Source organism: Pyrus communis, chromosome 15 (assembly GCF_041283825.1).
Source record: "Pyrus communis isolate YQ-2024b chromosome 15, ASM4128382v1, whole genome shotgun sequence".
Lineage (NCBI taxonomy): Eukaryota > Viridiplantae > Streptophyta > Magnoliopsida > Rosales > Rosaceae > Pyrus > Pyrus communis.
Genome location: NC_142579.1, coordinates 25,329,167 through 25,398,850, shown reverse-complemented (window position 1 = coordinate 25,398,850; position 69,684 = coordinate 25,329,167). Strand labels below are relative to the sequence as shown.

The 69,684-nt window shown below is 37.3% G+C and overlaps 7 protein-coding genes and 2 long non-coding RNA genes across 13 annotated transcripts in view; 5 read left to right on the top strand and 4 right to left on the bottom strand.

Moving 5' to 3' along the window:
• LOC137714807 (uncharacterized) overlaps positions 1–2,322 on the bottom strand; it is a 6,263-nt gene extending 3,941 nt beyond the window's left edge. Inside the window, 5 exon segments of the mRNA XM_088685428.1 lie at positions 164–236; positions 238–326; positions 1,382–1,450; positions 1,576–1,752; positions 1,841–2,322. Coding sequence (XP_088541554.1) covers positions 164–236; positions 238–326; positions 1,382–1,450; positions 1,576–1,752; positions 1,841–2,206 — 774 coding nt within the window. The 5' untranslated portion in view covers positions 2,207–2,322.
• A 10,890-nt stretch (positions 2,323–13,212) lies between these two features.
• On the top strand, positions 13,213–16,783 carry LOC137736737 (zinc finger protein GAI-ASSOCIATED FACTOR 1). Its single transcript, XM_068475988.2, has 4 exons — positions 13,213–14,104; positions 14,212–14,608; positions 14,721–15,010; positions 15,483–16,783. Exons 1-4 carry the CDS (start codon positions 13,981–13,983, stop codon positions 16,265–16,267), a joined length of 1,596 nt encoding a protein of 531 aa, XP_068332089.1. The 5' UTR covers positions 13,213–13,980; the 3' UTR covers positions 16,268–16,783.
• Positions 16,784–19,281: 2,498 nt separating this feature from the next.
• On the top strand, positions 19,282–23,693 carry LOC137716486 (uncharacterized). Of its 2 annotated transcripts, XR_015957063.1 has the most exons (9): positions 19,282–19,886; positions 20,071–20,279; positions 20,894–20,994; positions 21,130–21,212; positions 21,394–21,444; positions 21,702–21,772; positions 22,562–22,749; positions 23,270–23,380; positions 23,460–23,693. It is a non-coding gene; the product is annotated as an uncharacterized LOC137716486 (long non-coding RNA). The 2 variants fall into 2 exon arrangements; XR_015957062.1 differs by lacking the exon at positions 19,282–19,886 and having other exon boundaries at positions 20,041–20,279.
• A 1,316-nt stretch (positions 23,694–25,009) lies between these two features.
• Positions 25,010–28,540, top strand: LOC148690770 (uncharacterized). Its single transcript, XR_015956426.1, has 2 exons — positions 25,010–25,449; positions 27,682–28,540. It is a non-coding gene; the product is annotated as an uncharacterized LOC148690770 (long non-coding RNA).
• A 751-nt stretch (positions 28,541–29,291) lies between these two features.
• On the top strand, positions 29,292–31,277 carry LOC137719572 (putative protein phosphatase 2C 55). 2 transcript variants are annotated; one of them, XM_088685339.1, is made up of 3 exons: positions 29,292–29,522; positions 29,875–30,161; positions 30,906–31,224. In XM_088685339.1, the coding sequence occupies exons 1-3, from the start codon at positions 29,471–29,473 to the stop codon at positions 31,050–31,052; spliced, it is 486 nt and encodes a 161-aa protein (XP_088541465.1). In that variant the 5' UTR covers positions 29,292–29,470; the 3' UTR covers positions 31,053–31,224. The 2 variants fall into 2 exon arrangements, 1 of the variants encoding a protein (XP_088541465.1); XR_015956425.1 differs by having other exon boundaries at positions 29,843–31,277.
• Positions 31,278–31,528: 251 nt separating this feature from the next.
• LOC137731203 (vicilin-like seed storage protein At4g36700) lies at positions 31,529–34,608 on the bottom strand. The gene is made up of 5 exons (XM_088685504.1): positions 34,242–34,608; positions 33,447–33,625; positions 33,248–33,328; positions 32,832–33,128; positions 31,529–32,740 (listed from the first exon to the last, which is right to left on the bottom strand). Exons 1-5 carry the CDS (start codon positions 34,531–34,533, stop codon positions 31,850–31,852), a joined length of 1,740 nt encoding a protein of 579 aa, XP_088541630.1. The 5' UTR covers positions 34,534–34,608; the 3' UTR covers positions 31,529–31,849.
• A 13,474-nt stretch (positions 34,609–48,082) lies between these two features.
• On the top strand, positions 48,083–50,330 carry LOC137747281 (scarecrow-like protein 15). The gene has a single exon (XM_068487365.2). The coding sequence runs from the start codon at positions 48,418–48,420 to the stop codon at positions 50,062–50,064; it is 1,647 nt and encodes a 548-aa protein (XP_068343466.2). The 5' UTR covers positions 48,083–48,417; the 3' UTR covers positions 50,065–50,330.
• A 1,255-nt stretch (positions 50,331–51,585) lies between these two features.
• On the bottom strand, positions 51,586–55,485 carry LOC137740094 (G-box-binding factor 1). Of its 3 annotated transcripts, none has more exons than XM_068479900.2 (12): positions 55,171–55,485; positions 54,536–54,670; positions 54,403–54,450; positions 54,200–54,289; positions 53,983–54,072; positions 53,688–53,863; positions 53,498–53,555; positions 53,224–53,272; positions 52,951–53,144; positions 52,445–52,522; positions 52,147–52,272; positions 51,586–51,946 (listed from the first exon to the last, which is right to left on the bottom strand). In XM_068479900.2, exons 2-12 carry the CDS (start codon positions 54,593–54,595, stop codon positions 51,866–51,868), a joined length of 1,050 nt encoding a protein of 349 aa, XP_068336001.1. In that variant the 5' UTR covers positions 54,596–54,670; positions 55,171–55,485; the 3' UTR covers positions 51,586–51,865. The 3 variants fall into 3 exon arrangements, with proteins under 3 accessions (XP_068336001.1, XP_088542311.1, XP_088542312.1); XM_088686185.1 differs by having other exon boundaries at positions 54,371–54,450; positions 55,171–55,442; XM_088686186.1 differs by lacking the exon at positions 55,171–55,485 and having other exon boundaries at positions 54,371–54,450; positions 54,536–55,140.
• A 5,774-nt stretch (positions 55,486–61,259) lies between these two features.
• LOC137732074 (serine/threonine-protein kinase STY13-like) lies at positions 61,260–66,645 on the bottom strand. Its single transcript, XM_068471374.2, has 6 exons — positions 66,063–66,645; positions 63,699–63,831; positions 62,958–63,153; positions 62,516–62,637; positions 62,222–62,377; positions 61,260–61,907 (listed from the first exon to the last, which is right to left on the bottom strand). The coding sequence occupies exons 1-6, from the start codon at positions 66,305–66,307 to the stop codon at positions 61,578–61,580; spliced, it is 1,182 nt and encodes a 393-aa protein (XP_068327475.1). The 5' UTR covers positions 66,308–66,645; the 3' UTR covers positions 61,260–61,577.
• Between the last annotated feature and the right edge of the window lie 3,039 nt (positions 66,646–69,684).

Here is a 69,684-nt window from a genome sequence, read left to right as displayed (position 1 = left end):
CATGACATAGAATCAAGTCTTATTGTGTAAACAGTTATGACTAAAAAAAGTGCATGGTTATTGTAAATCTTAAAGTAAATCCTGAGTAGATTTGATAAGTTCCAATAGTTCTTCACTAAAGAGCCATAATTCTGTAACAAAATAACAAAATGACAGAGAGAACCTGCATCTTTGATGGACCCATAGGTTTTTCTTGTCCAGAGTCTTCCAACTTAAATGTAACTTCTGCATCCCCTTACACTGTTCTTCCTTTTTGAGCCACTGGAGTTCAAATGATCCAATGAGGGTCGAAGCTGCACAACTGCATGAACAGGATTCAAGTGTAACTGCAAAATGAAGAGAAAACCAACAGTCTCACATAGTAAGATACTATAAATATAAAACTGAATTACTTTCATAAGAGTTACTAAAAAGTTACTACTTATACGCAACATTTGAGTAACTTTAATTGGAATAAATGAATATTTTAACCACCAATAAAAAGAGAAAACAGAAAGACAAGTTTTTCTGCACTTGTCTAGACTCTGGAACATTTCATTTCTGAGAAGAACAGCCGTTCTCAATTTCCATGAGTGGGCAGCCATGGCGCAGTAAGGATTAAAAAACAAATTTGATCATACATCCAATGAAAACCAAATGCAGAATTCATATCTACCAAGCAAGCCCATATAGTCCTGATTTCACAACCACTCTTTTGAATGAACTCCCTTGGTGACACAAATGACACTTCACAATGACAACAAAAGAAGAGAGTTAAATTTGTGATCTTAGATGTTCGGTTTAATCCCAAACAACAAAATTCATTCTTTGTGACCAACTTTGTCTGGACCAGAAAGAAAACATAAGGAGGAGCGGCATTTAGCATCTAAAATTTACACAGGAATCCTTTTCAAGAATAAACTATATGCAAGCTTAGAATTGGACTTCCTCGGGTCTGATGGCCATTCAAGTAACTATGTAAACCTAGCGAGCTTTCAATAAATTAACACCACTCATAGTAAACAACTAAACACTCCCAAGGTACATATTTCAACACTACTGACCAAATATAAATAGCACCCTATTGCTTTGCAAGTTCAATGACTGCACTCTCTTAAAAAAAATCCAGTTTAGATCACTGAAAGTGACTGGAAAGTCAACTGGCCTACGAGCTCAGGAGTAGCCCTTCATAACTTTTTACTTGCTAGAACTTTATTTTGAGGGTAACAAGGGATGTGGTCTCGTCAAACGATCTTAATGCTTGACAAACAACCTTTATTAGACGCATGCTTGAGATAAGAAATTGCCTAAAAAAACTAAATCATTTACAAACCTACAGTTGTTAAAGTAAATTCAGCCACATTCATGATTCAAACAAAACCGAGGATGTTAAAGTGCATACCATATTGCCCATCAAAACACCAACGGCATAGCCACTTGTGCCGGGTGACTTCCATGTTGTAGACAAAGTCTGAGAACAAACACAAACACAAAAACACCAATCCACATTACATTTTATAGCAGTGTAGGCAAACAATGTCACAACATCCAAAACATACTCGAGCTATAGCTACAATGATTATGCACAAAGTTGACCTGCTTTGTCATTTTCAATCTGCTAGCGCAATCTTCATCGAAATTCTTCGGGTCCCGATCAAGTGACAAATCAATCTCCATTTCTGAAGTGGCGGGATTCAGCCTCACCTCCTCGCACCGGCTCTCCAACTCGTATGGCCGCCACCATGGCCTAAGAGGATATTGCAAAACATACAGCTGATAACAAAAAAAAGATCAACATTTTAGGCAAATCCTTTCCAAAAAACAAAAATTTAGAGCACAAGAGAGATCAAGGATGACAGACCTTAGAGTTGTCGTCGATTTTCGGATTGAAGTAGACATCGATTTCCCGCACGACTTCGTCTTCCGGTTCGTCTTCTCCCATTGGATCATCCTCTTTCGAAACATCGTCGTTTTCGGTTTTCAAACCGCCATTTGAATCCTCGGCCTTCGGCGCGCTTTCTTCTTTGTCTTTATTTTTCACAGTTAGGGCGTCCAGTTCTACTCGCGTAGGTTTGAGCTCTGGCTTTTCTGGGTCGGGCTTCGGAACCGGTTCTTGTTTGGCGACGGGTTCGGATTTGGGTTTAGGCTTAGCCTTGGAGGACCGGGGCACGAACAGGTTGGGCCTGGAAGGGACCTGGCTCTGCGCGTCGAGGTCATCGAGGTTCATCGTCGGCTACTCTGTGGTTTCTGTTTGTTCCGGTGAACGGTGGCGGACAGCGGAGCTGTGAGAGTGGGTTTTTTTTTTTTTTTTTTGAACGAGAGAGTGGCGTTTTTTGCGCGCGGTTTTCTTGGGGGTTTTGGTGGGGTGAAGTTTGCGTGGGGACTTTATAAGTTTCTTTAATTACATTTTTGGTCCAGGTAATTTGATTTGTTTTTCACTTTCGTCCTAATTTTAATTTTGGCAAACGTTGCAAAGGTGCCACGTAAGTCTTGTAGCTTGGTTAAGAATTCTTTTTTTATTTTTTTTTAAACAAATAATATTATCTACATTAAAAGGGAGATGTGGGACTTAACCTCGCAATGAGTTAGTAATAATGTAGTTTAAATTCACCTTTGGCTTGAACCTAAGATATTACTTACAGGTGAAGATGAATTTCACTATACCGTAGTACTAAATGGCTAATTTGGCTAAGACTTAGCATTGCCACTTAGGAAGTGTTTGGAAGTATTTATAAAAATGTGCATTGCCATTTAAGTGTATTTAAAAATGTTTTTAAAATAATTGAAACCGTTTCTTTTGTAAAAATACCAATGAATTCTAGAAAAATACTTAAATGTTTTGCGCAAGAATCACAGCTTGTAACTCAACTTACTTTGTATGTCCAACAGTAATTAAGTTTAAGGCTTAACAGCCTATCCGCGAAGTTCTTGGATTCTGGCATATATAACGCATGGACTCTCATTGAAGATCTTGGTCCACGAATGTCCCTGCACCATCCATGCATAAGGATTCAACTTCAACATGTAATCTGTATTCTGTAATTCTCTGTTGCGATGCGAAACACCAAACAATTGTCGAGTTGAGGGAACCTCGTATGGTCATAACACGCATTTTACTTTATCTGATTAGTGGAATTTAAAGTTTGGTTTTACTACTGTTCAACTTAAACATAACTGGCACTAACAATATTTGTATAGATTTTTTTGTCCCTTGAGAGACAATTGTCATTGTAGTCTAGTGATATTTTTCTTTGTAAGTGAGATGTTCGAATCTCGTGAATGACAAATTCATATTTACATACGCAATCATTTGTATTTTGTTTTTCCTTTTTCTAGGGCTGCAAATTTATTACACTATTTTGTAAGGTTTCTTCTTTTTTCTTGGTTAATTGGGATGTTTTGGTGGGGGGTGCGGGACTGAAAATGTGACCACCAGCCAGCCAGCCAACTCTTGTCAGTTGTCCCTCTCGCAATTGCAAAAGAGATGGAATCATCTTTTTATGGTGAAGGTGCCAAAGGAGATGGGAACTGTTAGGATACTTTCGGCCAAGTGAATTTATCAACGCAAGAGCTTTTCCAATTAGATTGTGACCTGGTTATATTCCCTGATATGGCTGCGGTTGCTATCGGGGTATGACTTGCTTTGACATATATGAGAACATTTCTTCAGTGCGTAATGGGTTTCAAGTGTGTTGAATGTGCAGAAAATGTGATTGCAAAAGCTACGAATTCCTCAGACTTGACTTGGGTCTGCACTTTAAATTTTTTTATGATGTGCAACACAAATTCCTAGCAGTTTTCTTGGCTTGTTTAAATGCATGTATGAGGATTCGTATCGAGTTGCTTCAGACTTTCGGCATTATTTCATTATTCTGCATGTATGTGGAGAGGTCCTGGACAACATGGGCATCTATGCAGGCAACCATTTTTCTGCAAGGGATGTGTACGGTTATGTGTATACCCATTTATGAAATTACCCAACGAATAAACGGTTATAAAGGTATTAATATAAACGGTTATGAGCAAATAACCGTGGTTATCCGCCACCATAACCATTGTCCATTTTCTTCTGGTTTTGTTGGCAATTAATGTCGTCCAATGAGAACGAACCTGCGATTTGAAAACAGTTTGAGGCTGTGCATTAAGGTTCTCCATTGGTGAACAAAAATACATGGAATCTCACGCAAACACTGTGTGGCTTGCTTGGCCTTCCGATTTGCTGCAGTTGGCCACTGTGAAAGTGGGTACAGTAACAAATGTTTTGTGCTATATGGACATCATTCACCATGAACCAAAGGAAAGGATGAGAGATTTTCATTGGAGGCGATTAAAATTGCCAATTAGTATTGCAATTTAGTGGTATTTTTCTTCATTTATAAGTGAGATGTCAGTGGCAAAGCGAGGATTTCCAGTGAGGAGGGGCCTCACACAAGTATAGAAGAAGACATAATGAATAGTGGTTATAAACTTACTCATGCAAAACATCATAATATATATCCAAATAATTAAGTAGTCAAAATTAACATATGCATAAATAATTTTATCTATTTATAGTAATCATAATTATTCTCGACGAACTTCATATTTTGAAATCATTGCATAATCTCATCTATACTATTGAAATTATTATTAAACTCAATAGAGAGAATTACTAAAAATTTTGCAAACCCTAAAACTCAAGAAAGAGATGGGATAGAATAGAAACAAATATTTTATAGAGAATAATAGAGTTTCACAAATCTTGTTGTTCTTTAGTCAATAAGTTTGGGATTTGGAATGGCTAAATATATGAAATTTAAGAGGAATAAGGGAATAGCTCTGCTGGTGCATAAGTGAAAGGTGATTTTTTTTTAATTAAAAGTGAATGACGGGTTTTAATTTAATGTCATTGATTTGTGATACATGACCATTTGAAATATTATACTTAATTTTTGGATGGGATTTGGATGAAAAGATAGATAAATGATTGGATGCAAAGCAATAGATATAGGTATAATACTAATCTTGTTTTTTCGAGTCAAGGTAGGCTTAGGACTACCCTAATCCTCATGGGCCTCTGCCATTGTGAGAGGACTTATGTTCGATTATCGTTAAAGACGAATTTGAACCAAATTATTACTAGTCTATTGTAAGCTAAGCCCACCCCTCTTCCTTAGAGTAAATAATATCGTTCGTTACCAAAAACAAAAAAAAAAAACAAAATAAAACAAAAAGGTTCATCCGACTAATTGCCATTATATTGGATTGTTTGTTAAGGTCTAAGGGCGGACCTTATTTTAAGGGTCATGATTTTTAGCATTCTTTGGGCCACTATATGTTACTAGTACTTGCTAAGCATGTAAACCCATTTATGTCTACTGAAATATAACTATCCGTTTATGTATTTAAACTCTTATGTTCATCTCAAGAAATTAGGAATGAAGAATATTATATTTAATTTCTTAATTTTTTTAAATTCCTCCTTTCTTTTTCCTTTCTACGAAATGGGTTCCATCAAGAACCTATTAGAAAATGTGAGATATCACAAGAGATTTGTTTAATCTGGTTCTGTGATCTTTAGCTAGTTTATGAATTTATTTTCTCGAAAGTTAGTTGATTTAGGGAGCCTAGAGACTACAGCACACCTTACATTACCTAAGACTCCATTGCTTTTCAATCATTTTATGGAAATGCAAAAAACCAAAACACACTAAACCCAACCTAAAACAAGGAAACCAATTTTTGAAAATTCTATCCATATCCCCGACCACGTTCATTAGTTAACAGACCTCAGCCTACACAGCTTTAACAAAATTACATTCGTGTCATCCGTCAAACATTTCTTGGACCATTTTGCATAAGCAATTTCAACTATATGTAGAATTAGTTTTACATTTTTTTTTATTAGAAACATTTTGTATACATTTTAGTAAAATCAATTTGTATACTTTCAACACAACTACGTACATACCACCAACCCATCCCTTATCGACCATTTTTACAGAAGCATTTTGAACTTTCAAGTATATGTAGATTTAGTTTTGGATTTTTTTTTAGTAGTTCCAGTTTGTATACTTTTTAATGGAATTAGTTTGTATACTTTTAATAAAATTACATACATGTCATTAGCCCAACTCAACCCAACCTCGACCATTTTCGCAGAAACTTTTTCAACTACTTTTAAATCAGTTTTATATGCTCATAACCAGTTTGTATACTTTTTAATAGAAATAAGTTTTTATACATTCAAAAGAATATCTTATGAAAAAAATTGCTTAACTATCTATAGAATCAGTTTTGTATACTTTAATAGTAAAATCAGCTTATATTACATAATAAAATCAAAGAATATAGATAGATGTTCAATCTCATGCTCGTGGTGAGTTTTTAAATTTGGAATTTGCTATTCTGACTAAGCCTGTACAAATTTATAGATAATATTTAAGTACTTACTTTTTAATTCGGCCCAACTAAAAAGTACAACTTGTTATAAAAATGTCAAAGTTAGAGGAATAATCTTTTTAATGGTAGGTGCAAGGTAGATGTAAAATGCCACACTAAAACTATAGCATAAGCAGATAACAAATAAAAGGCAGAGAAATAGATGATGTTACTGATATTTTTCTCTCGTTCTCTTCTTCTTATCTTTTCTGTATCTTGAAAACATACGAAGTGCTCTATTTATAGAGCAACTCCAAACTGATGCAGTTAATGCATTTTAAAACTTACGACACATCCTTTGACAATACAATTTCTATGTATTTTCATATTCAACTTTCACTTTGCATGGGCATTGAAAACTTCTGCCCATGCTGAAGAATTCTGCTAATGAACTGTGGGCATTCATTGCCATCAGACTTTTCAACACAACTTGTTTTTTGTCTTTTAAAGCTCGAGAAAAAAATATTGTTTATTTAAAACAATAAAACATATTTTAAAATGTCAATTGTACAAAATTAAAAGGTGAGTAGTCAAGTATCGTGAATTTATTGTTCTTGCGTACTAATAAATTTTTTATCTGAATGTGATCCAAAATTAAGACTGGTGATTGGTCATTGCCGTCTCCAAACAAAGTAGCAATCCATCCAAAGGGCCCCATCCATCCATAGGATAAAAAGAAATGCAATCCAAGTCAATGCAAGTGATGGGATTCTGCATATGTATTTGGGTAAGAGGCTCTTTAAGATTAGGGATTTTTTTTTTTTTCAAATAGGAATTAATCGTGAGACTTACTGTATTTCGAACTTCAATAATTCAAATCATTTATTTTGCAAGGCTTAATTCATGGATCATCATTTCAAACTTCAATTCAATTTGAAACTATTTTCTTATTTAATTATCACAATGAAATTTCATTATTTCTTATAGAACAAAGTGCTTGTTTATTTCTCTAAACTCAATTAGATGTATCAAATATTTCCAATTTGACTAATATTTTGCAAAGATGATCTAATAGGTGCAACTTAAAAAATAGACGGTTCGGATCGTTAAAGTTCTATGTGGTGTGGGTCCCAAAAAAAATGGGATGCCTTCCCTTAAAGGTCTCCTTAGACCATGTCCGACCCATGGGATAAAGCTTAAAATATAAGCTTTAAAACCCCCCAAACCATCTCCAACCACTGGGCTAAAATAAGCTATGGGGAGAAAATATATCATTGGGCTAGATTCCTTCCAAGATTTAAGCCTGATTTAAATTATTCTGAACCCACCAAACTGTCATTTTTCAAGCCTTATTTTGTTTTTTACTTATAATATAACGGCTATGATCAAATGAGATCAAATCTAAGAATAAAAAAAAAAGATTTGACGACCCAAAATTAAATCTAATGTCTAAAATTATTTAAATCAGATTTAACTTAAAACTTTATAAATATATATGTATTTGTATGATTTTTAATTACTTGTCAGAATTTAAATATTTTTAGATTAAAATGTTCATAAAAATAAATTAGAATAATTTACATAAATTTTATTTTCAAAAAAATTACCATAACAAAAAAAAAAAAAAAGCTAAAATTATTATTTAACAATCTCGGGCTAAAATGTTAAGCCATAAGGGTTGGAGAAGAAAAACAATTTTTGGGTTATGGCTTAAAATTTTGAACTTTATCCCCAAAGGTTGGAGATGGTCTTATGAATAATGTTAGAGAGACTAAATATGTAGACAAAATTTTATAAATTAATTGACATCGCATTTCTATTGTGTTAAATAATAATATAATCAACAAGTTGCGAATTTTTATTTATTTTCACCTCAATAGGGTGCTTATGTTAAAACAAATTTAACAAGAAAGATAATCCTATTTAACTTAATATATGGTAATTATTTCCTCACGTGCTATGTTTAACCAAAAGTGATCGATAATTTGTCAAAGCCACATGCGTGCACGTTAAACTCAGTTTGTTGATCTGAAGGTGATAACTTTCTGCAGCCAACTAAATCAGGAACAAGCTAGAAAACACCTCGTAATCGCACTCAAGCAAATAGTAAAAAAAAGTAAAGAGCATAAACCTAAAAAGCCAAAAGTACTAAGACATTTTGTATAAAATTTGATTGCAAGTAAATAAGTCGGGCGATATATTTAGCAAATATTTGTATACTTTGCTAAAAAGAGAAGTATATATAGAAGAATGACGAAAATGTAGTCATCTATGATCACCATGATGCATCTCAAGTTGAAGTTGTTTTTGCAAACATAACTTGATCGACAAGTACTACGCGGATAGATTTTCGAGATGGATCTTCAAGTGGCTTTGAGGAATATCTCTTTCTATTGAACAATTACCAGAGGTTGATAGATTCCTTAATTATTGCACATTTATATATCCCCATACTTATCTACATAAACCCAAGCAACACACAATCGGTCATGCAGAGTAGTGAAGGTTTTGAGGTGAAGTCAAATTTCATATCTATAGGCAAAGTTATCCGATAATGCCTTATGCTTAAGAACTATTTGCATATTACAACCCAGAACTTTGCAATGTTTGACATGTGGTAAGCATTCATACCTTTAAGCTTCTTGTTCAATGGACAAACACTTGTATATCCACACGTGACCAACATGTGTAACACGAGACCATGCTAACCTTAATGCATTATACATCGCACTTACCGGTCATTGTCCAATTGACTTTTCAAAAGGCTTGGAACTTTGTTTAAGGACCAAGTGACTATGGAATACAAGTCTTTTTGCCCTAATCTCGTTTAGGGCATTGCTTCCAACCTTAAATCATATGGACTCATTCATAGTATATTATCTCTATAATATGAAGCCAAAACTCATGAATGAATACTCGTCTTTTATTAATTAATTACTATGTATTTACTACATAATATCCAATATTACAAAATTAGCTTTTTTGGAAAGCAGTTTCAACATCACATAACAAAATAATTGGAAGCTTAGTTGATTAGTACTTAATTAATTAAGAACCAATTAACTAAAAATTAATCATGCAAACGTTACTCAATTAACATATGATCACACCACATTATATGTTAGCTAGTTGATATAGCTATTATAACAATAAAAACCTTATTCCACTGAGATAGCTATGAATTACTATAATTGTATTAACCCTTGGACTAAGAGCATGCATCTCCAATGGAAGATGCAAAATTCCTTGAAATGTGTAGTTTACATTTTTAGTTGGTTGAAAAACTCTCCAAAACAGAGATGTAACGCATTCTTCTTCGCCGAAAAATGGAAAAAAGCCCTACTTTACATCTTTTTTACATCTATTGAAGGTGGGTCCCACTAATCTCAAAGATGCAAAATGAGATGTAAACATGATTTTACATCTCAAATTTACAAATTTTCGTTGGTGATGCTTTAATATAAAAAATTATCAAATTCAAAAGATAATGGGTTAAAAACCTTTTTTTAATCTTTTTTTTTTTTTTGGGTGGTTGAGTTAGGGTCAAATAATTATCATAGCAAAAGTAGTTAAACATTTGAAAAATTAAACTTCTCCCCAATTATGTTATGACACAGTCTGATACATCAAACAATTTCCCCTCCCCTTCCACCCTAGCTCCCTTCTCCCCACTCTCATGCCCAACCAGCCAGGTTGCAAACCCATAAAAAATCAACATGGGATATTGATTCAACTCCACAAAGCCTATGCGCGTAATTTAAAAATTATATTTTGAGTTTTTCTTTGGGCCTTTAATCCTTTGTTGAATAGAAAAAAACTTATGCATTAAGCAAAAACCTTTTTCAAATACTTTTTTGTTAAATAAAAACATTTTAAAACTAATTTTATTGATAATCGACTATATAAACCATACATACGAGAACAATTTAATAGTTGTATGTTTAAACTCTCACTATTGTAATAAGATGTTTGTAGTTCAGTTGGTTAATCATTTACTTTTGCACTTAAAATTATGAAGCTTAATTTCAACAATAATTTTTCACTATTTAGAGTTGGCTCCACAAGATGATGGTGTTAATTGCTATTAGACATCCATGTTGTATCCAAAGAAAAAAAAAAAAGGGCCATGAAATAATTCTCTTTTATTGGACACATCTTATATTTTGTAACCTAGTTCACATGACACATTAACATTTTCCATCGATCAAAGACAACTCTTGTGATTTTGTTGGATATCAAAACGACTTTTGTTTCATCTTAATTAATTAACTTGTCATTTTATAGTCGATTGCTTTGTGTCCTCTTGTTATCGTCCTTGTCCTCGCATGTATTCCAAGTACCATTTGCTTGTTTTATACATGAATTACGTTATGCACTTGCAAAATCGGATCATACAACAAATAACATCTATATCTTTATTTTTTATTTTTTATTTTTACATTGTAATGTCGTGCATGAGAGCTTACAAATTCATTACAATGTCCTATATCCATTAAACAACCAGTTAATTAACCATCAAATGAAAATGTATCAACTGTGAGTCTCACACTTTTACTAATGTGATGTCAAAGTTGTGTCGCGTGAACAAACTTTATATTAAGTCTAAGGAAAATTAATGAAAAAAGTTCGAAAACTTTAAGTTTTAATTAAAAGGATAAAAATGTGTGGTAAGTGAATACACTTTTACTAATGTGATGTCAAAATTGTGTTGCATGAACAAACTTTATATTAAGTCTAAGGAAAATTAATGAAAAGAGTTTGAAAACTTTACGTTTTAACTAAAAAGATAAAAATATGTTGTAAGTGAATAGTACCATGAGTGAATTTTTAAAGTAAAAATATTATTTTCGTTAAAAATAAATAGTACTGAAAGTGTTTCGTTAAAACTTCTTAAATCTATATCTAATGAAAACTAATAGTTGTGTGTTTCGTTTTTATCTCTTCTTCTTCTTTTCCCTTTGTTCAATGTGATCAAATCTTATCTCCAGAGAGTAGAAAGAGGTGTGGGAGGTGGAAGCAATGATATTCAAAGTTTGCATGAGGTTGGATTATATCGCCCTGCAAATTCTGGGAAAAATAACAAGCCACGTGTCATCCTATAAATCCAACGTGTAAACCAGTAAACTCAAAAAATATAAAACAATAGAAAAAAGAGCAGTAATTGCACATGGTGCGGCCTAGCAAAACCCAACTACGTGTCCAGATCAGAAGGGGGTGAGAGCACCAATCATGACAAAAGTTGTTTGACTTTTATGAAATTAAAGCAGCGGTCGTCGATCAAAACGCATTCAAACACTGGACTAAACGACAAACCCAATCGTATCCCTCGTCCGACAGTGTGCCTAAGAACGCCCAAATTCCGACACGTGGAACGGATTAGCCTCCGTGTCTATAATTAGAAACTTGAACAACAAGTCATGGCCTACTCAGATTAATCCCGTACTTTCCACTAATTAAACTCGATTAAACATCTATTTTATATAAAACCTGTTATTGGCACTCAAGAGATTTTATTTTACACTAGGCTCCACATGTGTTTTCTTTAACCATCAATATCATTTACAGAAAAAGATAAGAAAGTGGATGAACTTTACAGCAGACGAGCCATTATGTTATTCATATTCGTATTTAATATTTCTTACTTACAAATAAAAAGAAATACAATTATATTGTAGTAACGTCACATTTTATAAAGAGTTTTTGAAGTATAAAAATGTTTTGAAAGTTGCAATAATTTTATTTAGGGTAAAGTACAAAAAACTACATCTTTTAAAATTGACAATGTCATACCTCATCTTACGAATTTGTGTCAATGTTATACCTTCTGTTAGCTTGGCCGTTTATTTCTCAGTTAAATGCTGACGTGGCTTGATCCGGGACCCATTTTTATTAAAAAATTATTTAAAAAAAAAAAAAAAAAAAAACCAACATCAATTCGTCCCTTCCCCCCCCTCTCTCCCTTCTCCCCATCTTCATCTTCTTCCCCTTTCTGCAACTGCAACCCAGAAAAACAGAAGAGAAAAAAAAAAAAAACCAATTTGTTTTCCCTGCTCCTCACCCCCTCTTATCCCCACACCCACGCACCCAACCTCCCCACCTTCGCACCCCACCCTCTGCACCCAACCTCGCACCCACTACCTACAACCCAAAAAAAAAAAAAAAACCAGAAAAAAACCCATTCTCCTGGGCGAGGAGAAAATGGACGGCGGGGGCACCGGGGGCGCCGGGGTGGGGGGGGGGGTGGGTGGGGTGGGGGAATGGGTGTGGAGGGGAGAGGGTGGGTGCGAGGGGGGGCGGACGAACTGGGTATTTTTTTTTTTTTTCTTCTCTCTTCTTCTTCTTCTTCTGCAGGTTGGGTGGGTGGGTGAAGGGTTTCTCGTTGTTTTTTTTCTTTTTCTTCTCTCTTCTTCTGCTTCCCTCTTCTTCTTCTTCTTCTGCGGGTTGGGTGGGGGGGGGGGGGGTTTTTTCCTTCTCTCTTCTTCTGCTTCCCTCTTCTTCTTCTTCTGCAGGGGGGACGAACTGGGTTTCCCATTGTTGTTTTTTTTTTTTGTGTTTCCTTCTTCTTCCTCCTCCTTTCTAGGTTGCAGGGGGTTGGGTTTGTGGTGGGGGGAGGGGGGATGAACTGGGTTTGGTTTGGTTTGGGGTTTTTTTTTTTTTTTTTCTTTCTCTTCTTCTTCTTCTTCCTCCTTGGAAAGAGAGAGAGAGGGGAGATGCACGAAAGGAGAGGTTTGTTTTTTTTTTTTTTTAATGTACTTTTTTTATTATTATTTTAATATTTAAATAATATTAAATGATTTTTTTTGTTTTTAATAATTTTTTTATTAATTTTTTAATAAAAATGGGTCCCGGATCAAGCCACGTCAACATTTAACTGAGAAATAAATGGCCAAGCTAACGGAAGGTATAAAATTGACACAAATTCGTAAGATGAGGTATGACATTGTCAATTTTAAAAGATGAGGTATGAAAGTGTCATTTAACCCATAGTTAAGGTAGTTTTTTGTAGTTTACCATTTTATTTATTTATTTATCACTTTCTCTCTCTCTCCTGAAAAGTCGGTGAGCAAAGACTTTTCCTTGAAATTCTCTCTCTCCCCCCTCTCTCTCTCTCTAGAATCTCAATCTCGTTGTGTTCTTTAGCAGTCTTATAAAACCCTGCAACTTTGTTTTTGTTCTGGTTTTTATTTAGCTGAAATCTCAATAGGGTTTTTTCAAACGGTAGTCAGTCAGCTGAGAAACCAGCTGAAAATTTTGGGTTTGGTCAATTTTTGAGACCTGGATCGAATTTTGACTTTTGTAAAATTTGGGTTTTTTTTACTTCTACGTCCATAGAAATCTCTGAGCTGGGTGAGAAACTTTTATTTTGCAGTCTGGGGTTTCTAAATGATTGTGTTTTCTGGGGTAATGTAAGCTTTGGTCAGAGATCCATCACGACAGAGCTGGTAGGTGGGCATAGGAAAACAAGAGGGGACGCTGACTGGTAGACGAGAGAGAGATGAAATCAAAGTCCTAGAAAATGAACAATTTGTATCTAAATTCAGTTCCTTAGAGTTCCTGGTAGATTTTTGCTTTTTGTCCTGTAGATTGAAATTAAAAAAAAAAAAAAAAAAGAAAGAGAGAGAAATCAAAATCTCAGCTCTGATGCCGACCGACCTGGATAATTCCCCTACAGCTTCAGGTGAAGCTAGCGTTTCCTCCTCCGGCAACCAAACCGCTCCGCCCAAACCCGCCACCAAGAAAAAAAGAAACTTGCCAGGAATGCCAGGTAGCTCAAAAAACAAAATACCATTTTTTTTCTTCAAATTTTTCTTAACTTTGTTCCGATTACTGATTGGATTTCTGGGTTAATTTGACTTTTGGGTTTTGTTGCAGATCCAGATGCAGAAGTGATTGCTCTGTCGCCGAAGACCCTTTTGGCGACGAACCGATTCGTCTGCGAAATTTGCAGCAAAGGGTTTCAGAGGGATCAGAATCTGCAGCTTCATCGGCGGGGCCATAATCTGCCGTGGAAGCTGCGGCAGAGGTCGAGCAAAGAGGTGAAGAAGCGAGTCTACGTCTGCCCGGAGGCCTCTTGTGTGCACCACGATCCGTCTAGAGCTTTGGGTGATCTTACTGGAATTAAAAAGCACTTTTGTAGAAAGCACGGTGAGAAGAAGTGGAAATGCGATAAGTGCTCAAAGAAGTATGCGGTTCAGTCGGATTGGAAGGCTCATTCCAAGATTTGTGGCACCCGAGAGTACAAATGTGATTGTGGGACTTTGTTCTCAAGGTTTGCTAATTAATAAATTTTCGATTTTGTCTTAGGATTTTATGTTTTTTTTTTAGATTAAATTGTTAGGTTTTTGGATTTGTTGTTAAAGTTGTCTTTTTTGTGTTTGAAGGAGGGATAGCTTCATCACTCACAGGGCTTTTTGTGATGCTTTGGCTGAGGAGAGCGCAAGAGCCCCCACTACCACCAGTGCCACCGCCGCCACCGCCGCCGCCGCCGCTGCCGCCGCAGCAGTGAATTTGAATTCAGAGTCGGACCCAAGAGCTCAATCTGTTAATTCACCTCCACAACCACTGCCATCACCGCCTCTGCCGGCCGCAGCTCCACCCCAGCCTACAACTTCATCAGTTCCATCCCAGTCAGCTGGTGTGTTATCTTCATCCCCGCCTACACAAAGTCCAGGTAACACATGTCCCAAATTGGAAAATTTTCAATCTTTTCAGTTGGGTTTTGTCGGATGTGTTTTCAGCCTGAAAACAAACAACAAAAACTATGTTGTTTTTAATTATCGTTGTTTTATTATGTTGTGTGTCTCTTGCTATGGATCTTGGAGTTTAGTATTTTTTTGTCGGTTATGAAATTTGTTTTCAGCTGGGTTTGTAATATATTACTGTATTGGTAAATTTATCAAAGATTTGAGGGGATTTAACAAATTAATTAAAAATTAAGCTTCCTGGAGATTTTGTATTAAACTTTAGCGATTCAAAAGCTGAAAGGGGAAGAGGAAGTGGGTTTAGAGAAAGGACACCATTATTGATCCTCCTTTTTCTTCAAAAGTTCTTTCATATAGAAAGGTCTTAACTTTCTATGCCTGCATTTTTAACTTTTAAATGACCCCTTTAATTTACATCCTTTTGTCCTTTTGTTGTTGTAGTGAGAGAGTTGCCAGAAAATCCCACTCAATTTGTAGAAGCAGTGCCGGCTGTGGCGGGTAGAAAGGGGAATTGTAGCAGCAGCAGCAGCAGCAACAGCTCAAGCAGCAATGGCAGTACAAGCAGTGGTGTGTTTGCAAGTTTATTCGCGTCCTCAACAACATCGGCGAGCTTGCAACCTCCTCAACAGCCTGCATTTACTGACTTAATTCGAGCCATGGGGCATCCAGATCAATCAACCAACCTAGTTCCATCTTCTTCAATGGAGCCCATTTCTCTTGGCCTCTCAACCAGCCATGGATCGTCAATTTTTGAGTCTGCAGGGCAGGAGCGTAGGCAGTATGCGCCCCCACCACAACCAGCTATGTCTGCGACAGCACTGCTTCAGAAGGCTGCTCAAATGGGCGCAGCAGCAACCAATGCATCGTTGCTTCGTGGGTTTGGCATTATGTCATCCTCAACATCTTCCACGCAACAAGAGAGTATGCAATGGAATCAAAGGCCGGCAGAACCAGATAATGTCTCAGTTGCTGCAGGGCTTGGACTTGGTCTTCCTTGTGATGGAGGTTCGGGATGGAAGGAACTAATGATGGGAAGTCCTCCAATGTTCGGTCCAAAGCAAACCACACTCGATCTTTTGGGATTGGGAATGGCCGCCGGTAATAACCCCAGTAGTGGCCTATCAGCCCTAATCACATCAATTGGTGGCGGTCTAGATGTAGCTGCTGCAGCTGCATCCTATGGAGGTGGAGAATATAGCGGTAAGGACTTGGCAAGAAGCTCATGAAACTGGACAACTAAAGAAGTCATTTTCTTTCATTTGACTTGAGGAAGGGGTATATAAGGTGCAGGTTGATCTCGTACATGGAAAACGGGGGCGAAAACGACCTTGTCTTGCCGGTGTAGACTTTGTCGCAAGCTAAGTCCGAAGATTGTTTCAGGTTTCGTCCGGCTTCTGTTTAAATGGGGGTTTTAGCATAGGCTTCTATGTACGTATGTCACTTTCTGTAAGCTTGAGGTGGATTTGGTGAATGAGTATGTGTACCTACTACTGCATACATTCTGTAATTTTGTCAAGTTTGTATAGCTAAGCCTGGTGATGAAAGGCTAAGTGGATGGATCTTACCAATTTGGGTTTACAGCACTAGGCCAGGTAGAGGTAGATGGGATGGGGGACATTGTAAATTACTGTTTGATTACCCTGTTTTTTAGGTTTTCTAGACTCGATCAAACTTCCAATTTCCTCCACTTTGTAGTTCGTATCTACAATTAAATTAAATTATTATATTTGTTGTATATTTAATTAATTTTCTTTTGGTTGGCATGTTGGTTTCTGTTGGTGAAAGATGTTGGACGGTAGAATTTCACATTGGGCGCATGACAATGATAAACAATTAATATATGTGAGTTTTCGTTTTTTAATATTACTGAGATTTTCTGTAATAAAAGTCAACACTTCGTAATAGGTGGTTAAGTTGAAACAATGTCTGTGATGATGGTGGTGCGCCACGCTGGGTTCTAAAGTTTATCACGAGAAGTTACAATAATCCATGGTATGAGATGTTACGCTGACAATGGCAACATACTTTGTAAGTTGTTCTCGTTCAACAGTGTCATCATGCTTTGTAAGCTCTCGTTAGCGCACAGCAGGATGAGATTTGGGATTTTAATGACTTGGAGAAATTACAAGAAATTTGTGCCAGTGTGCGGTTTTACATAATTGATTGAACGCGTCTAACATGGTCCCCAAAGACAAAAATTGAATAGCGTCTTTAATATCTTGAAATGGTCCTGTGTTGTGCAGTGTATATAGTAGGATCCTTATATATTTCATATTAAATTCAAGTTCAATTCATAGGTGTAATCCAATGAATATTTTCAATTCTTTATCTCGAGAGATTGTACTGTATTTCTGTTGGACCTTTGAATCCTAAAATTTATCCTTATGTCGCAACAGAATCTCAGTTTCACTTGTAAATCATATGAAACAGAGTATTGCTATTTCGATTGACATTCCTCAAATATTTCACTCGACTTTATAACATAAAATCAGTCACTTTTTTCTTCAATGTTTATAAAGTTCTTCAATCAACAACACCAAAGAAATTGGGTTGATCTTCTATTTAAAAGGAGAAGAAAAAAAAAAAGAATTGTTATCGATACTTCAAATTTCTCATTCTACACTCCTCACAAGTGTATAAAATCAAATTTGAACACATAAATAAATAAATATATTTTGTTAGGGAGAGAGTCAATATCTTGATGTTTGAATAGAAGTTGATCGCGACTGTCCAAACTCCAATGTCATCCTCCTCCTACATTTCTCCTTAATTAGCAAATACAAGAATTTAAAATTTTGAATTGTTTTAGAGAGAATGGGGTAATAATAAATATTTTCTTATTAAAATAAAATTAAAAAGAGGAACAAGAAGATTTATTGATATATAAATTCTACCTTGAACTACCAATACTTTATGTTGATACCATACCTATAATTTGTCAACCACATCTTTTGCCTGCAATGCAAGGTAAAGATCACTAAAATATTTAAAACAAAAAATAAAGAAATATAGATTTGGATGGATTAAAATATGTATAATCTAGGTTGTCAACCATTGCCTGCTTTACTAAATATACACAATATTCTGACCTTTTCTTCTTTTAGATTTTTTTAATTAAAAAGTTGTCTTTAGAATGTTGTTAAGAGCACTCTAAAAAAAAAAAAAAAAAAAAATCATTTCTTGCTGATTTAGTGCATGAAGAAAAAATAATGAATTTTTTTTAGTGCTAATAACCGTGTTTTGGAATATATATTAGCTCAATATAGTTTCGAGTGTGAACAAGACATGCTTTGATTTGAAGAAATGTTTGATGTAATTCTAATTTTACTCTTTATTTGTAAGACTGGGTTGAAAGGTCCAACAAAATCTTATTTACACATGGTCACTCTTATGTTTTCTTTTCTTTTGGACACACCTCCTCCTTTCCCTGTTTTTAGGGTGGATGTGGTCACATTATCTATTCTAAAATTGAGGAGCAATTGACTGTTCATTCGGCTACAGTCAATTGTTTGCCTCTTGATTTCATCTTATTTACAATAAAACCATGAGATTTGGGCTGGGTTTGAAGGGTATTTATTTGAACTGAGAAGGGTAATTTTGTCCGGAGGGTTTAGGACGAATTACCCCTTTATTTCACCTTATTTGCAAGAAACCCATTATATGTGGAATAGGTTGGAAGGGCAATTTTGTCCTCTCGGTTTTGGCTAAATTTAGGGGTTGCCGTGTAGGGTTGCATTTGCTGTCCTTCATTGATGGTTTCGGGGAATTGAAGCTCTGACAGAGAGCGGAAGAAACAGAGAGAGAGAGAGAGAGAGAGAGAGAGAGAGGTGCCGATGGGAAGACAGCGCAGGGGAGATGTATGGGTGATGGATTTCAAAAGTGGGAAAGTGGGTTTAATTTTGTCCGGAGGGTTTAGGACGAATTACCCCTTTATTTCACCTTATTTGCAAGAAACCCATTATATGTGGAATAGGTTGGAAGGGCAATTTTGTCCTCTCGGTTTTGGCTAAATTTAGGGGTTGCCGTGTAGGGTTGCATTTGCTGTCCTTCACTGATGGTTTCAGGGAATTGAAGCTCTGACAGAGAGCGGAAGAAACAGAGAGAGAGAGAGAGAGAGAGAGGTGCCGATGGGAAGACAGCGCAGGGGAGAGGTATGGGTGATGGATTTCAAAAGTGGGAAAATGGGTTTTGTATTCTCGGTTTTGACTGAATTCGAGGGTTGTTGTGTACAGTTTCATTTGCTGTCCTTGAATGAGGGTTTCGGGGGGATGGAGACTCTGACAGAGAGCGGAAGAAAGAGAGAGAGAGAGAGAGAGAGAGAAAGAGAGAGAGATGACGATGGAAAGAGAGCGAAGAGTAGAGGTATGAGTCATGGATTTTAGAAGTGGGAGAGTGGGGATGGTCAGAGAAAACCATACGGGTTATCCGGATCTACCGCTGCATGCCTGGATTTCGAAAGATAAGTGCTTTTTAAATTTTTTTTTTTTATCAGCTTAGATTGTCACGTTTCTGCCTTTTTGTTGTGGATTATTTTCGAATTTTTTAGTGTGTTAGGTCAGATTTTGGAGGAATCATCGGATATATTAATTTCCCTTATTAGTTTTCTTCTCTCATTTTGCACATTCATCTCCATCAAACCCTAGAAATCGTTTCGTTTTTTGGGTATCCGGATGGCTCCTCCTTATTTCTCCCTGCTCTTTGCTTCCCCGAACCCTAGAATCCTCTCCATTTCCCCTGAACGAGAAATCCGAAACCCACAGCCCAAAACTCACTCATACGTCGCCCCTCTCCTTGGTTTGCCACTTTCCTCATCAATGGTTCGTTCTCTCATTCGATTCAATTTCGGTGAGTTCTTTCTCTGCTCTTGGGGATTTTAGGGGATTTTATTCTCTTCCTGGTTGCTCTGATAGAAAATCATGATTGCCTGATTTTTTTTTATTACGACAGTATACTTTCTCTCTCACTCGATCTACTTTTAAGTGATTGAAAATTGGGTTAGTCATTTTCCATGGTTCGAATTGAAATGCAGCTGAATCTGTCTCCCTTCGGCAGTGTTTTGGCGAATCCGTTTGTGTTCAATGGCGATTTGAGCGAGGGCAGTGAGAGCTCTGGGGTTTCGTTTTTGGTCCCCTATTAAGGGGGTGCGATGGATTTGTCAAAGGTCGGCGAGAAGATTCTGAGCTCCTTTAGGTGTGCCAGATTGCTCGGCCTTCTTCCTTCTGCTTCTGATCGCCCGAGGTGTTTGAAATTTCAGTTTTTGCACGTAATGCTGCTCTTAAGCCCTCAAATTCGATGCGTTTCGTGTTTAGTTGTGTGAAATTTGATTGTGTCGGAGTAAAATCGAGTTGAAATTGCATAATTAGATCTTATAATTTGAAATGTTTGTTCCAAGTGTTTGTAATTTGCTTTATATACTGAATAACAGTTTGGTTTGGGTGATTATCTGCGGTTTCGTGTTAATTAAGAAGAAGGTTAAGTTTAATAAGTATCATTTTAAGAGCAATGCTTATTTATCTGGCAGTGGTAGATAGTTAATTCACTGTTAAGTAGGGAATGAAAATGTTGTGCTAACTGCGAAATTTAGCTGATTGGTGCAGGGTTAACATAAACGTTTATTTTCTATCCTAAATGTATTCACGTGTTGTTTACCTAATATATGGAAGCAGACATCGTGGTCAAAAAGTGGAGGAGATAGAAGAAGAATTCTATGAAGAGTTGCTACTGTATAATTATTAATTTTTTTTTTAATACATTTTCATTTGGATTTTCACAAAACATAACACATGAGTAAGTATGTTGGTTTTTTATTTTAGTTGTAGAAATTAACAAACATATATTACATACCTTTTCAGGTGATAACATCGACAGTGTTGAAATCATGGACATGGGGTTGTGGTTTGTCAACTATTTCCAGGCCAATAGTTTATAACTATTGCCCTTCTGTTCTGTTGAGGTATTTTTCAATTTTTTTGTTGTTTAAATTTATATGTTATTCATCTTTTGTGAGCATTCGTTCCAGGATTTTACGAAATTCTTAAAATTTTATTTAATTGAATTTATGGTCGTTCGGTAATTTTTTTATTTCCAGAATCTTCTAATCCTATTGATGCAACGAGTCGTAGGGGAGCCACGAGTTCACCGAAGGTTTCAAATTTTGCCCACTCACTCATTGTAATCTCCCTTTTTCTCCCTCTCTCCCTCTCTCCCTCTCCCCTGTTTTTCTATCCTATGGCATTTGGGTTTTCCCCTATTTCTCTTTCTGTTGATCTAATTTGAGGTGAAGTTTGAATTTTGGTTGAATTGGAATGTGGTTTAATGGGTTTCCTTTCGGTTGTCGATTCGACTTTGGTAGGATTGGCATGTGGTTTTTCAAGCTTTTGCAACCACTTTGGGTCTGGCAAAGGTAATAGTCTTACTCTTCATTCCATAAGCTTCATTTTGTATGCCCAAAAAAATTTGGAATGGAAAACATGATGGGAGTTTTAGGAAATGCCCATGTTTTGTAATTTTCTCCATTTGTTGTTTTTTGCAATTTCTTTGATGATATTAGCCATATAAGCATGTTTTCCTCTCTTCATTACATTCCGAATCTTTAAAATCCTTGCTGATTCGTGTAATTTCTCATATATGTTTCTATGTTTGTTTGATCTTGGTTTCTAGGTTATTATCTTAATCGACAAGATGAAAAACGAGTAGTCAATCATCACCGAGCTCTACATCCCGAGAAAATGGTATTCAATCGAATCTAATCGGTGAACGTATACATGAGAGTTAACATCGTTGTTTATTTGCAAATACTACTGCTGACCTTATTCACAAACCATTTTAACATAATAGGTTCTATTTGGATGATTAGAGTTTTGAACCTTTTCTTTCCCCCAATTCCACATGAACTGAGTTTTATTGCTGAACAGACCTTGGTAAATATTTATAGCCAACTAAAAGTGTTTTCTTTTGATTATTTTCAAATATATTTTTTAGCCAATTGACAACCCTAAAAGATTTACATACACACACATCAAATCTGTGTTTCATAAATATACCGAAGATGTAATGCTAGATATTTTTTTTATAGTTTCTTCTGCTCTATTCTATGCTGGATAATACTGTTTTTCTGTATATTGTAGATCATTAAAATTCTGCCATGTTTGTGAAATTGAGATTTTTAAATCGAAGAACTTAACAAAGAAAATTGTACATATTTTTTTGGATAAATAATATTATCCACGTCTCATGTTATATAAAAAATTTTTAAAGTACTCTCTCTCTGTGTGCATGAATTTGAAACTTTTTATATTTTCTAGAAAGAGACAATACAATTGCGTTTTATTGTTAGAGAAAGATGTGTCATTCTGGATTTGCTTAAAAATGCTTAAATAATTCGTGGTTGTGCAAACAAGTCCATTGTGGGTATGAAGGGAATGTGTGAATATCTCTTACATGAATGACTTTTATCATTTCCAGAACAATGTGATTTCACTCGATTGAACCAAATTGATTTGTTATTTTCCCATTTGAAGTTGAAGAGTCGGATTGGTGGGAAGCAATTTAGAGGCACTTATCGTCTTCTAACTGGGTCAGCTGCAAATCACTACCAATGAATAACTGCGTCATCGTCTTCTTTCTTCACTTATGAGCTTTTGGGGTAAAAGGAGTCATCTGCTTCTAGGATTTCGGGGCTATATTTGTGCGTTCGTCCAAGGATTTGGTATAATTCCCCTTTTTTAATTTATTTTTTTGACATTCTTGATGGATATTTCTATTGTTTTCTTCGATTATTTAATTGGATTTTGTTTTTTATCTTTGCCATTTTTGTTTTCGCTTTTAATTTTTTATGTTAAAAGATGTCGTATTGTGTTTTCGTACCAAGTTATCCTTATTTGTATCTCTCACCAAAATATATACATGTAAAATCGAAGGAGACTGTAGTGTAACTCATTATAAAGTGACAAGCCCTATATACATTGATGCAATAAAATATAAACGATATCAATCCCTTGCAAATAAATGTTATTATGTTAACAAAAGTACCTTCAATTCTTAATCGTTAGTTCAATTACGTTTTTTCCATTCTATCTAGAATCTTAAATAGGGAATTTCATGTGTCTTAACAAATAATTCCTGGAGTTTTATTAAATTGTTTCATCTAATGTATCTAATATTTTAATAATTGCTTATTCCTTTTGTTTGGTTAAAGTTTTGTTCCATTTGTTTTCTGTATTGCCAAGCATGTTGTTCCATCGCATCAAAGAGGGCTTCTTTAAGCTTGGGTTTCTTGGCAGTGGCTTTCTCCATTGACCTCTACACCTGCGTCTCACCTCGCTTTCCCACTTCCTCCGGTGCAATCTCTTTTTCTTTCTAATCTCTTTTGAGTTTCTTTCAATATGTCACTTTATATAATTTATTCTTTAATGTCAGATTTGGTGAGTTTGATTTGGGTTTGTGAATGTCTTCCGGGCTTTTCCACTTTGGATTCACATAATAAGTTCAATGGTTGTAAACAGAACAGAATACTGACTTGCGAACAAGGCAATTCAAAGCTTGAAAATTTGTATGTTATGCATGAGCTGACTAATATTTTTTTGTGCACTTTATTCATGCCTGTTGTGGATAATAGCTTGAAAATTTGTATGTATTGCATGAGCTGACTAATACTTTGTAGTGCACCTTTCTATGCAAATTATTCATGCCTGTTGTGGATAATAGTTCCAAAACCCGTAGCGAAGTGCGGGCAATTTTTCTAGTGAAATCTATGAGAGCAAATTTCTGTCTTGGATTGAATTGATGAAAACATGCACACACAAAGAAAAGAGAGAAAACGAAGTTAGACTAATACCGGTGAATCGACAGTGACTTCTGTAAAGAATAGGAAATGGTCAACTCGTCGTGAAATTCGAAGTGAAGTGGTGGTTTCACCTACTTGTGATAATTCTCCGCCTGGTAAGAAGCATAAGGCATATGATATGTGTAATTCAAGAATCGAAGTGACACGACTTGGTCGTAGCCGGTTTGGAATCAACTTTGACTGGGTGGGTGTATGGTGTGGGTGATAGAGTGAGGTGTTGAGCTCTGAATGGTGGAGATATTAGCGATTTGAGTGCCAAGAACAGATGTTGTGGCCACCCCCCAGAAAAGATTGAGGAGGAGTAGGGTGGGATTGTAGTGATAGTCAAAAAATGCAAGCAAAGATTTTTCAATTTGTAGTGTTTTTTTATATAATTTTTTATGATTTTAAACTTGTTGATGGGCCAAATGCTTGCTACATCATCGTTTTTAACGGAAAATTGTTAACGCTAGACTAAAGCCATCTCCAACCCTTCGTCTAAAAACCTAAAATTTTTAGCCCAGAAAATTTAGGTTTTAATCCAGAAATAGCTTTTTTGCTCCAACCCTTATGGCTTAAAATTTTAGCCTAGATTATTAAAGAATGAATTTAGGCTTTTTTTGTTTTTAAATTAACTTTAAAAAAATTATGTAGACAATCCTAAATTAATTTTATGAACATTTTAACCTAAAAATATTTAAATTCCGATAAACATTGAAAACTCACTAAACCGACACATGAATGTAATACCCTGAAAATTTAAACATATGAATTAGATATTCATAATTATGAATATGTGGAGGAAATCGAAAATAAATCGATTTATGGTTATGAAAATAGAATTGGGAATTTTGAAGTTTGGAAATTTATTATTTAAAATCCGTAGACTTTTTGAGGTCACAATTTATATTTTTGAATAGAGCTCAACCTCACAAATGCGTAGGCGCAAACCATTCGTGAAACAGAGTTATAATAAAGAAGTTATTAAGGTTTGAACTTAGGGATATTTTTGTAATTTTGGCTTTCAATTTTAGAAGGTTCCAGTTTTTCTAAAGTAGGGATGGCTGTGATGAAGCCATGTGTATGGCTGTGATGGGAAACAAAGAAGAAAACGGAGAGATAGAAGAGGGATCGGACGGAAGGAGGGAAAGGAAGAAAAGAAAAGAAAAAAAAAAAAAAAGGGGGTGGGGGGAATCGGAGTTCATCCCAACTCGATCCGTGACAGCAACCCGGTGCCAAATTGCTGCGTTCCACGGCGGACATTCCGCCATCCCTCACTTGGAAATACCTACCTAACCTCTCCTCTACCATTTTCACCCAAAATTAGGAAAAGTTTAGTTGAAATTTGGTGGAAAACCCACCATGGGTGCCGTGGGTATCCTTGGCCGAACTCCATCAATTGTGAAATGTTTTCCTCCAATTACCACCATGACTAGATTTCCCTTGAGGCCTAGAACAAAGCCCAAACAACTGTAGGGGCGGCGGAGCACCGGAGGTGACGATTCGAGGCCACCCATTTATAGGGTTTCCGGTGGGTACGAGGCAAATTGGAGCCTTTCCCAGACAAATTGGATTTGGTCGCAGGTATAAAGTTTTCTCTACTCTTTGAGATCTTTATTTCTGTAATTTTTGAGAGTTTTTAGAAATAGTTGAATTTTCCGGCAAGTTGGGGCGGTCGACCGCCACCCACAGGAGCGGTTGCGGGTGCGGCGGCGCACGGCCAGGGAGCCGACATTGTGTTTTTATGCGAATTTCGTTATTCTAATTATGCTTTTGAGATCTAACTACTGTGAGTTGAATATTAATATGTTTGTGGTATATGTTGGATTAAATGAATATATTCGGATTTGGGTTGAATTTTGGAAATGTGAACTACTAATGGCTTGATCCCTGTTTAAGATACGTAGGTAGTCTAACGAGATGTTAGATGCATCCATAAAATATGTGAGGTTAAATAAATTAGAATTTAGGTTACAAAATGGGAATAGGTCCATAAAAGGAATTGGTGATAAAATATAAAAAATAATATCGTACATTTGGTAAGGAATTATAATTATGGATCATGGGTGGAATTAAGGCTTGTAAATAATGAATCAAAATTAATAGTAGTCAAACAATCGGGTTTAGACCTCTTGTTGGGAATTTATTATGAGAAAAGGAAATAGCAGGTATATGGAGGAGAAGAAATGGAAATCAATTGAAAGTGTGATGGCATGTGTTGTTAAGTCAATGATGATTATTGAGCATATGTGGAATCAAGGCTTTGATATAAGGATTAGTGGTGAATGGTAGTGAATTAGATAAATATTTTAATTTGATCTTTCATAAAATAAGTGAGATTGAATAATCGAGACAAAATCCTTGTTTGAGAGATTGATCTAAGTAAGGAATACTGAAAAATAAGAGTTTACCCTTATGTTTTGGTGAGTAAATTTTTGGGCATAAATAGTTGTGTGGCATCATGAAACTTAAGTAGAGATTTGTAATTGTAGATAGTTAAAAGAAAAAAAAAAATTTAATTTGGGCCTATCAACAAAATTAATACCCGAAAATAAATATTTCGAGGGCAGGGCGTTACAATGAAACTCATAAAACACTATAGAAGAATATGAAACACATGATAGAGATGTATAAACACAAGACACATGAGCAAACACATGGTTTTGGAAGATGGTAGAAAGAAAAATTGGAGGAATTGTAGGAGAAAAGTGAGTTTTGTGTGCATGTTTCAACAAATATATAGGTATTTATAGAGTTTTTGGGTGACTTTTGAGTTAAATAAATTTTTATAATTATTTTAACCGTTAGATTTTTTTTAACAGTTAGATTTGATCATATTCAATCTTAGTCGTCGGATTCAATAAATTTATAAATATAAAACAAACATATTAACTAAATTAAATGTGAACCGTTGGATAACCAACAACACATTTGAATATGAGCCGTTGATTAACCAAAAGACCCATTGGGCTCAATTTTAATGGCAGACAAGTGGGAGACACACCCATGTGGGTGGGGGCTCCACCACTAATCTTGGCCTAAATCTGGCTTTTTTTAGGTTTTAGGTCCAAATTAGAACTTGGGTTGGAATGGATTAAGGGGAATAGAAGGGGAATTATAGGTTTTAGGTCATGGATTGGAGTTGGCCTAAGAGAAATATGATTTTGGGAGAAAAATGAGACAAGAGAAAATTAAAGATAACATAAGGTTAATAAAGTGAGAATAACATGTAAAATTTGACATTACACGTCTGCTAGCTAGGCTCCTAACCCACAACTCTTTCCCTCTCCTCCTCTCCCCCTCTCCCCTTCTCCCTCTGCCTCCCTCTCTCCCTCCCCCTGAATTCTCCTAAAGCATAACACCAACATACAACCCAAAGACACAAATTTGTGGATAACGAAGCTCCAAGGATACAATCCAAATTGACCAAAATAACACCTTCAAAGCTTCATCTATCAACTTCTCTTCTTGGTCGGATTCAGTTCCAGCATCGGTTTTGTCTAGCTCAAAAAGGGTGCGTTTTTCTGGTTATCCTCTCAACTGCTTTTACATTCCATAGCAACAATGTTCGCATGCTTCAAAGTTTGAATTTTCGATTGGTTTTGATATAGGTACCTTGTGTTATTGCTCAGAAATCAATTTTTGAGATAATATTGTTTGGTGGTAACTTAAATTTGTAGAAGTGATTTGGAAAAATTGCATAATTCTGGTAAAATAATAAAATTTAAGGGAATATTTAAGCATTGTTATTGTGCATGTAGCTAAAAGCTCACATTTTTTGTGATGAAATTCAAATTTTTGTTACCGTTTTTTCAGGTTTAAGAGCCATACGCCTCGGCCCGGAAGTTGAACAGTCTTAGAAGCAGTAGGTTTTAGGTTAATGTGGTAAATTAGATGTTTTGTGACTGTCAATGATGAGACATTATCTCCGATACCAAAATTTGGGTCCGGTTTACTTTGGGAGGGTAATTGAATCAAGGGTGTTTTACATAAGGAGCTAAAATGTGGTCCGGGATACTTCCCAAGGTGAACCCTACTGTATGTTCTAGTATTTGGAAAGTGAGAAGCGGGAGCGGGTTAGGAGATTTGAAAACTTTACTACCTTGTCGTGGGAAATTGTTGTCACGGAGTTCAGGGTTGTCGTGGGAAAATCTATGGCTACTTCAAGTTCGACACCTGTCTTTGCAGACGTTTATGTTGATGGATTAATTTCAAATTACGGGTGTTCGAGCAAAGATTTATCTGGAGAATGTTCCTGGGACCTTAGCACAGCTCTCTAAGGGATTGTCACTTTGGATGTGTAGTCGAGCTCTTGCTTGCTGATGTGCTACAAGAAGAGGACAAAGTCAGTTATGAAAGGTGCTTACACCTAAGGCCCTGAGGCTCGCAATCAAAACTAACGTAGTGCTAGGCGTGCCACTGCTATCTCAGTATAGTATATGTAGAACAAGTGTGTTTTAAATTGATTACTTGCGCCTCGAGTTACTTTAAACTTCTTGTTATCAAATGATTGTCTTGGATGGGTTAAGTCCACATTAAGTTCTTTTTCTTGCCTTGTAAACAAGGACTTTTAGTTCATGGTCTTGATGTTTGAATGAAGGGAGTCCAGAGCCCCTTAAGTCATTTGTTTGATTCCAGATCACAATTAATGAAAACATATTGATCAAGTTAACCAGATCCAGATGCAAATGGACTTCTTAAAATAGAAAAACAGGTGAAAATAACTTGAATATATACTGGAGAATGCATTAAGTAATAAATATACTAATTTAGAAAACAAACAAAGAGCTTTGAGCAAGATTTCACCTTGCCTGGCAAGGTTGAACTTCTTGCAGTCACTTATCTTTGAATTTATAGGGGTTGTATGCTAAAAAGGGATGGATGGTAAACAAGTTTACACAAGGAAATCAATACTACGCCACTAAGAGAGGTAGCAGAGCTTTTAAACTAGACAAAAATGTCTTTTGTAGGGAACTATCCTTAAAAGGACTGAATCTGGGCTGATTTCAACTTTGGATTCAAATCTGACTTGAAAGCAGAGTTTGTATGTTTGTTTGATTGGTTGAGTGTCTTTGTCTCTGGGGTCTCTTCTTCCTTTTATAAACAAATTAGCCCGACTGCTGTAACTTTTGTTCTTGCCCGAAAGCACTTGGAGGATAATGAGTCATCAGCTTTTTTACTTGTAATGCCACTTAAAAAGTGTTATTTGGTTGGTAATAAGTTAGTCTTCATCACTTGTCACTTTAATTGCAGGCACGTGGCTTGTGTCCCTTGGCTGAGAAGGTCTTAACTTGTTTTTAGGCTTAATGCTAGGCTTCGGGCAAGTTCCCCTTTAATTGACATCTTTGGGCTTTCTCTCATTCAAGCCCAATGTTCAAATATTAACCAAAACAACGGGAATTCATTTGGCTTATCAAAACCTACAGGTGTTTATTTTAGTGATAGACGGCAGAGCAGTTTACTGAAAGCTAGCTTGAGTTTGAGAAAAAAAAAGAATCATTCAACAGTCGTCTGATTTCTGTGCATGTTGGGCCTTGGTTGAGGGATATCCAGACCTCATCTTCCTTATGCAACGCTACTGGTGCTGCTCATAATTTGACATTTGATGGCAACTCTAATGATGAACAACCAGCAAACTCTACCATTTTGTCTGACCAGTATGTGCTCTATCTGTTGTTTACTTTGCGTATTTCGTTGTTTAGCCATTTACTCAGTACTCATAGATTTCTTTTTTTGTTTAGAATGGAATTAAGGGTTATCTTCTGTGCACGCTTACTTGTTAATTGATGTATGTAAAACAATATGAATAGAAAACGCAATTGATTGGTGTTTCCTTAATTTGAGTTGGGGTTATAGCACTGTCTCAAACCAATGTAGGCAATTTATGTCCTCAGCGCTATGTATTAGATTGGAAGACACTTTCACAAGTCACATCTATAAGATTTACAGAACAGTATATTCCTTGGTTTCATTTCAGATTCAGACCAAAAGCTCTGATGCTACTTTCAGGATCATGTTACCTGCCGCATCCTGATAAGGAGGCGACAGGAGGAGAGGATGCCCATTTCATCTGTGAAGATGCACAAGCAATTGGTGTAGCAGATGGTGTGGGTGGATGGGCAGATGTTGGTGTCAATGCTGGATTCTTTTCATGTGAACTTATGTCTCATTCTGTAAGGGCAATTCAAGAGGAACCTGAGGGCTGCTTTAACCCCGTCAGGGTGTTAGAGAAGGCCCACTCATGCACCAAATCAAAGGGTTCCTCAACAGCTTGCATTATTGGCCTTACGGAAAAGGTTTGTTTTTTCATTTTGACTAACCTTTCCTGCAGACCTCTATAATTTGTCGGGATGCTTTTCCAATTTTGACCATGTTATGAAAGATGTGATCTGGTCTGTGGAGACAATCATGTGTGGCTGCATTATACTGCTGACATATATGGACATAGATGATATTGGCGTTTAGTATATATCCGTTACTATACGCAAATCAGGGTTGGAAATACGTCGAGGAAGAACATAAATACTTTCTTTAATTGTAATACGCTACAGAACGCTTCAAGAGTCTTGTTACAGTCATAGACCATACCTGAAAACAACAGATAGATGAACATACCTTAGGATTCTCGAGTACTTTCTTGATAATTGTTTGCCTGTGGCTGGTTTAGCAGTTCTACAGGGTTTGGCCGGTTTGCCTCCAGCATTTTGCAATTCTGTTGCAAGTGCAGCCCTCTATAATTGAATCCGGTTCATAATTGTATTTATGGAATTATTGCACAGTACTGATAATCTTCCAGAAGTAGTGGGCTGCAGTCTTCCATATACATAGTAATTGCTGATTTTTGCACTTAGTATGTTGAATTGCAAGCTTTACTTATATATCAGTGGTACTCTATACATGCATCAGAGTAATCTTGAAATAAGTGAGATAGAGATAAAGAAAATAGGCTGCAGATGCCCAGCTCTAGTGATACGAACTTGGACAGGATACATGATTGAAGTTTCTAGTATATGACGGTAAGAGCTGGCTTGGCACCACAGGTAACAGCTCAGAAGATAGCAGCTCTGGCATGCCAGCAAGCACTGGATAAGAACAGGCAGTCACCATTTCTACGGCTGCTCAAGATGCTGGTTTCCGTTATTATGGAGGCAAGCTTGATGGCATTACCGTTGTTGTGTCATATATAACTGGCTCTACTGAGGTGTGAGTGAGTCTTGTGATCGGGTGTAGAGAACCCATTTCGGTTGTAAATCTTTCTTTTTTTTGGGGTAAGGTGGCTGGTGGAGCTTAGAAGCTCATTACTCTGTTTTTCCATGAAACCCAGAGAGAGCTTTAATCCCATTGGTTTTTATCTAGCGCTATTTGAGATATGATTTTCACTAATGTCAAACAAAATGCACGTTCTTCCCCTCCATTCTTGACTTCAAGTCTGAGCCACTTTTCACGTAAACACAGTACCATTTTTGAAATCTTAAAGTGTGATTCAATTTTTCATTTTGAAGGAACGATATTCTACTTTAAGAGGTACTCTGCAGAGAGGGATCACATCCGTTCTAACCAATCTGTCTGCATTGACATCTGTGGGTGATTCAACGTATACAATTTAAACAAGTTGTGTTTCTTATAAACAAGTTAATAACTTATCTTCGTTTTTCTTCTCTAATTTGCAGCAAAATTTGTTTTGGATTTAGGCCATGGAAGTTTATTACATAAAAACATAGCAAAACTTCAAACATAAAAGCCAGCACAAGACATTATTCTATGAACAAAACATGCAGCAGACCAAAACTCAAGAGACAGAACAGCCGAGCTAACTGGAGAAACTAGATCTCAGTTAAATCTTCAAGACACTCAGATATCCCCTTCCCTCCTCCACGTCGAAGCCTCCGCCTCCCCCCTCTTTCTCCTCTGTTTGTTCTTCTCTTCCTTGCCTTTCTTCTTGTTGTCTCTGAGCCACTTCCCGCTCCCTCCACGCGTCTTCCTCTCATCTTTTCCACTCCTCTTGTTGCCTCCTCTCCCTCTCTCTTTTATCCTGTTGTCTTTCATCATCTCCTTGTCTGCCCTCATTTTCTTGTTGTCTACCCTCCTCTTCTCGCTCCCTTGCCGCTTCTCGTTCTTCTCTCTCCCTTGCCGCCTCTTGCTCTTCTTGTTCCTTTGCGGCTTGCTCTTCTTGCTGTTTTGCCGCTTGCACTTCTCGCTCCCTTGCGGCTTGCTCCTCTCTCTCCCTCGCTGCTTGCTCTTCTCTCTCTCTTGTGGCTTCCTCTTCTTCTCGTTTCCTTGCTTCCTCCTCCTCCCTCTTTCTCTCTTCCTCTTGTGTCTCTCTCTCCTCTTCCTCCCTCTTCTTAGCTTCCTCGTCCTCCCTCTTTCTCACTTGTTCCTCCTGCTCCCTCTTTCGAGCCTCCTCTTCCACCATCTTCTTAGCTTCCTCTTCCTCCCTCTCCTTTTTAATCTCTTCCAACATCACTTTCTCCTCTTCTTCAGCACAAGAAGTACAATCTATTATAAACGACTCGGGCTGCACAGACAAAAGTTGATCAATCGTTGTGTTGGTAACATTAAACGATGCTGCCAAGACCTGTTTGTCCAAAGTCTGCAGAACCGAGTATTTTCCAGCCAAAAACTGAGGATTGTTTTTCTTTTCTGTCGTGCTGAACCCCATGAACACAAGAGAGTTATTATTAAATGACATCTGAGCCATTGGATGGAACCTAGGCACAGCAAATACATCTCCTTCATGAACCCTAAACCGCATGTTTCTGCATTCCGATTTCTTCACTGCGGTGCTTGAACAAACCACCCTAACCATCCCTTGCCCTTGTAGTACTATTGCTATCTCAGTTGCCCTTGGATTCCAATGAGGTCCCATCATTGACCCCTTCAATTAAAAAAAAAAAAAACCACATTAATTAAAATTAAAATATTCAATTAACTACACACTTCAATTTAACAATAGATCAAAGACAGACCTTTGTCAAATTCACCATGAAAAGACCAATGTTTGATCCCTTCAACAAGTTGGAGGTTTTTTTGTTCACAGTTAGGCTCCAACCGTTGCAATTCTCGAAATCTGGTTCCTCGTCGAAAATATTATACGTTGTTGTCTTCTTCTTACTGTTGAATGCAATGCCATCATTGCCTACTAGAAACGTTTTCAGGAATCGAGCCTCCAAATCCCAGAAAGTTTCTTTCTTTGTTGGAATTGCATGCACAATGGCAGATTGGTCTGTTCCATTTACTATTGATTCTATCACTTCCTCAGAGACCTAATAATCAACCACCATTTTGCATGAAATTGAAAAAAATTAAATTAAAATTTACAATTATTTCTGATGACACAGTGGGAACTTCCCATTGTTTGATTCTGGGTTGGAGTGGCTCATACCTTGAAAGCTGACCGAAGCAATTTCGGATCAAACCCTCGGACTATGTCCCTAATGCTGGAGTATGCCCCTACGGCTGGATCCTGCACACGTTTTGTCGACAGAAACAAGAAAATTTTGACAAAAATGGATGAAAATGTCCAAAAGATTTATGGTAAACTATGAAAGTAAAGAAAAAGGATCAGAAATAGGTCTTCTTACATATAAGTCATCATCAGAGTTGCTTGCAAAGATTGCATTAATTCTTAGCTTCGGGCTCCCAGTCTCTAAGTTACTTTGTACAAAGAAAACAGTGCCTGGGTCGAGTCTATAGAGATCACCTCTCTTTATATCCACCCTTCTAATTTCATCATCATCAGTCCAACTCAACCTCCCACTCCCTAAAATCCAACAAAACAACAAAAACCCCAACTAAGATAAAAATAAAATGTAATTGAAATAACGATAAAAACTATTTGTACACACAAAATTGACATACTTGTTGATACACTCTCTAATAGAAATCGGTTATGCTATTATATGTGAGTCTGATCTATATTATAGTGTGTCGCTTTTATGTGAATTTTGGGCGTACAAATAGCATTAGCCTTGAAACAAATATATAGGCTCAAAATTAAGGAAAATTTCCCTCACCACTTAAGAATGAATTCAGATGCTGTCATTAGATTCAAAGTTGGACAACAAGCATTTTTAATCGTGAATTTCGACCATTTGTCGAGGTTTCAGATATCCATAGTATGCATTTGTTAGACCGTGATTTGGACCATTCATCAATGTTTCAGATTTACATCCGACAGACAAACATTTTTCAAGATGGTGAATTACGGGAACGAAAATGAGATACCAGGTTTTAAACCATATATATATATATATATATATATTGTGTAGACTATATGATATAGCATTCGATTCTTTCTTTGATGATTAAAAGAAGGAATCCAACCATCAATCACCACAGTCTATCTCCGAATAACCATGTGATGGAATACATGTTACCTGCGTTGACATAGAAAACCATATCTGCATGGAGAAGCACCGGAAGGAAGAGTGAGTCCGGTTCCAAAGTGATGAACTGGATATGGTAAGGCCTCCTGTGTCCATCATTCACATCAACGGACCAGACATCTCCATACTCAGTTGAAACCAGTGACCGCCGTTGATTTATATTCACCAGAGACCCAGCCGGAGAACCACCGCCACCGCCTGCATTTTTCAGTGCATTTGCTGCATGGAAAGACACAGCAACAGAAAACAGGAAGAAGAAGAAGATGTGAGCTTTTTTCAACATTCTTTTTTATGGATTTGTATTGTAGTGATGGATTTGCATTGCAGTGAAGGGGGGTGTCTAAATAGAAGAAATTGGGTTCAGATAAACGAGAGAGTCGGCGTTTCAATCCGGAAAGAGAGAGAAGAACAAGTGCTAACGTTGTCTGTTTGCATGGGCACGTGGCTGTTGATCGAGGCCCGTGGCATGTGATCAGGTCTTTTGTCTGCCCGTGGAGACCATGCAGTTTTGAACACTGACTTTCGTAAGCGAAATTTCGGGGGATTCAAACAGATTTTTGATAGAAAATGGGAATTGGGTTGGAGTCGGAGGCCTTAATGGCCCATCATCCTTGAAGATCGAAGAGAATTTTTTTTTTTAATTATTACATATAACATATTGATTTACACTATATCATCTTCAATAATTTGGTGTTCAACTCATTATTTAAGAGATAAACTTAAACCTTCCACTTGTATAGGAGAAAATTATCATTAAACGGTAATACTGATAGAGGAGAAACTTCGACATGGTAAAAGAAAATGAAATCAACTTGTGAAATTGGTATTTCCGGTGAGATTTTATTTGGTCCCTGGTTGTTTTATTTCTTTGGTTTTCCTATTTGAGAAATAAAGCAAATATAACTTGTTAAGGGTGGTTTAGGGAGTATATGATAAAATGTATTGCGGAAATTTGAACTGTGTTATAATTTGGTTTTGATAGGATGCAAGCTGGCACCATATTTAGTAAGTTACTGGAAATACATTGAGTGAAAGTTAGAGAGGTTCTAACAGGTTTGGTATATATTCAAGGATACGTATAATTACATTTTTTTCACATCTGCATTGATTTCATACTAGTAATCTCTTGAAGAAGAGTTTCACTATATTTTTGTTTTTCTATCGGAATGAATGAGGAAAGTTGAACTCGAAACTTGATTACAAAGATGAATATTCGTAATTAACCAAAACCCCTGCAAAGAGTTTCACAAGTTTATCATATATTTTTATTTTTATTCTTAAAAGCATTGCACATACATAAAAACTAAATGCTACCTAGAATTACAACACAACTACTACATCTTCTGTAAGTTTAGACAGGAAGTAGGCTCTCCACACTGCTTAATAATTAAGGAATATCGGTCACTACCAGAAATTAACATTTATCCGACGAACGGGAATTCGTCGGGCAACAAGACTTTATCGGACATAATACAAATGTTCGTTGGGCAAAAAAGGTCAACATTTTGGTTTCTTCAGAGGCTTTTGCTCGACGAATGTCGTTGGCCAAGAGTCCTTTGTTGTGTGAAGTTTACGTGCAAAGGGAAAAATTTGATGCATGATATGGCATATTTTGCGTGACGAATAATTCCGGATTCGTCGCGCAAAAGTTTAATTTATGTTTTAGGGTTTAATGTTTACATTTCATAGGGCAATATATGCTATTTTATCAGGCAAAGGTAGGGGATATTTCGTCCTATCCAATTCCTTCAATTAGTTTTGCAGTATGCAAAATTAGTTTCAATAATCCAACCATCAAACTTGTTTGTATTTGTGATACCCCATCCTCAATTTGTCATATTCTTATATTATCGAGCGTATGAAATTACCAAATTGCCCTTGTAGCATGAACATTGACTTTCGTTGACTGTCTCGACGTAACGCTTGTGACTAATCTTTTTGATTTATTCTTATCGTACTCATTGTCACGAACTCGTAGGCGTGAACGTATTCAAAATTGGAGTTATAACGAAGATTTTATGGTTCGAAACGTCGAACGTTTTTTGGATATTTTCGTGTTTCGTCTTTAGTGACCTTGTTTTGTGAGCCACTAGGGCCCACATGTTTTCTCCTTTTTTTTTTACCCCGTGACCCCCTCTTCTCTCTTCCCTCTATTATTTTCTGAAAACCTTTCTCTCTCTCTCACAAATTCTGAAAGCCTCTCCCTCACAAACTCTCTCCCTCACTCTCGGCCCTCTCATTCCTCTCTCAAAAACCAACCTTCCTAGAGGGCTTTCACTCAAACAACAACCTAGACTACACCACAACCTTCTCTCATAGTCCCTACGAGTTCTTGAACCAAGAAAATAGAAGGAAAAACCATTCGAAAACTCACCACCGAGCTGCACTATTCAAGGAACTTCTCCAGCGATTTCTCACCATTTTCGACGAAGGTAAGCCTCGAAATTGGTCCCTATCATTGTAGGTTGTATCTAGGTTCACGAATAGTAAATTTTTGGCTGGTTTTGGTGGTGTAGGAACTCGGAAAAGGCTCAAGGAAAGTCACAGTGCAAATCTGGAAATTTCCAGGCTATGGTCATTTGGCCATCTTTCAGGCCATTTTCCCGCCAACTCTAACCACCACTCGGTCCCCATTGGTATGTCTTTTTTCCACATTCCTAACTACATTTTGGCTTTTGAATCACTCGATTTGGTTGAGTATTGAAGAAGTTATGAACATTTAAAGTTTACCCAATTTTCCGCGAGTTCCCTAGTTTTCTCGCGGATCAGTCGCTTTTCAGGCCATTTTCTGATCATCTCCGGCAACCATTAGGCTTTCAAATAGTTACAATCTTGTTCTACACTTTCCTAGCTTCATTTTGATATATTATGGATTGAATTTGTTTAAGAAACGAAGAAGTTACGAAGCTTTGAAAATTGTCCAAACTTCGGCTTGGCTCAGCTGAGTTAGCCATTAACTTCTAGTCAATGTTGACCGGTACAGTCAACGTACTGGTCAACATTGACTTTTGGGTTGCCTTTTTTGGGTTTCGGCCGGGACCCTTCCTAGACTAATTTCGACGTCCTGAATTTGATTCCGATGTCTGTTTTCCCAAATTCAATCGTTTGAGTAGAGTTTTATTAATTGGTTCCTTTATGTGCTTGGGTGCGTTTGTTAGTGGCGGTTTTTGTCCTCCCTAATTCGAACGGTTCTTCGACGACGGAGTATATGTGAATGGACCTCTTCCAAAATGCATGATTTTACTATTAGAAATGCATACATGAAAAGCATGATGTAATGATTACGTTTTATGAGTTTATGAGTGAATTGGATTTACACTTATTGATATTTCATGCGTTACTGGATTTACTTTCACTGAGATATTTATGAACATGATTTATGATATAATGTTTGAGCTATTGAGCTCCGATGAGATATATTTTGGAAAGATTATGTTCAATGATTTTTGTGCTTATCTAGTGGTCACTATACACCTACGGGCGAATGATATCTATATATGGCTTCGGTCGGGTGTTGTAGGGGCCTACGGGTGATTGAAAATTATATATGGCTTTGGTCGGGTGTTGTAGGGGCCTACGGGCGAATGAAGAGTTCTATATGCCTTTGGGCGATACTGATACCACTACTAAGCACATTATATATGACATATGTTTTATGAAGTTTTATGGCATGCTAGGGTTTTTGGAAAACCTATTAGATATTATACTATTAAGTTTTTATAAACTTTGGGGGTTAGTACGTTGATGAATAACTGTTTTAGTATTACATATATATAAACTTGGTCCACTCATGTTTTGTTTTACGCCCCCTTAGGACTTAGAATCAAGGCGTACAATCTCGGCGTCAAGGCATTCCCACATCGGTATCTTTGAGTCCTCTCAGTGTATGACCCATTTCTTTGTAATCTTAATTAGTAGTATGCTCTAAACATGTCATGCATCATCACCATTATTTTGTTGGCAATTGAATATTATTATATTATTTTGTAAATGTTGTATTTGAATATTATATTGTGTAGTTATGAGCGAAATTTTTATGTTTTACATGTTCTTAGCATATGCATTCATAAATGGCTTGCGTCACCCTCGGGTGTCGGCCAGCACGTGGCCATCCCATTGTCGTTCGGACACTAGGATCGGGGCGTGTCAGTTTTACTCCAAGATCTCATACGCCAAAAATCACCAAAACAAACTTTCAAGGATTAGGTAACGGGACAAAATCCTTCGACAGTTAGAAACAAAAAATCATGATTTAACAGTGATTTTAGCTCTAATTTTGATGATTTTTTTTTACAGCTACAATCCTCAACCTTAGGAAAAATACAATGAACGAACCCGATCATAAATTTAATACATTCTACTTAATGGAGGTATAGGATAAACTCTAAGTGTTTATGATCGGGTCCATTCATTGTATTCTTCTAGGGTCGAGGAGGGTAGTTACTAAAAATCATCAAAATAAGAGCTACATTAACCGTTAAATCATGATGATATGTTTTCAACCGTCGAAGAATTCGTCTCGTTGCCTAATCCCGCATACTTTCATTCGAATGATTTTTGGCATATGCCATCTTCAAGTGTATACAAACTACATTGATGGTTGGATTTTTTAAATTAACTTCACAGATTTCAAAAATCGTCAAAGGAATTTAATATGTGAAAATATCTCTCACCTTTGCCCGATGAAATAATACATTATGCCCGACGAAATATTAACCCTAAACCCTAAGTCACCAAGGAAAAGGAGAAGTGACCAACGAAGTATTTAATGAATTGGGGTTTAGCGGATGAACTTTTTAGTCCAGCCAAATTTACTTAGCCTACAAACTATCTCCGTCGAATAAAATGTGTCAAAATACACGCCAATTTTGTTTCCTAGGGTGCAAAATGTTGCCCGACAAAGGTTTAGTGAACATACCCTTAAATAGAATATCGTTGTATAAAAAAAAACAAAAAATTGAACAATTCATGTTTTAGTAGGTGAGGTTTTTTTTTTTATTTTTTTATTTTTTAAATCTTGGTTGTTATAACTATATAAGCTTGCAGTTGTATAATCAACTATTATCTGCTTTAATTTGCATCTTTGAGTTTGAGCTCCTTTTTTTGTCGCCCTTTTGATTGGTGTTCTAGCATCTTTGGTTGTAGTGTTGGAATTTAGTTAATGAAGTTTGTTTACTTTGATAAAAAATTAAAAAAATAAAAAAATTGCTCATCAATCGAATTTTGATTGGATATGAAAGCATTTACTTTTTCAGAATTTAAATCATGTTTTACGTTTTCGATGAATTGTAATATCGCAGATGACACTTTATTGCAGTGGTGGAAAATAATGATGTTTATGCATTCTAATGCAAGTTGGATCTCCAACGATTCTTCTCCCTCCTAACAATTAGCAATTTAACTTACTAATACTTTTGTTTGTCAAAAATCAAAACAAGTTGTAGCATCAGTACTATTAAATCCAACCAAGTCTGATTTCTGACTGTAACGCAAAAATTCGTCTATCAAATGGTTGATCTGACTTGATCATGTCACCAAACTCAAGTTGCAAAAATACTAAGCACCTTTCACCAGAGACCACATACTATTTGATTTCAACTAGTCTAATCTGAGTAGTTTACAAAATGCCACATGCAACACACAACGCGCGCACACGTACTCCCTGAGAGAGAGAGAGAGAGAGAGAGAGAGAGAGAGAGAGAGAGAGAGAGAGAGAGAGAGCATGTACAAAATGTGGAGGAATCAAAGGAAAAAAAACAAAAGAAAAGAAATGTGGTCATACATAAAACTAAAATGAATCAAGGGGTATTTCTCAAAGCAAAATCAACATATCCTATAGGGATCGCAATCCCATATATATCATAAAAAGGAGATCGATCGAGGTGGCAGCTGTAAATGTAAGGGTAATGCTTGTTATATGAAAGATAGAAGATCCTCAGGCCACTACGAGGCCTAAAAAATGGTCACTACCACTCTCCACTGCTACTGCATGCGCCAGTGCTCTCTATCAACCTTTGCCTTTTTATTTCTTTTCGAGAGTGGGGTGAAGGGACTGGTGAGACCTTCTTTATATGAATGATTTAAATCAGAATCTCAAACCACCCTCTCTTCCCATCACCCCTTCTCTTTTGTATCTCTTTTGTATGCTTCAAGCTTCCCTCTCCCACCGCGTGTGTCCCGTGTGCTTAAATATGATATATGGAACCTTAATTCTTAAGTAACAAGTCCTTGTCCACATGGATGGATATGATATGGACACATTTTTTTTTTCTTCTTTCGCACACTTGTATTTATTTTTATCTGTGAATTTTCTTTGAATCATTCAATCTAAAGAATAGATAAATATGACACATTTTATCTCACTAATTATATATACGAATTTTCCAACTCAACATTAATCTCTCTTTAGTTGATATAAGGCCATATAATGATACTGAATTTAGGAATAATCTTCTTATAGTCTCAAAAAACTTATAGTTCTAACCAATTATCACATTGTAATAAATTATAAAAATTTTAAGTCACATTTTGAGAAATTGTCTCCAATAATAATTGTCTATAGATGATTCAAGATGACTCTTTTATATCTTGCTAACCAGTATCTACATGCACTGGCTACTTTAGACTAGGTATCTCTTTTATCATTGCCTACCTCTTGGATGATTTAAGGTTAGGACCAAACTAATTTTATTATTTGGAATAGTGAGAAAATTTTACCAAAGTGTTTTCCTGATATCATAATAAACGAATTTTGACTCAGCTATTAAGAGATCATGTCGAGCAGACATTGGCTGTTTTAAATTATAACCCACAGTGGAATCTTCTGCTGATGTTTCCTTTGTATTATTAGGAAATATGCTTATCTCCAAATTACAGATAATTATGTCGTCTTGTTAGTTTTCATTTGATACCATCTGTTGGATTTTTTTTATAGTACTATAATAGAAGGGACGAGGACGCCTTAATAGTTAGCGGTATTAAACTTGTTGGTGTCAAAATTTAGACAGAGTTTGGATTATGTTCAACACTTATTTGTTTCGAGTGTTGTTTTCGATCTCAGTGTTACGGGATGATTTGAGAGAAAGAGAGAATAAGAATGCCACTCTTGAAGGCTGTCAACAAACAATGTTCGTGTTTGAGTATGTGTGAAATGTTGCACGTAAATCTGACCTTTTAACCAAATGATTGTGCAATGAGTAGGACACCGGTACTGTTAAGTTCTTTCCTTTGCCTCGAGTGGATGAGAACTTAAAATTCAATATAACTTTGTGTGTTTTAGCTTAAAACGTAAATAAAAGAGAAATGAAAACTAAAGTGAGAAACATAATGCAATCATTCCATTATGAAGTCAAGATTACAAATGTTTGTAAAAGTAAAACATAGGTTGATGGCTTGAAATGTAAATTGATTGGAAATGTAAAGAAAGCAGTGAAACTCTAGCAAGATTTAGGCCATGAAGGATGATATAATGCTAGAGGAGTCCACCGAGATCACTAATATTGGATTGAACTTAGTACAAAACATATACCTCTTAGAGGAAATCAGAGTGGTTGGAATTGCATGTCAACCAAATCATACCACAGGATAGTAGAGTTGTAAAAGTTTTAGATCTCAGTAATCGTAGTGAGTGTTTTGCTTCGAATGAAGGCTTTGAGATTGTAGCTGAAGAGCAAGAGGTTTTATTGAATAGCAATTGGGTTTGTGCTAAACAATAGTTGGGTTAATTGACGAATCACTCAAGGTTTTGTATAATTGTAATTGAATTTGACGAAGGTTCTAAGCTTGAAGGCCCCTAACTCTATTTATAGGCAGTGGAGAATGATCAACCTTGATCTTATCATGACCTAAAGAATGGGTAGATCAATTATTTGGTGTTGACAATGACTAATTCATGGTTGGTCACCTTTGACTGTGTCTTATAGCGTTTTGCATGATCACTGTGGTGACATTAGCATGCCAGATGACGCATTCATCAACATTTAATAAGGTGAGATATTTCCAGATCTAGTCACCCGCGTGGTAGATGCATTTTGGGGAGGAACTCGTCCAAGACCGCGGACAGGTTGAAGTGATTTGGAGAGGTCGTTTAAGCCCAAGGATATGATCCTACATTCGTCTCTAAAATTGGTGGACCAAAGTTATGTGACTTTATGTTAATGAAAATAGATTATCCCCATAACAGACTATATTTCTATTTATAACCCAAACAAAATCATCTAAGCTCAAATCAATTAAATATTCAACAAGAAGTTAATTATAAACTACAATTACAATTGGGTTTGTCTTACTTAATTATTAACTAGATGAAGCCCCACACACAATGTGTGTGTAAATATAAAAATTCTAAATTAAAAAAGAAAAGAAAAGAAGAGATATGACAAAGAGAGAAATTGGAAAGAAATGTGAGAGTGAGTAAGAGAAAATGTGAGCTTTTTTTTTTTTTTTTTTTTTTTTTCCTAAACTTAAAGATGCTAGCCATTAATATTACGGTCTACTGGTATTTCTATTCACTTATAAGTGAGAGGTCTTAGGTTGGATTTTCCACAAAGGTAAATTTGAACCATATTATTGCTACGCCATTGTGAGGCTAAGCCCACCCCTCTTCCTTTTTTTTTCCTTTTTTGTTTTTTGTTTTTTTGTTATTCTCATGCTGCATACATATTTTTCCTTTGCCATTGAGAGGAAATCATGGTGATTGGAATTGCATGTCAACCAAATCATACCATGGCGTGGTAGAGTAGTAAAAATTTTAGATATCAGGAATCATAGGCAGTGTTTGCTTCAAGGAAGGCCTTGAGATTGTAGATGAAAAGCTAGAAGTTTTGTGCAATTGGGTTTGTGCTGAAAATAGTTGGGTTGATTGAAGAATCACTCAAGGTTTTGTATAATCGTAGATATTGAATTTGACGAAGGTTCTGAGCTTGAAAGCCTTTGACTTTATTTATAGGCAGTGGAGAATGAGCAACCTCGATCTTATCGTTGAGTTGGAGCATGAGTAGATGATAGTGACTGTAATTCCTAGTTGGTGACCTTTAACTGTATCTTGTAGTGTTTCGCACAATCACTGTGATGACATCGGCATGTTGGATAACGCGTTTAGCAACACTAAAGAAGGCAAGAATTCCCGAATTAGGGCGCCCGCGTGGCAAACGCGTTTTGGGAAGGAACCTGTCCAACCGCTCAAATTGGTTGGAGTAATTTGAAGAGGTCGTCTGCGCCCAAGGATATACGACCCTAAATTGGCTCCAAAATTAGTGGAATTAAATCGTGCGATTTTGTGTAAATAAAAATAGATTGATCCCCGTAACAAGCTATATTTTTATTTACAGCTCAAACAAAATCATCTAAGCTCAAATCAATCTGCAACATCTCTGCTTGTTTAAAATTTATAAAAAGCAATTAAATATTCAGCAAGAAGAGGTTAATACATACTACAATCACATCTTGGTTTGTCTTACTCAATTAAAAATCCCGTTTTCTCTTCCTTTTTATTTTTGTTATTCTCATGCTACGTACGTGTTCTTCCTTGGCCATTTATTTTTCTGGGTTTTGCAATGTTGTAACTTAGCTACAAAGCCATATAAACAAGTTCATTTGACCTTGTTTTTGAATGAAGAATTTAGATTTGACTCTATAATTCAATCTTTTTTCTTCTTCATAATTTGAATTGGTTAAAGAGACTTTCGGTACCTTTTGTTATAAACTAATAAGAAAACCTTAATGTACAAGTGATTAGAGGGTGAATTTAATCATATTTCTAAAGTCTTATATATAAAGTATGATTAAAAAAATAAAATTCGAATCCCTCATTTAAATTCAGACATACATTCAAAGAATTTATAATGTTTGCTGCATTGGATCCCTCGTTAGTGTTTACACCAAACCATTCCATAATTATAATTAATTGCCAAAAATAATACAAAAATTGGCCCAAACATTTTGTAATTAAACCCAGGCCCTTTCTTTTTTGGCTGGAAAGAAACACGTGTTAATCAGGTTGATTAGGACTTAAGTGCTTCATTCAGTTAATTATAAATCAACTTTGAAATATACCTTGTATTATAGGTAGCAAAAAGACCTAAAACCATCTTTTTGTGGTGGCCAAACTTTTCTGTAAATAAAGTCCCAACCCACCTATCAATTTCACCACCCCATTAGACAAATAAAAAGTGAAGAATGTAGATCGCTAGATCTTGTGTTTGATTTTCTCTTTGCCTATTTGGTACGTAAATGGACGGAAGGATTTTCATCAATCGTTGAGTGCAATTCACCACCGATTGCAAAATTTTGGAAGGAACATATTCTCTCTTTCTGGTCGCCGCCAATGGCAATTTGGCAAAGCAATCCTACGTGGGCCTTGTTTCTACGCACTGTGTTGCATGGTCATTATTGCCATGCATGCCCGACAAAAAGCTAACCCTAGTAGTGGGTCCCTACCTGTGGCCAATCAACTTACCCTAGAGTGCTTGCTTGTAGGACCGACCCCTTTGGCCATGGGGTCCCTCACTCCAACGTCAACAAGATTTCCATTAGCTTTTTTCTCAAATATCTGGTGTGAACATTGCTTCACGCTTCTAGATTACGTCTACAGTTGCCTTTAATCAAGCTAGTTACGGAGTACAAACGTTACTTTAGGAAATTAAACATGGAGAAGTGTCTTGTTTTACCGAAATACCGTTATGTGTACTGGAGCATTTAGAGTTTGAATTTTGAGGGTCTCAATGTTGAATATTCAAATTGTTTAAACGAAAAAAGATCACGAAGTGTGATTTCAATTTGTTTAGTGCATCGAACATGTGGTGAGCATGTTGTAGTCAGACAAGTCATTATGCACATATTTCATCATGTATTGACATTTACTGAAGCAATCTGTTGAGTGCTCCCGAGAGTATCTGTCGAGTTATATCGATGCAACATATTGAGTGTTGTCGAGATATTCCTAACATGCGTTACATCAAGTGCTTGGTGGGCATGAAAAAGTCTTGTGTCAAACATTCTGAAAGTCCTTGGAGGTTTTCATAGGTTGTTTTACAACCTCCAGGTGGTCTTGGAACCACCTTAATCCCTACATGGACCTGTCTTTATTATGTGATATTATTATTCTACTTAAATTATAAGACATGTATTATCACTTTAGAAATGAGGCATACCAATTACATTGTTCACAGTTCACTCATATTTAGTACATGCTACACTTACCACATATTTGTATCATCTCTCTAATAGAGATATGGATCATCAACATAGTACAAATATATGGTAAAAGTAGCATTTTTTAATAGTAATTAGCTTTTGCTAAGTGCTTTGCATGGTCAAGGAAGATACGTTTAGCAGCTTACATTATTGGAGGCTGTTAGCCCTCAAAGATTTAATCATGGCTTCTTTCTCTGAGCTTTTTCAAAGTGAGACAAGTAAAGGTGGGTGGTGGTGTTTTTACGAGCTTTTATGCGTCCTCGAAAGAGTTGGGGGGAGTGGGGAGTGGGGGGGACAATACTTTGGAGCTTTCACGCCAACAGTTTGACTTTAAGTCCCTCTAATTCCTATATGATATGACTAATACAAGATAGTAAACGTCTAATAAGTAACTGAGTAGAAATAATCAATGGAGGCATTATAGGCGACTTGAGGGGATTGTATCTACAATAGGTTAACTTTTAACTTTAAACCGAAGATGCTTTTGAAAAAGATGTTTGATTAATTACTTTATTGAAAGGTAAAACGGACTAGACTTGACACTCTCTGAATTTAGACTAGAACTGGTATTAAAACTGTATTTGGAACACCCATGAATGAGTCTTTGCCAGAAACATGATGAAATGAAATTAATAAAATACATTGTGCCACAAGCTTCGTAAGTATCGTATCGCTTAGTCTCTAGACTATGTGTTAAGCTTAAAATTCATCATATTTAAAGGACGTATGAGGATATAAAGATGAGAACTTTAACGAAAAGTTCCCGATACTGTTCATTTTAATGAAAACCCACAATTTTACATTAAAAAGTCAATCATAATACTATTTACTTTACCCTTTATTTTTTGCTTATCGTTAAAACTCAAAGTTTTCAAGCCATTTTCATTTGTTTTCCTTATAAAAATTACCACATCGAAAATTTGAGGAAACTTACTAGAGTTTATAGGAGTTGAGCTAGTTACTTCTCCTATTGCAAATTGTTTTTAAAATGAAATCTTAACTTAAAGTAATTAAGTTGACTTTCAACATAGATAATGTGAATGCATTACAAGACAACAATACTAATATAAGTGAAATTCATTATATAGACGAATCATTAGTATCACACATCCATTCTTTTTGTGTAGATGTGCATTATTCATTTAAAAAACGATACCTTAGTTGCTCAAGAGTTATATCGTTATTAATTTCATCGGTTAAACCGAATATGAAATCAAAGGCTCCAAGTCTGCTGTCCCGGATTCTATGTCTCATTTGTGTCTTTTTTTTAATTTTTTGATACGTGTCTCTTACTTGATGTCAACATCTAACACTGTTAAGTTTTAATAAAACTAATTAATAAACAAATAAAAACTAAATCCCAGGCATGGAGAGAGCCATTTGACTCCTGTGCTCGTCCGCCTCGCCATCGCAAACCCAGCAAAGAGCAAAGGAGAAAAATTCGAAAATCAAGCTGAAGAAGAAGATGATGTTGTGTTGGTGAATAAAGAGACCGGCGAGATCGGTGGCCGGAGCCCACGCGTTTCTGCAATTGGGAGCTAAACGGCCGGTGCTTTTATTTTTTAATTTGTTTTTTTTTTCCAGATCTGATCAAATCATGATAGCAATGTTGTGCAATTTTCAAGAGGGCGAGATGCACCTGGGAGAGAAACGGTACGGTGACCTCTAAATCACCGTCCAACAGAACAATTCTCAGTAGAGAGAGATGCACCTCACCAGTGAAAAGTTTAACCGCAAAAATTCTGGGTATCGGGAGTTTTCTTATTTCTTTGAATTTGTTATAATTTATTTTATAAAAAGTAACAGTGTTTTGTGGGTTTAAATTGTAAAACACGTGTCATCAACCTAAACAAAGAGACACCGAGGAGACATGGAATCCGGGACAGCAGACCCAGAGCCGAAATTGAAACACTCTTTATCACTTAAATTATAAACTTATAAAACTATAAATACATATTAACCACATTGTTTATCACAAGCGAGATCCACAATATAATGACGATGATGACGACAACGACAACAACAACAACAAAAACAAAAAAAAATTTATCTCACTAAGTGGGGTTGGTTATATGAACCTTAGAACGCTACTTAGTTTAGTTTTGTGTCAAGTCTTCTATTAGCTCCAAATATACTCCATGTCTTTTCTTAGTCACCTTCTAAATTTTCCTAGTTCTTCTCTATCCTTTTACTCTAAACCCTAAGTAAGATCCACAATCAAGCATAAAAATAAGTTAACCACCATAACCTAAACTTTCAACCGGACCTGGCTTCTCTGCCCTCCCACTTCGCATACACTCTCATCCCCTCCTATTTGTGCGGTTACAATTAAGCCACGTCAACATTTTATTTTACTATTACTTTTGTCTTATTATCTTTATAAAAAAAATCAATATAAAATGTTGACGTGATTTAACCGTGACCGTACAAAATAAGAAGGAATGAGAGTGTATGAGAAGTGAGAGGACAGAAAAGCCGGGTCCCTTTCAACCAGCTAGCCAACCGCACACTTCACTGTTATGGGATCCTTCTAAAAATCCACCTAGCATGGTTTGAGTGCTTTTGCATGGCCTGGAGAGAGTCCAGAAGTGAGCTAATTAATTACAAAAAGCATGATTAGGCTGGGAATCAAACAAAGACATGTACAGGAAACTCAAAAAAAGCAATTGTATGCAAAGACTTGAGCAAGAAGCTTCAAAGAGATTAAAAGCCTTCCTCTGACCACTCGTCATCCCTGTCTGTCATGTATGACATTTCCACACAACTTTACCTTATATTATGCCATTGCGCGCCATTGCCATCCCACCACCACCACCATGCACACACGCAAAGATAAAAAGCCTTCAATCATCACCACCAAAAGCCCCCCTTACCCCTCGATCCCTACCCATTTTCTCTTCCTCGCAACCAAAATCACAGCTTTCTAAATAAGCCAGTCACAAAAAAGAAAAAAAAAAGGCTTTCTAAATACGCCATGAGAGTGCCCGTTTCTTCTCCACTCAGCAACAACGACAACCAATCTCCCAAGCACAACCCCCAGAGTAATAACCCAAGTGTCAACTTTCACCTCGGTATTTCGAGCTTGGGGGGCTACGAGCCCACCTCGGTTCTCGACCTCCGTCAAAGCCCCAGCCCCGTCTCCGCCAAAAGACCCTCGAAAATTTCGGCCATCTCCAACGTGCTGTCCCACTCGAACCATGATCCTCTCGAGTGGGAGGACGAGCAAGTCCTGCACAACTTGGACTGGGACTCAATTATGAGGGACTTAGGATTGCACGACGACAACGTCCCAAATCTCAAGACTTCAATCCCACAATTGAATGCAAACGATCCTCAGATTTCGGAGTACCCGCATCCTCAGCAGTTCGATCCCACCCAGCTCGTCCACACCGATTACGACATCAATCTCTCCGAAGTGTACTCCTCCCAGAATTGTTACGACCATGTGACGAACGACTTCCATCAATCGGGCAACTGGAACGTAGGGCTTGATTTCATCGAGGAGTTAATCCGCGCCGCGGACTGTTTCGACACGGAAGAGTTGCAACTCGCCCAGGTGATCCTAGACCGTTTGAACCACAGGCTGCGATCCTCCTCCCCGTCGAAACCCGTTGGGAAGCCACTCCAGCGCGCCGCAGTTTATTTCAAGGACGCTCTTCAGTCCCTCCTCAACGGCTCAGACACCGCGGCGCGCGAGTTCACTTCCTGGGCCGACATCGTCCAGACGATCCGCGCCTACAACGGCTTTTCAGGAATTTCGCCCGTCCCGATGTTCTCTCACTTCACGACAAACCAGGCCCTACTCGAAGCCCTCAACGGCTCCGCCTTCATCCACGTCATCGACTTCGACATCGGCCTGGGCGGCCAGTACGCTTCCCTAATGAGAGAGCTCGCTGAGAAAGCTGACGTGGCAAGCCGAAATAATGGCAACCCGGTCCCACCGGTGCTTCGCATAACCGCCGTCGTGCCCGAGGAGTACGCTGTCGAGACCCGGCTGATTCGGGAGAACCTGTCCCAGTTCGCTCAGGAACTCAAGATTAGGTTCCAGGTCGAGTTCGTCCCCCTCCGTACGTTCGATATGATGTCGTTCAAGGCCGTCAAGTTCATGGACGGAGAGAAGACGGCGGTTCTTCTGTCTCCATACATCCTCCGCCGTCTCAGCTCCCAGAACAACATCTCCGGTTTTCTCGGCAACATGCGCCGCGTGTCGCCAAGCGTCGTTGTGTTCGTCGACGGGGAGGGGATGGGGGATGCCGGAACAACTTCATTCCGGAGGAACTTCATCTCTGGCCTCGAGTTCTTCTCAATCATGCTGGAGTCGCTGGACGCGTCCGTGGCGGCTTCCAGCGACGTGGTGAAGAAGATTGAGACGTATTTGCTGCGGCCGAAGATTCAGGCGACAGTGGAGGCGGCAGGGAGGCGGATTCCGCCGTGGAGGGAAGTATTTCAGGGGGCGGGGATGAGGGCGGTGGAGCTGAGCCAGTTTGCGGACTTTCAGGCCCAGTGCTTGTTGGGGAAGGTCCAGGTCAGGGGATTCCACGTGGCGAAACGGCAGGCCGAGTTGGTGCTTTGCTGGCACGATAGGGCCCTGGTTGTCACGTCCGCATGGAGGTGTAATTAGAGGAGCTAATTAACATCAGCAGCGACCTAGAAAACTAGCTAGCTAATATCTATTAAGTAGCCTATACTCTTAACCATTGGGGTTTGGGGTGTAATTATGTGTTAAGTGTTAAGGTAATGATCCCGGCCGACCAATTTGTTTTGTTGGGTTTGGGAGTAGTTTTGCTGTTTTGGTGTATGTTTGGTTCTCGTTGGTTTTCGTTTTTGTAACTCTTTTTTTTTTTTTTGGAAGAAACATAAAAGTGAAGCTACGTAAATTATTTGAAATTGTCCCATAGATCACATTTCCTTGTACATAATTAAGTTCTTTTAGTTCCTTTCACGTAGAAGTTAATTGCCCATTTTTACCTTTCGAGTTTATTTTTACATCTCAAAAAGTCACCAAAACACTAAATCAATCTCAACCTATGTGTTCTAAAAAAAAGTATTATTATCAAAAGAGAGGAAAATGTGGTAGTAAAAAATTGTCGTCTTCAGTCTTGATGAAATTGTACCTACAAAAACAATCAACACATTTGATCAAGGGCAAAACCACACGTGCACACGTGCCCATGAGATAGGGAGGTTGGCCAATGGATCTCCGGTGCCTAAGTTAGTAACTCTAGAAAGAGTGAGTGTTTAGGGCTTAAATGCATGGTAAAAGCAGAAATTGGTGGAGATAAGATATTTATAGGAGACCTAGGGTTAGGGTTTGCCCTACCTATGAAGGCATCAGATTGACCAAGGTGAGTCATTCAGATGGATGAGGAAGGAATAATTCTAAGATATTAATTAAGAGATAATATCTTAGAATTATCAAGTAAGTATCCTTGATTCATGGTGATTAGGATTCCTCACTTCTTTAAGTTGTTCTTCAGTCAAAAATGTATTAAAGATAGGATTTGGTGATTAATCATATCTTTATTGCATTTGACTTTCCATGTCATGGGCAAATGAGCTTGATGGTGTCGCAGACTGAACTGCACGTGGGAACATTTGTGTGTCCTGCCCATTTAATGAGTTGTTTACACTTTGTTGGTTTGGATCAAAACGAATGGTTATGGAAGTGCTGTTTGTTGTTTTACACTTTGTGGCTAAAATACTGAAATGTACACTCATTGAGAAGGAAAAATAAGAAATATCCAAACTGTAGCACTGTGACCTTTTAATGTAAACAATAAGAGTGGCGTTATTTACACACCAAAATCGGTCATGCATACAAACAAACTCTATAAAACCGTAAAACGAGTGAATTTCTTATACAATAGTACGTCCTACTTCTATTAACAAGCGTAGGCAACCATCAGTTTTATGCGTCTAAAGGTGAGAACCGAAGAACTACTTGTATTAGAGTTTGTAGTCGGGATGGTTTGTAATGTGGTCCAAATAGAAGCACTCTAAAAAGTAAAAAAAGAGTTGCAAAATATCTTGAAAAAAATTTGGGTATTGGAGAGAGAATAAGGCCTACGCCCAAGGCATGTATAGAAAGAGAGAAAATGGGGCACAAGAATCCGAAGCCACACTTCGATTCAAAAACTCGAAATAGCAAATGGAAGTAAATCTACTATACACTCTTTTCCCAATGATACAACAATCTGCATGGCTCCCGGGGTTCCAACTCATCAGCAGCTACATACTTCACAAATAAACGTTACCGTTACAGGGAAAAGGGTTTAAAGTGTATAAATTAGTAAGGTAAACAATTTCTCTACGCTCAATCCGAGGAAGGGTCATGGCTTCCCGAGCTCAATCCGAGGAAGGGTCGTGTGGCTTCCCGAGCTCAATCAATCTCTGTTACTACAAAGCAAGACTAATACTCCATCTCAGCTGTTGCCCTCACCACCACCAGGCTGCTGCTCAAGGTTTGCTACCAAATCGGGTCCGCACACTCGTGTCAGTTCTTCCTGTATAGCAGCAAAAAAGACATACTTCATCAAAAGATGGACTGCACTCGTGCAACAGACTGGTGAAACTTTTCGAGCAACTTGGATTGCTTTTAACGCATCAAGCTAGGACCCTAATCAGCAAGGATTCTCTCCTGGAACCGGATAATGGATGGCATACAAGTATAGAATGAACAAAATGCAAGCGTATGAAAACAAACCTTTATATTAGCATTCTCAGATGTAAGTTTCTCGCATTCCTCAGAAAGCCTGTGCAGCTCTTCTCTGAGGCTATGATTCTCATTGCTCAAAGCCTCTACCCTTGCTTGTAGCTCTTCACACTCTGCCTGAAAAACATAAGAAACGGAGGAGCAGTTTAGGCATATGAATTGTTTTTGTTCAGGTCTTAGCGCATCCTTCTTTAAAACACATCATCCTCCTGTAGCACAGGATGCATATCAAGAAAGGCATATAGAACACGAAATGCCTGCCAACAAGTGTGCAGAAGTACATCTGTACCTGCTTCCGTAATCTTGACCTCCTAGCTGACTCCCTATTTGATTGCTTTCTTTTCTGCCTTTTCAGTTCACGTTCGTCCTGTCAAAATCATGAAAATAAAAAAAAAACATTATGAGGAGCTAAAACTATTACAAAAGGGTTTTTAAGAAATGAATTCATGAGACTTGCACCCCTGCAAAATGTCAATGGAATCCAATTTAAAAGTTGAATGAACAATAAAATTTAAGCGTAATAGTTTTACTAACAAAACCATAAAAGTTGCAAAAAAAAAAATCATTCTTATACGCACAAGCGCACACACACACACACAAGTAGTCAGGTTTTCTCTTGGCAGAGACAATCTAGCATGTTAGTTTACTCGATTGTTTCATTGGTGCTTCCAGATTGGCAGTCCGGGACCAAACTAAAAACGCCCAACATAACATGCCAAAAGTCTAGACCAATACAGTTTTGCATGGATAATCAGTACAAAATAACAATTTAGAATATAATAGAAAGATCCCTACTTGAATCCAATGCTCAGCACCACCGGCTGATGGAGGACCTGACGGATTTCCTCTCACTTTTGCAGCTCCAGCACCCGCAGAGGATGCATTCCATAAGTCCATTCCGATATTCAGATTAGTTCCAGGCATAGAGACTGGCTTCCCAGGCACTGAAGCCTGAACAAGTGTCCCAGTGCTATTTTGTGCATTTGCCCCTAAAAAAGATTAACTGTGAGAAAACCATTTTAGAAAATAGAACATAAGCAGACAGTAGAGTGAACACGATTAATATACCATCCGCAAGCATCTTGTCAAAGCTTCCCTTCTTGTTTGCACCATACTCCTAAAGAGCAATTAGGTATGTTTTCATTAGAAGAAAGAGAATGCATCTTAAGAATTTTGTTAGGTTTAAAAGTCTAAAGATGTTATCTATGTTCAGATGTTGGCAAGCTTAAACTGGCCAACGCTAGTTTTCTAGATGGGTTTTGAAAGATTCCAAACTCTGTTAGCCATTTGAAATAGTTACAAAGATCACCTATACATAATTAGCTGTAATGCACATACACACCTGATTGTTAGCATTATCATCGCTTCCATCCGATGAACCCTCACTACCACTTTCACCACTATAAAGCAGAAAATTTACATTCAAATAACAAGGCAGTGTTGGTAGAAAATCTTCTTTGGAACAAATGTAAAAAGAAGAGAAAAATCTAAAAATTGTCAAAAGCAAGAATCCAAAGCAAAGATCAGCACACCTTTGCGAAGCGCCATCATTTCCTGAACCTGAAGTTGCTTTTCCACTCTCCACAACCTTACCACCAGCCAAACCTGCAGTTCCTGCAGTTCCCTTGGGTTTTTTGGTTGAAGCCCGCTCTTTCCCGTCAGGACCCTTCCCTTCCAACTCCGGGGTTGGTTGTGGTGCGCCTGGGGTCTACAGAATAATTAAATAAAAGAAATCAGCTGATCAGGTTGAGATCTTCCTAAATAACAGAGTCCATTTTTATCTATGAAGATGACACGCATATGTATGCAAGAGGAATAGCATCATACCATCACCATACTGGGATGAGCATAAACTCCACCTGGAGGATACATGGCCGGATATGGAACTGGAGTTCCATATGGCGGCATCATAGGATGCTGAAAAATTGTAAACAACAAAAAATAAAATCCACCTATTTCCAAAAAATAGAAGACACAAACAAAAAGCAACCGCTCCTAAGGAACATGTATGCCTGTATATCATTCAAAAGTAAAGGACATGTACCTGGGCTCCCCACATATAGGGGTGTGGAGTTGAGGAAGCAACAGTGGAGGCGAAAAAGGGAGGCGGAGTACCTCCAGGACCATAATAAGCCTAAACAAGAAAGTTAGCTGTAAGCTGTTGTTTATCAGGATATGAATGTTATCTATATGCTTACTTAAAAAAAAAAATTACATATTGATCCAGAATGTGTTTTCGTCATGAACCTGCATAGAGCTGGACCAATCGGGATACGAAGGTGTTGTTGGTAATTCCTGCACAATCATCAGAAACAAAATAAAAACTCGAGCTGGAAAAGGAGTGAGGACGAGAACGGAGGATGGAAGGGAGGGGAAGTACCTGAGGTGTAGAAGCTTGTTTGGAAGGCTTAGAAGGAGTACCCTCTTCCCCTGTCCCCATTTTCTCAGCAAATACCCCTTTTAGTTCTAATTTTACCAGATCACGTTTAATTCTTCAAAATAATCTGTGAAGAACCTGAAGGACACCAAAATTAACAGTCCTCAGATTCACTAATTACATGCTTAAAATTTAGCAGCAACAAAATTACTAATTCAATAAATCAAAAACAAAATTACTTGCTCAATTGTTGAAGAATCACATTCAAATTCTCAAGTATTTACTATTCAAACACACAGATTTGAAACCCAAAGCTACAAAATTTACCCGATAGTGGATTAAATTAAACCTACCCTTTATCCAAATTTAACTAATTTTCCTACCTAAAAGCTCAAAATTCAAAATTTCAATTACAATTAAAAGCTGACAGTAATAAATTAGCAGCAGCAACAGATTGGCTCATGCAAACAACACAGAATTCAAATAAAGCTGAGATTTTTGGCACAAATTGTGGAATACAAACACGAAATCCAAAGGCAATTAAAGATAAATCAGGCCAGGAGACGCGTGATGCGAGAGAATTATATAAGAAGAGAGAAAGGAGCTAGAGAGAGAGAGAGAGAGAGAGAGAGAGAGACCTGCTTTCATGGCGTTTAGAGAGAGTGAGGTGGAAGTCCAGGTGGAACTGCACTTTATTTAAGATCAACGGCTATGAAATTAGGAATCTAGGGTTTTGGATTTGGAATTTACACCCCAAAACTCTGAAAAGACAAGTGCAAGTGCGTCCACAGAAAGAGAGAGAGAGAGAGAGAGAGAGAGAGAGGAGAGAGAGGGAGGCTGTGTGTGCGTGTCCGTTGGCTGCTGCCTCCTGGGCTTTCAGTTTGTCGTTGTTTAGTTGGGACGGTGAGTTGAGTTTTGGTCTGGGGGAGTGACATGATATGTTGTGTGGGTGCGAGATCCAGTGTGGTGGAGGTGTACCGGAAGAGGGGGTTAGGGTTTGGCGGGGGAGACACGTGCGAGGAAGAGGCGTCCAGCTGTCCACGTTTCACGGGATTAGATCGTGACGGTGCAGAAGCCAAGATGACTCATCCTGACAACTACCTTTTTTATTATTTTAATCTTAATTATTATTTTATTTTGTTACTTATATTTTATTAATTTATCTTGTTCTTATCTCTAATCTCCTCTCCTTCCATCCGGTTTCTTCTACTAACTCTCCTTGATTGGCGACCACGTCAGCTTAAAATTGAAATTTTATTATTTATTTATTTATTTTTAGGTGAACAATACTTCCGAATTAACTGCATTTCAGAGTGTAATTTTAAAAATAGATAATGAATTTTCATTTTTTTATTTTGTATCATAAATGTTGTGTTGCAAGTTTATTTGACTGAACTATATGAGAGAGAAAGGCCGGTGGCAAGAGAGAGAAGAGAGAGATTTAATAAATAAATAAGCTAATAGCAAATACGCGCTGTAGCCATATTCTAATAGGATAATAACTACTAGAAAGAATATTTCAAGATATCTCTATATACACTAGGATTTACACAATCACATACCTATTCTAAATATAACTGCAACATTCCCCCTTGGGTGTGGAAAACTCAAACAAAACATCGTATCAGATCTTTAGCAATTAAGGTAGAACAGTTAATGAAATCGTCGGCACAACAGGCAAATGCGAGTCTCTAATATAAAGAAAGTATGCATTGGTAGTAAAACTCACAAAACTTCATTATGGTAAACCTAAGGCAAGTGAAAACTCATAGACTAAAGAGAAAAGTGAGAAGTATGCATAATATCTAAAACAAACGTCAACCAGGACAAAAGTAGTGAACTCAACGGAGTATGATCATCCCAGGATTGGTGACTCATCAAAACCTCATTAGGTAGCAAAAACCCAGTAGGAAAAATGCTCCTAATCGTAGGAACAATAGTACATAAAGTTCAATTGAGTATGCTTCAAGATACTCCCCCTGAGTTATACATAACTTCCAAATAAGAGAACTACAAGCAATTCAACTCAAATAATTTACGCATACCAATTCCTTGGACGAGCTTCTGAAAAGTAGACTTGGGCAATGACTTAGTAAAGAGATCGGCCAGGTTGTCCTGGGAACGGATTTGCTTGACTTCAATGTTCTAATGTTGTTGTTGCTAGTGAGAATAAAAGAACTTCAGCGTTATATCCCTTGCTCGATACATGCTACATTGTCTTCAAAGATCGTCGTAGCTAGGTCAATGACAGTAGTAAGACCACTATTGCTTCGAATATGTTTCATGACTGCTCTCAACCAAAAGCACTCACGCGATGCTTCATGCAAGGCGAGGATCTCAACATGGTTCGAAAAAGTCGCAACTAGCGTTTGCTTGGTAGACCTCTAAGATATAACGGTGTCTCCAATGGTAAAGACATAGCCCGTTTGAGAACGTACCCTATATAGGTTAGACAGATAACCAGTATCTGTGTAACCAACAAGGCGGGAATCAACTGGATGACCGAGGGAGGGGGCAGCGACTCCTCTCAAGGATTCTTAGGTGTAGAACAAACCCAAATCCGCCATACCCTTAAGGTAGCGAAAAATGTCTTTAACACCATCCTAGTGTCTGCGTGTAGGTGCATTGCTGTATCTAGCCAAAAGATTAATAGCAAATGAGATGTCAGGTCTAGTGCATTAAGTCAAGTACAATAAAGCACAAATTACCCTTAGTTATGGAACTTTAGGCTCCAAAATCTCTTCCTCATCCTCTTTAGGATAGAAAAGATCTAGTTTAGCATCTAGAGTCTGAACGACCATACGCGTGACCAATAATCCTTTGATCCACATCGATAGCACATATCCATTTCAGTGGAAGCTGATTAAACGGTAATTTTTCCCTTGTTCTTAAAGTTTAGGGCCTTAAGTGCAAGGGATTGGTGCTTTTGGGTCAAATTTTCTTCCTTTGGTAGGCCTTGGCTCTATTGACTTTGGGCCTATGGGTGGGCTTGCCGCCTATAACCACAGCCACGATGATTTTTTTGTCATTTGTGGATGCTATAATTGGTCGCATGCGCTTTAGGTGAAGCGTTCGAGCCAATGGGTTGAGCTTGATGATTTCTCATCAAAAGCTGGTTCTGCTTTTCAGTGAGAAGTAAAATAGAGATTTAATCTGAAAATTTGGTGAACTTTTGTGCCTTATATTATTACTGCAAAACAATATTGGTGCCATGGAAGGTCAAATAGGTCTTTTCCAGGAAATCTGCATCTGTTAAGTCCACTTTACAAAACTTAAATAATGATCGGATTCTACAAACTTCAGAGTTGTATTCATTCACAGATTTAAAGTCTTGGAAGTGTAAATGCTACCAGTCGTGTCTTGCTTCAGGCAAGTAAATGTCTTCTGGTGATTAAAACGATTAGTCAGATGGTGCATGGGTCCTCCTCAGTGAGACTCAATCTGCAGTGCATCATAGATATGTCTTTAAATAAAGATCATTGTAGTAGCTTTCTGAGCTTTATCGACGGGGTTGGCGTCAGTAGGTTCCTCGATGGTGGCTTTAATACCCTTTGCAGTAAGATTGAGCTTCACGTCTTGAACCCACTTCTGGCAGTTTCTTCCAGATACTTCCAGAGTAGTGAAATCGAGCTTGTTCAAGTTCGACATATCCCTAAAACAAAGGGTACAATAAAACGTGGTTAGAAATACACTTCTGGCAGAGTGAACCCACTTCTGGTAGGGTACAATAAATCGAGCTTGTTCCAGAGTGAACCCACTTCTAGCAGTTTCTATAGAAATACATCGTAGAACATTGGGGTTCTATAGACATGTATTGGTTTAATTTAAACATGAAAGCTACAGGTTTCATGTGGTCAGTTTTAAATGAAAACTTCGGGTTTCAAAGGCACTAAATATGAGACTACAGACTCAATTTAATTTTATGAACAATTAGTTCATAAAGTAGAGGTTCCTGCAAGAACATAGAATGCAACATGCTGATTTAAGTGTAGTGGATTTGAGTTACTTCGAGAACTCAAGTGTGAGAGCTTTGGGACTATGAAAGGATGTCAATGGTTCAAAGTAGAAAAATAAATTATTGAATCGTTAATGTCCAAAAGTGATCTTCAGGTCAATAATTTTGGATTAATTATCAGATTAATAGACTGCATGTCATTTTTAATTAATTCAATAGATCGAAACCAAACAGGGTCGATCCTGGAAGCAAAATAATGACAAACAGGTCATATTAACTTCGGTTGGTGATAAACCAAGTGATAATTAAATTAGAATTAATTGGCGTAACCCAAAGTACCCCAAAAAAAAATATTTAGGTATGAGTTATAATGTGGGCATGCCAAAAATTGGCATTGAATCTAAAGAAAGGACTTGGCCCAGCCAAAAAATAGGGACGCGAGGACAAGCCGTGTAGTTTGGCTGTAGGTTATTGGGCCTCGGGAAGGCTGCAGACCTCTGGGTCGTGTGGTCTGGGTGAGCTTAGCAGCAAGTGCTGCTGGTTTGGGCAAAAAACAAGGCACATGTGCAGGCCGAACGTGTGCTAGCCTACAGGTTGGTGCATGGAAGCCCAGCCGAGGCTGGGTTTTGGGTTTTTAGGCTGGGGCAAGTCAAGCCCAGTAGCACAAAGGTTGCTAGCGAGTTGGGCCAAGGCATGGGCGAAGCCCAACAAGAACAGGCTTGCTGCCGGCAGGCCTAGGCACGGGATAGAAGGTCCAGCAGCTCTGGGCTGTTGGTGTTAGGCCAAGGATGCATAGGATAGGTCCAAGAAAGCTTCAGACCTTCTCGAGTTGGGCTGGGGCTGCAGACCCGTGAGTACCCTCGCCCTGGGTTGTTTTATGTGGGCAATAAAGCTTAAAGGGCTGCTGCCATGTGGTCCAAGATGTCAAACGACGCCATTCCCATTTTTGCTTTATATGGATAGGCTACAGGCCAGCTGTAGTGGTTGACGATGGTGCCTACGGCGGCATGGCATCGAGCCACAACCATGCCGTATAATTCCCAGTTTTTTTTTCTGACTTTTCCAGGGTTTTAAGAACCCTAAATTGCTTCTAATTTATTTATATATCGGAATGAAAATATAAATATAGGGGTTCATACATCATGGGGAATGTTCTCATGCTTCGTGGACATTTCAAATATCTTACTTTATTTTAAGCGTACCTGATTAGCAAAAAACAAGTAAAAACCTTTAAATTTTGTAGAAGAAAGCCTCCTTCTACGATCCTTCAGTTCCTTAACTTCTGGTAAGATCATGCTGATAACGTGTCGTAAGCCTATTTGATTGAACTATTTTTAGGACTAAAGAGTGAGAGAGGCCGGAGGCAAGAAAGAGAAGAAAGAGATTTAATTGTGAGATGTGTGTTGTATCACCCTATTGTGTCTTTATTTATAGTAATATGATACGTTAAATCCTTATCCTAACATGATTACAACTTTAATAGAATAATAACTACTAAAAGGAATATTCCAATATATCCCTAGATACACTAGGATTTACATAATTACATTCATATTCTAAATATGACTGCAACATGTTGGAATTATTTCAATTCATGTTTTCGTATGAATTGATTTTTTTGTTAATTTATTAAATTGACAAAATTTAGAATCTCATGACCTGTTTTGAAAATCATCTCAAACTTAAAAAGTGTGAAATAATAAGACCAAATACTTATGACGCACTTTCTCAATTTTATTTTCCTCTCTTTACTTGCCAAAAAATTTATTATTACATGATGTACTGGATAAATAAAACTTGGCTTTTTTCTCAAGATTTTTTGTGACTGGTTCACAGAACTTATGATCAAAACCGTTCTTATGATAAATCATTATGTAAATATCATTTCTGCAAAAAATTAATTGAAAATAAGACGGTTTAGTCAATCAACTGCAGAAAATAGATACACGGTTTGTAATTCTTTTACCGAATTATTCTCTCTATTTTTATACAATTTGATGACTCAAAGTTCTCATATTTTATTAACTTTTTGCAGAGCTTATCTTTACATAGTAATTTTAAAATATGAACAATTTTGATCATAAGTACCAAATTTGATGAATTGCTCATGAAGTATCTTGAGAAGAAACTCATGCTCGATCTTAAGAAGCCAAGTTGTTCACATAAATAAAACTTACATGTGAGGCCAAAAATTTCAAAGAGTAGAGGATGTCAGGAAATTCCTATTTTTTTTTTTTTTTTTTTTTTGTTTGAAAAATTGTTGGCGCATTTTTGTATTTCAAACAGTAATTGACATCTTATATGACTCAAAACTTGCATGAATATAAGATCTAAGAGCTGTCATAACTTGATTACAATTGTTTGACTAATAACTTCTCAATTTTTTTGTGTAAAATATGATTATTGTATTGTTGGATTGATATATGTGTTGATCAACTCGTGTTCATATATGAACATGACGCAATTATAAATGCATAAACATAAAGATGATCGATATTTATTCAAACGCTTGTGTATCTTCTTTACCGTATAAAGTCTACTTCTGAAAACATTTTGAACTCTTAAGTCATTTGGACACTCAAAATAGGTCTTTACAAAATTCACAATGATGTGAATCATGTGATGAGTTAGTCAACATATAAGATAACACCACTAAGCCGCCCACAAAAAAAGGGAAGCAAAATCCTTATCTGAAACCCTACTTTCCACCCAAAATTTGTACACCGACAAGAAAGTGAAGTAATTTCATCAGAACCAGCAATTCAACCATCAGAAAAGAAGAGTCACTGTGACTGATCACATTAACAATTCATTACCAAAATCTGAGATTGCTTGAGAAGCAAGCCAGCTTTGGAGAAATATCCGACTGCCAAAACAACTACAAACTTCTTTTTTGTTTCTTTCAAAGCTTTGTATCCTACTCTCTATCTAATAATATTCTACGGGGTTCCTACCACGATGTATCTGTACAGTTGCTTGTAACACAAGTTACAGAACAACAGTTCAGCTCAGAATCCCTGGCTGTGTCTACCCTAATCAATATACCTGTGGTTCTACTGTGTATCCTACAAAACTTTAGCAAATAACCGATCACTCATGCACTGCTACAGGTCGACAGCAAAAGAAGAAGAAACTTGATCTGCACTTCTTTCGCCTTTTAACTTTCTTTTTCTCTTCGGACTTGTCATTCGCGTGGACTCTGGGAGGCTCTTCTTCCTTCAAGTTGCTGTCTTGAGGTTCAGATTCCGGCACATTGACTGCTGGAGGTTCCAACTCAGCCGCACACAGTTGTTTGTGGTAGTTGGAAAGATGGCTTGTGATCTCCATGAACTCAGGTCGGATCTTTGGGTCGTCGGCCCAACAGGACTCCAGGAGTGGAATGAGATCTTGAGGAATGTCATCCAGCTCTGGCCGTATTTTCTGAAAGCACGAAGGGAAGTCATCCACCAACAGTCATTTAACTTCAGAAAATAGTTTTTTCATGTTACACTCAGTCCATCCCCAGCAAAATCAAACTCAAACTCAAAAAAATTTCAATCCAAAACGTCAGCTAGCATACAATGTTGTTAGTCATCTCAAGGCAGCTCAAAACAATCAAGCACCATAAAATAGAAGTCAACAAAGATTTAAAAGATAATAGATATGAAGTATTCAAGGACTTTCAATAGCTATTCGATAGATTTTCGGGTTTCTGTTCTATCCGTTTCTGTTTGAATGTCATTCGTAGGACTTACGTTCGCTGCTGCATATGCAACTATTATATTAGTCCGTCCGGAGAAAGGAGTTTGGTTTATGATCAGTTCCCATAGAACTATCGAGAAGCTGTACACGTCAGCCTTGTGATCGTATTCCTTCTTTGATCCTTTTGGAACTGGCTCTGTGCTGAATAGCTATTCAGATAATAAGAAAAATAAAATTAGCCATATTAAGAATATACATATGTGTGTGCGACCACGTGTGTGTGTGTGTAAATATATTTTGCAGTATATGCATGAATAATGAAGGAAGAACAACAAAAAAAATTGCACCTCGGGAGCCATCCATCTGTAAGTGCCCGCCTCCGAGGTCATGGCCCCGGATATTTCTTCTCTAGCGTGGCCGAAGTCGGCCACCTTTATCATGTTCAGGTCTTCTGTAAGAAGCAGGTTGGCTGGGGAAAAGAAGAAGAGTATCAGTTAGAACTAAATTCCTCCGGTAAATGATGTTTCAACCCTAACATTCAAGAATTAGAACTGAGATGAGTATGCAAAAGCAAAAGAAAGCACGATGAATTTACCAATGCATTTCTAGCAAATGTTCAAAACTAAAAATGAGTAAATGTTTTTGTGGATCAACAAATGAACTCATTTACAGTTATAACTTATAAGTGGGACATGTAGCCAAGCGAAACGCCTGATCAGTTGGTCCTCTTTTCAAAGTAAACTAAAACAACTAGAACAAAAGGGAAGTACAAGGAAAATGAAAAATAACCTGGTTTCAGGTCACGGTGGATGATGCCATTTGCATGCATGTATTCCATAGCTCGACAGACATCCATTGCAAAACTTATTGAACACTTGAGATCAGGTGTTCTGGGGCGCCTTTCCCATAGGTACTTCTGGAGGTTACCTCCTCTCAGAAGCTCAGTAAGAATTATCATCGAAGGTTCAAAGCATGCGCCTACGAACTATTTCAGAGCATTGATTTTTATGAGTATATGCACTAGGGGCATTGACCATGAAAATACACACATCAGAAAAATGAGTATTGTAAACTGATTGAATACGTTACGCTGATACAAATCTAGATATATTTAGAGGGTGAAGGATGGTAAAACTGAAAGATATAAAAACCAAAAACTTAAAATCTTATTCATTAAATGGAGCTACATCCATCATAGTTTAAATTACTTGTGCAACCAGCTTGCTGAAATTAACAGGATCGTAAATTGAATGCTAATTTAGGAACAGAAGCGCAGTGATTTCATTTCCTCAGGCCACAATTTCATCTGACCTGGATATAAATTGAAGAAATATATTTCTTGAAACCAAAGGTCAATTTGCATAAGGATATTATTATTCTAAACCAAAACTAAGAATAGTATAGAACTCATACCATACAAAAGAAAAGTCCCTTGCAAGGGGAGAATGATTTCCCAGAAATGACGAGGGTAGATAATATATTAATAAACAATGCAGGCATAAGAAGAAATAAGAGGAATGGGCACCATACCTTGACAATATTGTCATGTTTCACCTTCGAAAGCATTGATACTTCCCGGTGAAATTTTTCTTGACGATCAAGACTAACATATTTTGTTTTGGGTGGCCGTATAATTTTTACAGCAACAGGCTTGGATTGGTACCTAGAAACATAATTTTGAAAGCTTCAGCAGTCTAAAATCCAGGACATAAAATTCCTCAGCATAGAACAACACATAGATTATGACTTACATACACAAAAAGAACATATGATCGATTTATTACATTTAGCATACAAGTAAGATGTCATCTCATATTAATAGATTTCACAAAATTAACCCCGCCACAAACATCTAATGTTGCCATTGATCATTAATGCTTTTCATGCATGGCAACAAAGGGATAAAGTTTCTGTAAATGACATCTACGCCGGACTGCTTGCTTGCCCAGGAATTAACCTTCAGGTATAATAAATAGGATAAGTAGGAAATAAACCATGTCAATGAATCTTTGAAAAGGCCTGGCCAAGGAAAAAACATCTAAAGATATCCTTCTTTTACATTCCGATCAACGTAGGGCAACTTCACTTCTATGATTCAAAATAATTACCCTGACAGCTATATTTATAAATTGTCTTTTCGTGCATAAATTACACTAACCTTGCAAACACTACACATCCCAATTCTCTTCGACTATCTCTCATTTTCCACCTGTTCAGAAGACTTGCCTTAAACCTGTTGATTCTCTAACATGTCTTTATATCTAAATCTGATACTGTAAAGAATAATCTGGTCACAACTGATATCACATCACCAAAGTCCACATATCAGACTATAATTCTCTCTGTCCTTGACCTGCCTAAAAGTGTTGATTTCTTTACTAATTTTTATATCTAAACTTAAAAATCCAACAGTAATCTGGTCTCCTTAACTGATTATTACATCCTTGAAGACCACCAAGTCAAACAATGATAATCTCATGAAGGGATAAGAAAACATTTTTATCCTGAGAAGAGTTCAAGTGTGAGAAAGAAAAATACTAAAAAGGATCTATGTTTAAACAGTTCCACTGTATATGCTTAGGTGTACCCTAGTAATCAGGTGATCCAAAGAATTAAACGAAAAAAAGTTATACGATCCAGAGGAGTAAAGGAACAATGTGGATGATCTAAATGATTGAAGGGACAATCGAACCAATGGCTTCTAGGACCCCCCTCACCACCCCATCTCCCAATCCCCAGGCTACTGAAACATAAAGAGGGCAGTGCCTCCAAATTAAAAATGGGAGAATACCTGCCATATATAACCAATGATTTCCCATTTGCAACCTACCACACATAATTACGTATCTCCCTATCTAATGTACTATCGCTAGAGTAATTCATTAAAGAACTCATCGTACATGAGACCACTAGTCGCGACAGCCTGATGTCTTGCAGACAAATATGGGAGGACTCGCCCGCTATTGGACAATTACAACTAAACCAAACCTATCATAATGAAATTTTCTATTCATCCTAAACCGTAAACCCTCTTAAGCTAACAAATGATAGACTCCAAATGCAGAATGTCAACATCCCATTTTGAAGCATTCACAATCACGATCAGTCGAATCTACATTTACGAAAATTTTATCCCTTCTACGCTTAATAATAAATGTACTCCAAAATCCAGAGTGATCAGATCAACTTTGGAGCATTTATCGAAAGCAGTTAAAGCCCGATGATCTCTCTCAGTAACGATTATCAACAATGCTATACTTTATATGTGTTCTCCTAGTAAAGACCGTAATCAAAATCTAACAAACATTGATATAAGATTACTCCCTGAAGGAACCCTCCAGTTCAAAATTTAATGAAGATTCAAAATGATTCCACATTAACATTATACGACAAATGTACCAATGGCAGAGATTTCAAATCCAAAACCTAGAAAAGCGTTTATCAATTATGAGAACCACAACTCCAAGATCGCCTAGAAAGAGGAACTTGGCAGAGGTAGACTCGGCATCTGGCTCACCTGCAAAAATGAATTTTTTCTAAAGGGCTCTTCCCACACTCACTAAGCCGGAAAATTTTCCAAGTTTGATCCTTTGCCATGGAGGGAAAAAGAAATCCTGATATAGATAGTGTTCAGTGGAATAAAAATCAACACTTGCCACCATAAACCCTCAAAAGGGTTTAACGGAAAAATAAACCCCGATTTTGAAGACTAACACAACTCAAACACCAAAGCAAAGCAAAAACACCAACTCAAACAAACCAGCACTGAAAAAAGCACCACAATTCAAGAACATACAAACAATGTGAGCAACCTAAATCAAGAAGCAAAAACCCAAGGATAAAAATAACACAAAGCAAACAGATACAGAGAAGAAAAGTGTTAACGGGACCCACAATCCCTCATAAACAATAGCTCCGCGCCCTTCTCCGAGCACAGAACCAATCTTGATGCAGCTCGGGTCAATCAGAATGCTGGGGTCGAATTTGAAGGCGGAGCTGGCCTTCCCCGCCGCAGCTCCCTTCCCCTCGCCGCCGCTTCCTGTGTTTTCAGCAGGGTCTTTCGTGTACAGGTCGATGAACACGCTTTCCTCTCCCTCCATTGGTGACACCCCCAGTACTACTTCTGCTGCTATTTGCATTTTGCTCAAAGTGAGTTAGAGAGAGAAAGCTAGAGAGAGAGAAAGGAAGCGATAAAGACAGAGTCCAAGAAAGTGGGTTTTTGGGAGAATTAAAAACCAAATTATATAGTCGAAAAATTAACACCCGAAAATCATATAAATGGAAAAATTATGTGTCCATTTAAATGCTGTGCGAGAAATGCGAGGGAAAACTTAGCAAACCTCTCCCGCATTTTTGGGAAAAAAAATTAAATAATTAAATTTCGGGAGCTTCCATTCGCTGCGGGGCCGTCGCGTGGGGTTGGGTTTCAGGTTGCCGCGTTGACAAGGAGGCGATTTTTTGTGGGTCCAGCCCCGTTTCTTTCTGTTTTCGGTTTCGTTGGATAAGACTTGGGGCCAGTATTTTACTCATGGAAATTTCGAGGAAAAATGGAAGTTTAGGGGTGTGCGCCTGCCATAATGTAAATTTCAGAAATAATTATATACTGGCATACCATTTTAGTTTTTGGGTACGTTGTACGTGAACGAAAGCTTTGTATGTGCTGTGATTATTCTAATTGATGACTGTATGTATCATGAACGTTAATAAAAGTTTGAATGTGCGGATTTGTTATTAGTTATAGTTTTTACACATGGTTTATATTAATGAAAGCATTGTACTTGTCAATTATTATATTAATTTTGGTTCATACGTACGTCGAATGTGAATGAAAGTTAGTATACGCTGATTAGTATACTAATATTGATTCAAACATAAGTCGTACTTGAATGATAGCTTTGCATGTGCTAATTAGTATTCTAATTTTGGGTCACAAATATGTCGCACGTTAATGAAAATTATGTATGTGCTGGTTATTATACCAATTTTGAATCAAATGTACGTAGTATGTGCCCTGGTGTCATACTAATTTTTTTTCCACAAGTACGTTGTTTGTGAATGGTTGGATGTTTCGGGAACAGATCTTGTATGTTTGGTACAGAAATAAGTTCTATTTTCAAATAACAAATTTACTAACCAAGGCAGTGTAGGTCAACATTATAATGTTTAGCAGGAAACCAAAATAAAAAATAAAACATATGTAGCTTACGTTGTTGCTAAAGTAGGTCGCATTTTTTCTAGAGAATTTTGTGTGAATGACTGAATATTGTGAAAAAGACATTAAATTTTCGTTTCAAATTAATCAATTTGAGATGAACGATAATGTAATGGGAAGCATGTTGGGCCATGTCGTGGATGGTATATATGAGAGGAAATTGGGTGTTACTCATTACTCAAAATAATAATATGGGATGATATAGCTGCCAATTTACCTTTCTTTTAAATTTTGTGCAGTTGGTGATATGTTTACACAGTAATACGTCTGATTCCACCTACATTTGGATGTACGGATAAGATCAAATTAAGTCTGTAGGTAAATTGTTCTTCTTTGCTTTTTCTTGTAAATAAAACATGGTGTGACTGGTGACATATACTGCTAGTGTTAGTCTTGTGTGGACGCGTAATTTTTGCATGACGCAATTAAAACATGCTGACTTTAGTGGTTCATTAAGCTTTGGTGCTAACTGCCAACTATTGAATCATGTAAGCACATTTGTAGTTGATATTTCGTCACGCGCTCACACATAACTACACGAGACAATGTTAACATGACTCTCTCTTCAATAACTTACGTTGTCTAATTTGGGTCTTTGGAGTTGCAACTCGATGACATTATTACTTGTATCAGGTCTTACCTATCATAGTTTTGCTTTAAGTAGCAGGTGTTGTATAATTAATTAGTTGGTAATGGCGTTTGGGCCTAGTAGTACCTCATAAATCCATGTTTAGGACAAGGAGGAAGGGTTCGATGTGAGTGAAGAAAAGAGGTAAGATGCTGGGGTTATACTGCAAGCTTTACTAAGATTTTTTTAATCATATTAATAAAAACATTAATGAAGCAATTAGGACATTGCTAGGGAGGAACCATTTTTATAGTGAAACTAATTTCATTAGAGCAGTAAACAGATACAAAAACCAAGGTACATGTAAATTGTAAAATCAGCTTGAAGCAACTGCATGTGTTGGAATTTGGTGCAGTAGTAAAGTCTGCCTTAATTTTTATGTAGTTCTATGATTTGAAGATTTCTTTACTCGTGCATTGTTGCAAATCATCGACCCGACTGTTGACTTGTCCCCTGACTTCCTTGTGTAATTGCGGTTCCTCCTCCTCCTCCTCCTCCTCCCCTTAGATTTGGAGTTTTGACCTTCATGAATTCATGAACAAAGGGAAGATCTTCTTCAAACCAGTAGGTAGACGCGTATGCCGCCTCAGCACTTGGAACGAATTTGCAATATTCAAGGATATTATCCAGTAACGTTTTCAGAATATATTTAACGATATACTCTTGGGAGCTGACTTGAAGTTGTTCAAACAACTTGATGATGTTTGAAATGGTACCTGGCATGGTATTTTGATTAATAATCTTCGTTAAAGATTTAATCTTGAATAATAGGTTTTAAGGAAAAACTGAAGTTCTTCGAGAGAGGAAGATGAGAAGTCAAAAGTCTGTGTTTTTCGTTATATCAAACATAAAGTTTTACAAGGACTATATCACTCTTTTTTCTGATAAAAAACAGAACCTACACTCTAGATGCCTAGGAACTCTTCTCCAGCCATTAATGGACATTGGAGGATATCATCCATCCACTTGGAAGAAGATGGGAAACACAGTACAATTAAAAAACCAGATATGAACCCAGCTCTAAGTATTCTAAAAACAGAAACCTAGCCGTTGCACATTTTGAACCAAACGGCTACTTGCTAAAAATAGCAAGTTCTTCACCTCTTCGATTTCAAAGTTCTCTTCACTTCTTTCTACAGGATTGTCATCTGCAATTCGACATTAAGCTTGTATGTAGCTTAAATCTCAACAGCCTCTCCTAAGCTGCTTACTGGCTTCACTCCAAGTCTCAATCTCAACTGATTAAATCTATCTTTTGGCAAAGCTTTTGTAAATATGTCTGCAAGTTGTTCTTCACTTCTGCAGAACTGCACATTGATCATCCTTTCTTGCAGAGCTTCCCTTATGAAATGATATCGCCTGTTTATATGTCTAGTTCTCTGATGAAATACAGGGTTTTTGACCATAGAAATTGCTGACATATTGTCACAAAATAAAGGTGTTGCCTCAGTTTGCATTTCCCCAAAGTCATCAAGAACAAATCTCAACCAAATTGACTATGCAGTTGCCTCAGCTGGTGAAACATACTCAGCTTCAGCTGTTAACAGTGCAACTGTGTTTTGTTTCACAGAGGCCCAAGAAAATACCCCACTGCCAAAACTGAAAGCATAGCCAGAAGTGCTTCTGCTATCATCTTCACTGCCTGCCCAATCTGCATCACAGAAACCAATGAGGAT

Coding starts and splice junctions, on each gene's coding strand:
- LOC137736737 (XM_068475988.2), top strand. CDS start 13,981: ATGCCGACCGACCTGGATAATTCCCCTACAGCTTCAGGTGAAGCTAGC. Junction 14,105..14,211: donor AAACTTGCCAGGAATGCCAG/GTAGCTCAAAAA, acceptor GTTTTGTTGCAG/ATCCAGATGCAGAAGTGATT. Junction 14,609..14,720: donor TGTGGGACTTTGTTCTCAAG/GTTTGCTAATTA, acceptor TTGTGTTTGAAG/GAGGGATAGCTTCATCACTC.
- LOC137719572 (XM_088685339.1), top strand. CDS start 29,471: ATGGCAACTCTAATGATGAACAACCAGCAAACTCTACCATTTTGTCTG. Junction 29,523..29,874: donor TCTACCATTTTGTCTGACCA/GTATGTGCTCTA, acceptor TGCTACTTTCAG/GATCATGTTACCTGCCGCAT. Junction 30,162..30,905: donor TTATTGGCCTTACGGAAAAG/GTTTGTTTTTTC, acceptor TTGGCACCACAG/GTAACAGCTCAGAAGATAGC.
- LOC137731203 (XM_088685504.1), bottom strand. CDS start 34,533: ATGTTGAAAAAAGCTCACATCTTCTTCTTCTTCCTGTTTTCTGTTGCT. Junction 33,329..33,446: donor ACTCTGATGATGACTTATAT/GTAAGAAGACCT, acceptor AAACGTGTGCAG/GATCCAGCCGTAGGGGCATA. Junction 32,741..32,831: donor TCATGGTGAATTTGACAAAG/GTCTGTCTTTGA, acceptor TTTTAATTGAAG/GGGTCAATGATGGGACCTCA.
- LOC137747281 (XM_068487365.2), top strand. CDS start 48,418: ATGAGAGTGCCCGTTTCTTCTCCACTCAGCAACAACGACAACCAATCT.
- LOC137740094 (XM_068479900.2), bottom strand. CDS start 54,595: ATGGGGACAGGGGAAGAGGGTACTCCTTCTAAGCCTTCCAAACAAGCT. Junction 53,273..53,497: donor ATGATAATGCTAACAATCAG/GTGTGTATGTGC, acceptor ATTGCTCTTTAG/GAGTATGGTGCAAACAAGAA. Junction 51,947..52,146: donor CTGAGAATGCTAATATAAAG/GTTTGTTTTCAT, acceptor GCTGCTATACAG/GAAGAACTGACACGAGTGTG.
- LOC137732074 (XM_068471374.2), bottom strand. CDS start 66,307: ATGCAAATAGCAGCAGAAGTAGTACTGGGGGTGTCACCAATGGAGGGA. Junction 62,638..62,957: donor CCACCGTGACCTGAAACCAG/GTTATTTTTCAT, acceptor TCTTTTCCCCAG/CCAACCTGCTTCTTACAGAA. Junction 62,378..62,515: donor ACAGATGGATGGCTCCCGAG/GTGCAATTTTTT, acceptor TTATCTGAATAG/CTATTCAGCACAGAGCCAGT.